Source organism: Phascolarctos cinereus, unplaced genomic scaffold (genome assembly GCF_003287225.1).
Source record: "Phascolarctos cinereus isolate Bilbo 61053 unplaced genomic scaffold, phaCin_HiC Scaffold_4;HRSCAF=312, whole genome shotgun sequence".
In the NCBI taxonomy this organism is placed as follows: domain Eukaryota; kingdom Metazoa; phylum Chordata; class Mammalia; order Diprotodontia; family Phascolarctidae; genus Phascolarctos; species Phascolarctos cinereus.
In genome coordinates this window covers 272768515-272840603 of record NW_027555847.1, presented here as the reverse complement: position 1 = coordinate 272840603, position 72089 = coordinate 272768515, and the positions used below count along the sequence as shown (strand labels likewise).

Here is a 72089-nt window from a genome sequence, read left to right as displayed (position 1 = left end):
TGTCCTCTCTTTGAGCCAATCCTATGACTCTCTATCCTCCATACAAAGTGACCTTTATATAGTTATGAGTATATTATCATTTTAAGTTATAAAGCATTTCATAAATATGAAAATATATTAAAATAAAATATAATTTCTATCACAAGATTAAATGAGAATGCAGCATTAATATTTGTGGAGTCCTTTGGAAAAGGTGCTATCTTTGATGGAAGACTTATCTTTATGAATAATACTACAAATCTGATATCTTGCATTAGAGGATAGAATGACTAAGATATGAGTTTCAGGGCTAAAACAGGAAGATTTCGCTACTTGGTTTTATCTAATAAAAAACACAGAACTTGTGAGTGTTCAGAAAATAGTATCATGAAGGTATCCAGAATATCAACTCGTTTAACTACAAAAAAAACTTACCATGTAGTCCTTGGGTCCATATTATAATTGAGCTAAAAATATAATAAGGTTCTTCCAATACAATTATACTTCCTTAAATGGGGTCCAAAATTCCATGCATATCAAATTCTCTGCTAAAGCAACTTATATTATAGTGAGGCCCTGCTGTCGGTTTCAGACACCTAAAATCTGTGAACTGAATAATGCCTATCAGTGATAAGCAAACTCATAAAAAAGTACCAATATTGAAAATTCATTTTTCAACCTATTGGTTTCTTCATTTAACTCTAGTTGCATGTCCTTATTAGGGGTTATTAGCATATCTACATAGTTGGATAAACCTGCTAAAGTTATTTTTTTCTTATTTAAATATTTTATGCATTTTAAAAATACATAAAAGCCATTGAAAAGAGATAGGCCCAATCACCAGGGGCCCAGGGTGGGAAACAGAATGGGGATGAAGAATGTCTATTTTCCAGATGATGACATACTCTTAGATGTGGTCAGTCAGGGCATTTATCTTGGACATGAACGTGGATAATTATTGGATTCAGGGAAACTGTACCGCACTTTCAATGATCCCAAACTTCTGCCTAACAAAAACAAAGCATCTTTTTAACACTAAAGTGATTTAATTCTGAACATTAAAGATCATTCCCAGGAATAATATCATATAAATTGTGTAATACCATGCTTGGAAAAATCAAATTTTCAGATGAATCAGAGGGCAATGGAGAGATATATAACGTATATAAGTAGACTACAATATAGTACATTGCTAATGTTAAAGTGGCGAAAAAAAAAAGCCGAATAAAATGTATCCTCCAGTATACATGTATCATGATCATAAATGTATGATCACAAAAAAAGTCTGGCTAGTCATGTAGTAAAGAAATAAAGGAATAGCCCAATTGCTAAACTGTTCTTCAGTCATGTCTGACTCTTTGTGACCCATTTTTTTGGGGGGGAGGGTTTCAAAGATACTAGAATGGTTTGTCATTTCCTTCTCCAGCTCATTTTACAGATGAGGACCTTAGGCAAATGGAGCTAAGTTTGACCAGGGTTACACAGCTATTAAGTGTCTGAGGCTAGATTTAAACTCATAATTCCAAGCCCAGCGCTCCATCTACTGCACTACCTAGCTGTTCCAGTTGCTACATTGCTGCCCATGAAATGGTAAAAGATTTAGAAGAGTTCTAGCAAACCTCTACAGAGACTTTATGGAAGGGCTTGTATAGGATACACTTAAGAAGTGAAGGCATACATTGTTTGTAATCTGCACCACTGGAAGGAGTAACCACATCAATCATATGTGGCTTTCATTGTATTATTGAAATAGAAATTATTGATGACTTAAGAGCCCTTTGAGAGAACCCATTAGCTAAATAATTAGGTTGATCAAAGAAGTGTCATCATGGACACATTCCACCACTTTGGTAATCATTGATAGAAATTAGTGAATATCATCAAACCTCTTTTTCTTATGTGTGGATATACCATAAAGTTCTCTTTTAACATCTTTCCTTGTCTTTCTTAGCATCCTCACTCCTGGTGACATCATCAGCTCCTAATGAATTCAACTATCATCTCTATGCAAATGCCTCCCAAATCTATATATCTAGCCCTTTTCTCTTTTTTGAGCTCCAGTCCTACATCATCAAGCTATCTTCTGGTCATCTCCATCTGGATGTTTTCTAGGAACTGCCAACACAAGATGTCCAAAATAAAACTCATTTTCTTTCCACTGAACCCACCTCTTCTCCTGACTTCCCTACTTTTGTCAAGGGCACCACCTTTACTCCAGTTACCCAGATCCACAATCATGGTGTCATTCTCAACTTTACACTTTCACTCATCTTTCCCCTACTCTCACCAAGTCTTGTTGGCTCTACCTCCCCTCCATGTCTCTTACATTTTTATACTCATATCTCAACTCACACAGCCAGCACCCTAATTCAGATTTTTATCACCTCTTGCCCCTAAATGGTCTCTATTTCTCCAAACCTCTCCTCCCTCTTCAAACCTACCACATGTTGCCTCACTTAAATCCAATTCATGTACAAGTCAGGACATCACCCTGATGTCATTGGTCCTTTTCAAAATGAAGAATGAACAACAATCTTCCTCAATCCTGCTAAACTGATATTCATAAAGTACAGGTGGAGAGCCAGGTTTGTTCACTTTATGAATCCTTAGAGGGTCTCTCTTGGCTTTATCTTCTTATCTTATAATCTTACTTATTTTATTTTAAAGGTCTTCTGGGAGCATTTATAATGATCTAACCCAGGTGTGGGGAACCTGCAGCCTCGAAACCACATGTGGCCCTCTAGGTCCTCAAGTGTGGCCCCTTGACTGAATCCAAACTTTACAGAACAAATCCCCTTAATAAAAGGAGTTGTTCTGTAAAACTTGGACTCAGTCAAAAGGCTGTACCCACGGCCACCACATGTGGCCTCACCCCTGATCTAACCTATCATCCCATGCTGATTACATATTAATTTCCTCATAAATTCTACATTTTGACTAAACTGGCTTACTTGTTTCTTGTACACAACGTTTTATCTCTCCCCTCTACACCTTTGCAGAGTTTATACCCGGAATGCTTTCTCCCCTCCCTTCTGTTCCTTAGAACTCCCAACTCCATTCATGTCTCATCTCAAGTGTTACCTCCTATGGGATATCTTTCTTAATTCCCCAAGTTAATGTTCCCCTCAAAACACGAATCTGTATCATTTCCTATTTTATATGCATACAAATGTTGTTTTCCCACAGGTGAGGACTGCTTGTATCACTAGCATCTAGCACAATGGCGTACAGGGAAACATACTGTTACCATGGATTTTTTTCTTTAAAATGGAGGAAAGAAATGTAACAAGCTTATGACTTATGAGCAAAATGACATTGAAACAGATTTTTTTCCAAAATTTTCCATAAAACATCAAGAGTATTTTAAGCTTCTTAAAGAGCATTACCATGGCAACCTGATTTCTAGGAATTTTCTTTAGATTTGCCATGAAATTTCAAAGTAACTATATTTTTAATAATGGAATCATGTGTGTTTGATATTACTATTCACTGTATTTTCTTGCAAACATTTACAGAGAAAGTGTGGATCACGATTCCATAGTTCTAGTCTTTCTCATTGTATTATCAGAATCCAATTTTTTTAAATGCCTTTAAGGAGCAAGTACAGCATGAACACAATTTTCTAAACTCTAATGCTTATAAACAATCAAATGTAAATGGCTGGAAGGAAAGGATTGTTTTGTTTCTGTCTTTGTATCCCTGACACCCAATACATGCTCTGCAATTAATTAATTCTTATTGAAAGAAAGAGGATTTTTAAAATGTACTTATTGAGGAGTCACAGTTGATCTTACATCTTATAAACTAAAATTTTCAACTGGATCCTTTCGTGGCTCTTAGAATATAATGAAATATTCAATCAAATTCATTTAATAATAACCCCTGATGGTTTCATTTTTATCACATCGGCTCTTTAGGCTGGAGAGATTTTGCTTTTCCTGCTTCAAGATGATTACACACTTAGAGTCACAAAGTTTGCTAGCACTGCCACCTACTGTAATTTCTATTTCTAGTGGATTACTTTTGACAAAATCCCTAAAGATTATGTAATTAGGTCTGGAAAATGAGCATCCAAACTGATTTTAAGAACCATTTACATACGAACCATTGCTACCAGGGGTATCCAAGATTACGATAAAGGCAAAAAAAAAATAAAGCCTATATTTATCATACTATCAAAGTGGTATGTCATATTAGATAGACAAAGCCCATGGCTTTCTATTCTCTTTACTGTTTGTATAGGATTCCTTCCCCACCTCCAACCTAATGCTTTTTTTTTAAATAAAAAAAAACCTATATGGAAAGAAAATAAAGATACAGTAAAAAAAAATTATTTCAAAGAGTCAAATGAGAAAGTTCTTTACCTGGAAGAGGGAGGTTAAGGAGAGAGGAGAGAAACTCATCAAATTTAATGAAATAAAACATTATAACAAAATATTAATAAAAGAAAATATAATATTTTCATATTTTTAACTTTAACAACATTGCTAAATTTCTGTGAAATGTTAATGACCCACTGTTGCTACATCACTTAATTTAAGTCCAACACTAGTGGACTGTTCTGAACAAAATAATAGTTTCTACCATTTCTTCCCTTTTGGAAGAGATGGAGCTGAGTCTTACCTAGGCCTTGCCTATTAAATCTAAATTTCACTTGTTTCTATTTCCCCCCTTTTCCTTTCTCACACCAGAAGCTAAAGGTTTAATTAGTCACACTGTTAAAATAATTTGCTTATGTTTAACCTAGGGGCAGTACAGTGACCTTCATGTCCTCATGACCCCTTTCTCTGCTTTTTTATGGAGTTTATATCAAATGAAAAATTATTAGTACCGACTCAATAGCTCAGAGCCCCCAATCAGAAAAATTTCTTTTTTTTCTTTTTTTAAATATAAATTTATTTATTTTTAGTTTTCAACATTCACTTCCACAAGTTTTTGAGTTCCAAATTTTCACCCCATCTCCCCCTCCCCTCACCCCAAGATGTCATGCATTCTGAATATCCCTTCCCCTAGTCTGCCTTCTCTTCTATCTCTCTCCCCTTCTCTTATCCCCTTCTCCTATCTTCCTGTAGGGCAGGATAGACTTCTGTACCCCATTTCCTATATTTCTTATTTCCCAGTAGCATGTGAAAACATTTTTTTTTTTGGCTAGGCAGTGGGGTTAAGTAACTTGCCCAAGGTCACACAGCTAGTAAGTGTTATGTGGCCGAGACTGGATTTAAACTCAGGTCTCCCTGACTCCAAGGCTGGTGCTCTATCCACTACGCCACCTAGCTGCCTCGTAAAAACATTTTTTTTAAACATATGTTTTTAAAACGTTAGGTTTCAAATTTTCTCTCTTCCTCCCTCCCCACCCACCCTCATTGAAAAGGCAAGCAACTCAATATAGGTTGTACATGTGCAGTTATGCAAAACACATCCATAGTAGACATGTTGTGAAAAACTAACTCTATTTCCCTTACTCCTATCCTTCCCTCCCATTTATTCTATTCTTTCTTTTGACCCCATTCCTCCTCAGAAGTATTTACTTCTGATTACCCCCTTTCCCAGTCTGCCCTCCTCTCTATCATCCCTCTACTCTCTTGTCCCCTTCTTCCCCTATTTTCCTGTAGGGTAAGACAGATTTCCATACCCAACTGAATGTGTATGTTATTCCCTCTTAAGCCAAATCCTATGAGAATAAGATTCACTCATTCCCTCTCACCTTCCCCCGTTTCCCCTCCACTGTAAGAGACTTTTCTTTTCTGTTTTTTTTGTGAGATAATTTACCCCATTCTACCTCTCCCTTTCTTCTTCTCCGAGTATAATCCTCTCTCATCCCTTAATTTTATTCTCCAGATATGACCCCTTAATCTTCAACTCACCCTGTGCCCTCTATCTATCTACATATACATACATATAATTTTTTTCCTCCAACTACCCTAATACTGACAAAGGTCTCATGAGTTATAAATATCATCTTTCCATGCAGGAATGTAAACAGTTCAATCTTAATAAGTCTCTTATGGTTTCTCTTTCCTGTTTACCTCTTCATGTTCCACTGAGTCCTGTATTTGAAAGTCAAATTTTCTATTCAGCTCTGGTCTTTTCATCAAGAATGCTTGAAAGTCCTCTATTTCACTGGATGACCATTTTTTCCCCTGAAGGATTATACTCAGTTTTGCTGGGTAGGTGATTCTTGGTTGTAATCCTATCTCCTTTGCCCTCCGGAATATTATATTCCATGCCCTGCAGTCCTTTAATGTAGAAGCTGCTAAATCTTGTGTTATCCTGATTGTGTTTCCACAGTACTTGAATTGTTTCCTTCTGGCAGCTTGTAATATTTTCTCCTTGACCTGGGAACTCTGGAATTTGGCTACAATATTCCTAGGAGTTTTCCTTTGGGGATCTCTTTCAGGAGGAGATCTGTGGATTCTTTCAATTTCTATTTTGCCCTCTGGTTCTATATATCAGGGCAGTTTTCCTTGATAATTTCTTGAAAGATGATGTCTAGGCTCTTTTTTTGATCATGGCTTTCAGATAGTCCAATAATTTTTAAATTCTCTCTCCTGGATCTATTTTCCAGGTCAGTTGTTTTTCCAATGAGATATTTCACATTGTTTTCTAATTTTTCATTCTTTTGGATTTGTTCTACTGTGTCTTGATTTCTCATAAAGTCACTATCTTCCAATTGCTCTATTCTAATTTTTAAGGAAGTATTTTCTTCAGTAATCTTTTGGACTTCCTTTTCCATTTGGCCAATTTTCTTTTTAGGGCATTTTCTCCTCATTGGCTTTTTGGACCTCTTTTGCCATTTGGGTTAGGCTATTTTTTAAGGTGTTATTTTCTTCAGTATTTTTTTGGGTCTCCTTTAGCAAGCTGTTGACTTGTTTTTCATGATTTTCTTGCATCACTCTCAGTTTTTCCTCTACTTCCCTTACTTGCTTCTCAAATCCCTTTTGAGCTCTTCCAAGGCCTGGGACTGATTCATATTTTTCTTGGAGGCTTTGGAGGTAGGAGCTTTGACTTTGTTGTCTTCTTCTGATTGTATATTTTGATCTTCTTTTTCACCAAAGTAAGATAATATAGTCTGACTCTTTTTGCACTGCTTGCTCATGATCCTGGCCAATTATTTGAGTTTTAAACTCTTTGTTAAGGTATGAATCTGCTTCCCATGTAGAGAATGTACTGTCCCAAGCTTGCGCGGGGGCGGGGGGGTGTACAGCTGTTTTCAGAGATACTAGTAGGGACCGGTAAATTTTCAGTTCTTCCAAGGTGGTATGATAAGGGGCGAGGTGTTTACTCTTTCCTGTCCTGAGACTAAAGTACTGTCCTGTAACTGAAGGGGTTCCTCTCCACAGTCACTACAAGCTCCACCACACCAGCGCTCCTCCTCACCCCAGCACTGCAGCCCAGAACTGTGGCCCAGATCCAAACACGGGCAAAGCACTGGCAAAGAGATCCCTGCAATCCCTCTCTGATCAGCCAGTGGATTCCCCCTCAGTCTGTGGGCTGGAAGCTTGGGAAGCAGCTGCACCCCCAGGGCCACACTCTTGGGGAATGGAGCTGAGACCCTGCCTTCTTTTCTCAGCACCAACAGAAACAGACTTTTCCCACTGACCTTCTAAATTGTCTTTGCCATTGGTGGATTGAGGAGTCTGGAAACCTCCACAGCTGCCCGAGATTCAGTCCCCTGAGGCCTGCTCCAGGTTCACAGCGGCCTGTGCTCCCAGCCCAGCACAATACACCTTTCTGATCAATCACCCAGGTTGTCTTGGGCTGGAAATTTGTTTCATTCTGTCTTTTTGTGGGTTCTGCTGCTTCAGAATTTGTTTAGAGCCATTTTTTATGAGTATTTGCAGGGGTTTGGAGGAGAGCTCAAACAAGTCACTGCTTTCACTCTGCCATCTTGGCTCCGCCCCCCAGAAAAATTTCTAATATTCACACAGAAGCTGGTCTCTGTGTCCTAATGTAAAATGTATATCTAGCTGTCTCCTACCCTCTTCATGCTTGAGGCATAATCAGAATACTGGAAATATTCAAGGAAAAAGAAATGAACAGAATATATTACAATGCTATGGGATTCACAGGGAGGGAAAGCTGTCCTGAGCTGCTGTAGGGCCTGACAGTCCACCTTGATCTATCCCTTCTTTGCTGATGCTTAGCTGGGGGCAGATAGGTGACACAGTAGGCAAAGTGCTGGGCCTGGAGTCAGGAAGACTCATCTTTCTGAGTTCAAATCTGGCCTCACATACTTACTAGCTGTGTGACCCTGGGCAAGTCACTTAACCCTGGTTGCCTCCGTTTCCTCATCTGCAAAATGAGCTGGAAATGGAAAACCATTCCAGAATCTTTTGCCAAGAAAACCCCAAATGGGGTCGTGAAGAGTTGGACATGACTGAGCATGAACACAGTTTCTCTTTTTGGTTTCTCATTTTTAGTTTTGCCCATTGGTTATTGCTCCTGTGCCAAAGATTCTTTCACACTTGTGCTAGGGATGGTCCCACGTTGGGCTGAGGATGTGTTCTCCCCACTGCTACTGCTGTTACTGAGCTCTTACAGTCCCTACTCCTTCCTCTCAGTCTATATAGACTATGTCTGTCCCTTTAAGAACTCCTTTGCTATCTAGGTCAAAGAATCAAATAGTCCCAAATAACTTCCAGGACTGAGAGGGACTGTTTATTCTTCTGAACTAAAAATCCAAGGATGAACTACAAATCTCAGTACCCAGAGCCCTGTTAAATATGCTGATTCAAAAGTCTTTCAATAGACTCAGTCTGTCTATATTTGTAAACTATTTTGCTTTAAAAAAAAAAGTGTAAGATTTTTCTTCAGAGAAAAACTCACCCCGTCCACCACTATCACATCTATCTCTCCACCCAAACTACCATGATTTATAAAAGATGTGGATCTTTTGGAATACATTTCATTAATGTGGTTAGAAAATTGACATAACCCTGCAAATAAGAGAAGTCAAGAACAAAGAATAAGTTAATATTAACTTAACACAAGTTAATATTTCCAAGACTGACTTATTATATGCTGTTTTCAGTTTCCCTGTTGGCCACAAAAGAATAAAAAGATTAATTCAATCTTCTTCCAGAGATATTAGTAATGATTTATATTTATTATTTTCTTGATTAGAAATATAGAACATTTTGTTATAAAGATTTTAATAATGAAAATAATAATGAAACTAAGATAACAGTAAATGCTAAAGTTGGATTTCATAAAGAAATGAGTCATATTTCTTAAAATAATTATTTTAAATAGCATTTTATATTCCTGAGGATTACCAATTTAGTGCGGGGAGGTACAGTGAATGAATGAAACAATCAATCAATCAGTGAAAAGGCATTTATTAAGCTCTTACTACGTGCCAGACACTATCTAAAAACTGGACATAAAACTACAAGCAAGCATGATGGTACTTGCCCTAAAAAAGCTTTATAATAGGGAAGATAATGCATATAAGGAAGCAATGGACAAGGAGGCATAATTATTCACAAGGGAGTTAGGAGAATGGTGATTAGAGTAATAGGGAAATTGAATGCCATGTCCTTACCAGTCAGTCAACAAGGATTTATAAAGCGTTTGCTGTGGAGCAGACACTAAGCTTAATACTGGAGATACAAAGAAAGCAAAAAATAATTCCTGCCTTAAAAATAGGCACATTCTAATGGAGGAGACAACCTGAAAATAACAAGGTATATGTATGATACATACAAAATAGATGAAGGTAAGGGGCAGCTAGGTTGCTCAGTGGATAAAGCACCAGCCCTGGAGTAAAGAAGACCTGAGTTCAAATGTGACCTCAGACACTTACTAGCTGTGTGACCCTGGACAAATCACTTAACTGCAATTGCCTTAAAAAAGAGAGAGAAAGAGAAAGAGAGAGAAATAAAGGCAAACCAAAATAATTGGGGTAGCTGGGTGGCGAAAATAGATAGAGCACTGGCCCTGAAGTCAGGAGGATCTGAGTTCAAATGTGGCCTCAGACACATCAAAGTTACTAGATGTGTAACTGTGGGCAAGTCACTTAACTCCAATTGCCACACACATACACACACCACACACACACACACACACACACACACACACACACACACAAAAGATGAAGGTAGCCTGAAAGGGCAAGAATTTAGCAGCGAGGGCACCCAGGAAAGACCGCTAGCATAAGATGGGATTTGAACAGAGTCTTGAAGGAAGCCAGGGAAACTAAGGGGCAGAGGCTAAGGAGCAAAGAATTTCAGCCTGGAAACTATAGAAGAAGTGTCATGTCAGAGGAAATGCAAGTAGGCCAAGGTAGCTGGATAGTGGGGAGAGAGGAGCAAAGTGTAAGAAGGCTAAAAGGTAGGAAGCAGCCAGGTTTAAAAGCTTTATATGACTAACAGAAAAGGTTATATTTAATTCTGGAGGTAATAATGAACCATTAGAGCTTAATGAGCAGATGGGTGATATGGTCAGATCTACAATTTAGAAAAATCACCTTGGTAGTAAAGTAGAGGATGGATTGCAATAGGGAAAAACGAGGCAGGGAAAACAGTTAGAAGGCTATCGCAGTAGTCAAGGCAAGAGGTGAAGTGGACCTGAACTAGGGTTATGACTATGTTAGTGGCAGGAAGGAGACATATATGAAAGAATGTAAAGGATATAAGGAAGAGATAGAATAATATTTGGAAATAGACTGGACATATTGGGTGAATTCAGTGAGGAGTTGAGAATAACACCATGTTTATAGACCTGGGTGACTGGGAGAATAGTGGTGTCTCAGAGAGTAATAGAAGAGTTCAGAAGGGGGAAGGTTTGGGAACATGCTGAGTTTGAAATGACTATAGCCAGACTGTTCAAGAGACCATCAGAGATATGTGATTGTAGCTCAGCAGAGAGACTAGGGTTAGGAGGAATGGCAGTGTTGTTTTTATTGTTCTCAGCTAGGGTTAAGGAAAGCTGGTGCGGGGTGGACAGTGAGGGGAGCAGTGCCATGCCATGGAGATAGCTGGCATGGCGTCCCTGCGACCAGGAAAAATAAAGTGAAATTCCTAGTAAAAGAGCCCAGGGTGACAGGGGTAACACCTTGAATTTGAGACTAAAATGGTTATCATCTAGTCTAAATAGTTATTACATTTGAGAAAACAGACTCAGTTGACCCCCACCATCAGCTGTCTTTCCTCTTATTCACCTGCTACTGTAGGAAGCTGGTGAAAATTAGGAAACTGTGCTGACTGGATCAACTACAGATTTGTGTTATACAAACTAAATTGGGTCCTCACTGTGGCAAGGCAATCCTTTTATACCTCCTTAACTGATTCACTATCTCAATCACCATAACAGCTTTTCCAGACCTTTTCATCCATCTTCAAACCTCCTACCGCTTTTTATTTCCCTACCCTGTCAGTTAAGAGCCTTATTTTATATTTCTCTGAAAAAAAACTGAGACCACTTGATGAGATCTCTCTCTTCACCTCTCCTTCTGTCACATCATTCAAATGTCTTCCCCCACTATCTCCTCCTTCACTTCTGTTTCTCATGGAAAGATGGCCCTTCTACTTATTAAAGCAAACTCCTCCATGCACAAGTGATCCAATTCTATCCCATCTTCTCTAGTAGATTTCCCCTTCTACCATCCCCACCCTCTCACTCATTTTTAATCTCTCCTCATCAACTGGCTACTTCTCTACTGACTACAAATATGCCCATGTCTTCCCCTCATACTCAAAAAACCAAAACAAACCAAAACCAAGACAAACCCTCACTTGTTTGATCCATCTCTACCTATCCTCACTTGTTCTATCCATCTCTAGCTCTTGTCCTATCTCTCTTCTCCCTTCCATAGATAAATGCCTCAAGAAGGCTATCTATAACCATTTCCTCTACTTCTTTTTCTCTCACTCTCTTTTAAACTCTCTTGTGGCTTACTTCTGATCTCATCATTCAACTGAAACCACTCTCTCCAAAGCTCTCAATGATCTCTTAATTGTCAAACCTAATGATCATTTTTCAAACCTCTTCCTTAACCTCTCTGTAGAGAAGATTGACAAGTCAATCACCCTCTTCCCTTTGATATTATCTTCTCTATAGGTTTTCATGACACTATTCTCCTGGTTCTTGTCCTATCTATCTGACTGCTCCTCCTCAATCTCTTTCACTGGATCTTCATCCAAGTCAAGCCTACTAACTAACCACAGGTAACCCACAACTTTCTGTCCTAGACCTTTTTCTCCTCTTCTATGTGATTTCATTTGGAAATCTCATAAGTTTTCATGGATTCAATCATCATCTCTGTGCAGGTGATTTTAAAATCTATTTATCCAGCCCTACTCTCTTTCTTAGACTCTAGTCTCTCATCTTGAATTGCCTATCAAACATCTCAAACTTGATGTCCCATAGATATCTTAAGCTCAACATGTCCAAAACTGAGCTTCTTACTTTTCTCCAGAAACTCTCTCCTCTTCTTAATTTCCTTACCACTGTCAAGGTCACCCCCATCCTTCCATTCACCCAAGCTTTTGAAATAGGTGGCTTCTGAACTCCAATTTTTTGCCAAATTCTGTTGATTCTTCTCTATATCCTCTTAAAAAAAAAAACAACCTTTTCTCTTCTGACACTGCTGTCTTCCTAGTGCAAATCCATATCATTTCAGTCGTAGAAAACTGCCTTCTGGTTTGTCTCCCTACCTCTAGTTTCTCCCCACTCCAGTTAATCCTCCATTCAGCTGTCAAGATAATTTTCCTAAAATGCAAGTCTGACCATGTTACCTCCCAATTCAACAAAATTCATTGGTTACTTATTACTTACTATAGGATCAAATATAAAATTTACTATTTGGCATTTAAAGACTATCCATACCTGATCCCCTCCTACCTTTACAGTATTCTTACACTTTGCTCCTCTCCATGTACTCAATGAACCAGTCACACTCCTTGTTACTCCATATACAGGAGCATTTTCACTGCCTGTCAACTTGTTTGTACATAGTTATCAGCATATTGTCTCCCCCCTTATACTGGAAGGTCCTTTAGGTCAGAGAATGTTTTTGCCTTTCCTTGTATCCCCAGCACTTAGGTGCTTAATACTTTTTGACTTGACTTGACTCTTCAGCCCTTTAATTAAACATCAAGACTCTCACAGTAGCAGGTTCCCCAGCCTCTTCTATGGAAGGAATTGAGTCAGTGGCACTCTGTGTATGATCACAAGAACAGGACTTATTAGCCAAAATCTTGTCATACAAATATATGCATACACACACACACACACACACACACACATGCATACATATACATATATACATATACATGCATACATATGCATATATATTCATATATACATATACATGTACATTCTGGTCTGCTTATGTAGAGTTTAATGAGAATAATATAGTGTTTCAAAGGGAGTTTAATTTTTTTTGTTGTTAACTTAACCAATATCCACAAACATGAACATTTCAGTGTACAACAAAAAGAAAAAAAGAAGGTAGTATATGAAACAATGAACTTCTACCATGTACAGTATTTTAGTGTATATTAAATTGAACATAATAGCAACTAACATACCCTGTCTGTCATATCCTTTTTTTAAAATTTCCTCCTCCCTTCTGTGTATTTTTAGTGTTTCATTGACACTTTTTTATTATTATTGTTACCCAATAATGTCCCCACAAATTCTCCCATCCTAACCTAGAAAATATTCAATCCCTCCTTTGTAATAAGCATAGAAAAGGAAAAGAAATTCATGCATTAGCCATGTTCTAAAATATTCTGTACTTTCTAGTCTCTCTGCCAAGAGATGAGACTCATACTTCTTTAATAAGGCATCAATTTATACAAGTTTTTCCAAGTTTCTCTTAATCTGTCCCTCCTTATTTCAGATAGAACAATATTACTCCATTATACTAGAAAAACTATAACCTGTCTAGCTATTCCCAAATTAGTGGGCACACATTTTTTCATTTTTTTACAACAACAAAAAGTACTGCTACAAATATTTTTGTACGTATGAGGATTTTATATTTGTCTTTGATCTCTTTAGGCTATATGCCTATTAGTGGCATGGCTTTTTGGTCTCAGTCCAAATTGTTTTCCAAAATGGTTGGACCAATTCACAACTTCATCAACAGTGTGCTCCCAAAGTACTTCCAACAACTGTTGTTTTCCTTTTATTGTCATATTTGATAATAGTTGAGAGTTGGAAATTCCATATTTTAATTTGCATTTCTCTTATTATTAGCCATTTAGAACGTTATTTCATATGGTTGTTAATAGTTTGATATTATCCTTTGAAAACTAACTATTCATATGTTTTGATAATTTTATCTATTGGGAAATGAAATTTGTTTATAATTCACATCAATTTTTTTATTTTGTTTCATTTTTTCAATGAATACAAATTCATTTCCTCTTCTCTTGGACCCTGTACTAGAGGGGGAAAAAAGAAAAAACCCTTTTCACATATTTATCTTGGAAATCAGAAAAAAAAATTTGCAAAGATGCTTTTTTCCCAATAAACTGTTTCCCTTCCAATTTTAACTACATTCTCATAAACCTTGTCTTTGGCTGAAAGAAGGCTTGGGTCAAATTCTTTCTAGCAGGACCTGTGTTTTGTGATTTTGGGGTCCCAGCACCCCTAAGGCCCTAAACCTCAACATTTTCCCATACAGGGAAACTGCCTAACCCCAAGTTCTTCCCCAGCCAAGACTGGAAGGTATGTAAGTCTCCCTCCCTCACCGCCTTTCTTGCTCTGCAGTTGGAGTCACTCTCCAAGCACCAAGACTTGGAGGTGCTTTTCTTTTATCTTGCACGCGGCCTGACGCTCTCAGGCTCTTTGTCCACTGGGTTGGTTTGAGGCCATGGACCTGGGTACACTTTCCACAACACAGACAAGGACAGACATCCTATCAAGAAGTATATGCCCAATTCCGTCAATTCTCTCAGTGCTAGGGAATGGGGGAAACTACAGTTGCTTTTGGGTTCCCTGAGACTTACTTACTCCCTTCCCTCTACAACCTTGAATCCTCCTTCATGGAGATTATAGGGAAAAGTTAGAACAGCTAAAAATATCTTGGCAGATTCTGGAGGTTTTGTGATTGACCATTAAGGAGCTTTGAAACACCTCTTTACAACCCTGGTCACTCCCTTCCCTTGAGTCAAGAGGGTATCTGCTAACCCCTCATAGGTGAAGAAAGCTTCACCCTTTACCCCTCACTTTGATTTTGCCCTCCCCCATCCAAAAGGAAGGAGGAGGGAGGGGCAGCAGCTACAGCATGGGTCCCACCAGCAATGGCCTTGGGCTGTAGGGCAACCTTTGCCTGGAACCATCACCCAGGTTCAGCACATCCTGCTCAAGGTAAAGAAGCTATCCTCTGAACTTAGGTAAGCATGCTCTTTTAAATTTGTAGTTTTAACTGTTAATGATGAGATGCTGATTCTCTGTGTAAAGTAATCTAGAAATGCATTTAACAAAACTGAAATGATGTAATTGGTAATGGTTTTGTTTCAAGTTTCAAATTGGTGAACTTTTTGTATCAGTTATGTCAAGCAACTTTTCATAATTTGGTTACCACTAAAATGATTTGGCTATTGCTGCTTATTGTTTTAATATGTAAACTAGCCAAAAAGCTTGTTTGGGTTATGGCTTGCTGAGAATTTGAAGGTGTATAGAAATCTCTAATGATTGGCTTTTTATACCAGGACAATTTTAAATTTGAGATGTAAATCCTGGAAAAGTTTTTCCTAAGCTGTGATTAGTGAAACTTGCTGTTTGAGGTAAAAGCTCATGTGATTTTATTTGAGCTGTCTGATGGATCATAATAATCCATTGATAATCAATAATCCACTATCTGAGAGAAATGCCACAAGCTACTCAGAGAATGTGACACTGGTGGGAAGTCAGCATCAGGAAAAGTAAGAGGACAATTTTAGCCTCAGTTTAAGATGGGATCCTCCTGGCTCAGTTTCCCCATTATGTTCCTTTGAAAAGGAATGTTACCCACCTGGCTATTCCTGAGTCTGGCTATGAGGTGGATTTGATACTGCATGGTTGGAAAACTGAATTATCTGAATCCAAAGAGAGCTAAGCATATTTTATCCTGTCATATCTGGGCCCTGCAGTCTTTTCTGTCAGATTTGTGTCTTCCAGACTACAGGCCATTCACCTACAGCTGGTAGCAAACATCGTTTACCAGCCAGTGTCTCCCCCATCATTTTCTGGATGCAGCTTGGGCTTGGTTCCAGTCAACCTCCTCCTTGGGACCCCCTCGAGGCAGAGACAGTTCTATGCTCCTTGCTAGCAGGAAGCAGTTTCAGAAGCCAAGACCTCTGTCCCTTACCCCAAAAGAATGTGGATCCCATTTGCTTGAGGGGGGAATGATGAGGATGGGATCTAGACCCCAAAAAGGAAAAACTCTGGACTTTCCCACATGGCCAAATCTCTGGCATTCACCTGAAGCTATAATCCCATCAACTGGCCTTTCATTGTGGCTATACCCAATCTCCCAATTCTCTGTTACCCTTAACCTAGCCCAGCCCTCCATTGTTTTACCTCCCTATGGCCCCCAGCCAATTCCCACCCTTAATCCTAGCTAGGCTCCATTCTCCTTTGGCCATCTGGTCCAGGTTCCAGGAGTTCTATTACCTCACAGACTACTTGGCCACTCCTAGATCTCTCTCAGTCTTTCTGTATATAAGGTCCATCTTTTCTCTATTAAGATGCTTAGATTATTAAAATCTAGCCACTGCTCAGATTTTTATAATCTAGCCTATAGTTTACTAATGTTCAGACTCATTAAGAGTCTGCCCAATATGATGGATGTTCTAATAAACCTTGTCTTTGGCTGGGAAAAAAAAAAGGAAAAGAAAAGAAAACCATGGTATCACCTGGAAAAAAAAAAACCTAATTTTTTGTTTCTTCTTTACCACTGCTTTTTTTTGGGGGGGTGCTTTTTATTGTCAACGTTTCTAGAATTACATCAAATAATAGTGGTGACTATGAACACCCTTTCTTTTTTCTTCATCTGTTTGGAAACACTTTTAGGATTTTTCCATTACAGATAATGCAAGCTCTTAGTTTTAGTTATTGTTTGTTACAGCAAACCATTTATTACTATGATTCTTAATTTTTAAACATAACTTAGTATTATATTTTTTCCATTTTTTGGTGTCAATTGGTACAGCCATGTGATTTTGTTTGTAATTAGTGTGGTCTATTCTATTTATGTAGTTTTCTTAATACCTAACCTCCTTTATCTACCCTACCTGGCCAAGTATATTCTTTTAAATATGTTGCTCTACTCTGTTAACATTCTGTTCAACATTTTTGCATCAATATTCAACTAGAAACACTGGTCTTTAGATTCCTTTTCCTGTTTTTTTTCCTCCCTGGTTTACATATCAGGACCATATTTGACTTGTAGAAAGGAGTTGGTAGGATAACTTCTTATTTTTGCAAACAATTTATGTAACACTGGAATTAACCCTTCTTTGAATGTTTGAGAGAATTCACTTGTAAATACAAGTGGAACCAAGATTTTTTCTTTGAGAGTTTTTTGTTTTGGTTTGGTTTTTGTAGCTTGTTCCATTTCTTTTTCTGAGATTGGGTTATCTAAATTCTTTATTTCTTGTCCTATTAAATCTCTGTATTTTTAATTCATATGAATATTGCATCAGTTACATTTTAAAATCAGTTGTGATGGTACATAGGCAAAATAATTTCTAATTTCTTTTATTCTATTTTATCTGCTGTGAATTTTCCTTTGTAATTTTTGAATGTAGTCATTTGGTTTTCCTCTTTTTAAAATCCAAATAGCTAATACTGTGCTTATTTTATCATCTGTTTTTATAAAGTTTCTAGTTATATTATTTTTATCTTTCAATCTTATTTCTTATATTTTCAAATTTTCTTTTTTATTTAGTTGGGTTTTTTTGATTTGTTGTTTTTCTAGTTTGCTTACTTTATTGTTATTGTTATTGTTTTTAGTTGTGTGCTCAATTCACAAATCTATTTTCTCTCTTTTGGTGATGTAAATATTTAAAAATACAAAATTTTCCTATGGCCATTTTTACTACATCCCAACTTGGTACATATTTGGTATGTTGTCTCACTGTTGTCATGTTCTTTGATGAAATTATCCATAGTTTATTTGACATTCTTTGACCTACATATTCTTTAGAATAGGAGTGGGGAACCTGCAGCCTCAAGGCCACATGTGGCCCTCCTTGTCCTCAAATACAGACCTCTGACTGAATCCAAATTCCACAGAACAAAGTCCCTTAATAAAAGGATTTGTTCTGTAAAACGTAGACTCAGTCAAAAGGCTACATCCAAGAACCCAGAAGGCCATGTGTGGCTTCAATGTCGCAGGTTCCCCACCTCTGCTTTAGAATTGTATAATTTAGTTTTTACTTGTTTGAATATTTTCTTCAAATGTCTTTTACTAATTATAATTTTATTACTTTGTAGTCAGCACCTGGTGTGGGTTTTTTTTAATATATATTTCTGCTTTCTACAATTATTTATGTCTTAATTTTCTAGCCCACAATCAAATTTTGTAAAGGTGCTGTTCACAGCTGAGATGTAGGTATGTTCCTTTCAATTTCCATTTAGTAACATCCAAAATCTAGTCTTTTCTTGACTCATAATTATTATGAATACCAATTACTATATTATTGCTCCAATCCTATCACTCCAAGTGTTTCACGCTGATAATCCATATAATAAATGGCCCCAGACTGCTACATTATTTGATATGTGTTGTATGTTTAAACTTATATTCTCATTTCTGGCTTTTACAGTTTTTTCTCACTACTGTCAATATGTTTTAGTAGTCTTGATGGGGTGTGGCCCAAGCTGAGGTCTTCACCCCTTGCCCCAAAGGGAATCTGGCTCCTGTTTGTCTACAGGCCCCAGAAAACCCTTAAACTTTCAGGTTTTATAGACTCCCCTTATCTCCCTTTGAAAGACCTAGCCCCACCTTTTGATTTTGTGCAGATGCCTTTCAAACTTCTGCCTTCCAGTTCCCTTCATTATCTATTCCCATTGTCTATTCAATCTCTCAGACCTTCCAATCAGAATTCTCACCTAGACCCTTTTCCCAGCCCCCTCCTCTGGCCACCCCAAGTTACATTATTGTATATAAGATCCACCCTGGCCCCCATTCAGATGCTGAGAATCTCATGCCCAAAAGGGTGAGACTTTCTCATGCCCGCTTGTCCTTACAGGCCTCATCTGGCCTATATGTTTTATCCCTAATAAACTTTTTCTCTGGCTGGAAGAAGATTTGAATTGAATTCATTCAGGCTGGGCCCAGCGTCGCAATCTCGGGGGTTCCTAGCAGCACCCTAAACCTCTAGACCTCTTCAATCTCACTTCTAATTTGCGGTTTTATATTAGCCATCAAGTTGAAAATTTAACCAATCATATTAGAATTATGTGTAATCTCAAAGTAGGATCTTTATAAGTGCCTAAAAGGCTCCCCAGTGGATAAATTATGTGTTTTTGTTAGATGAACTTTTAAATACCAATTTTAGCTACTTGTAAGGCTTTTTTCACTCACTTCTGTTTTTTGACTGTGTTTTCCAGTGAGGTTGCTTGATAAATGGATTCTAGATTGGCATGGGGGTAATATATTATACGACTTTGTAGTTTCTTTGTTTTGTCTTTTTTTTTTTTGACCTGTGATTTCATTAATGTAGGGAACTCCCAGTGTGTAAACTGTCTCTATCAAGCAAATAAGCAACTCCTCAGTAATTTACAGGCATCCCTTCCACATTGTGACTTTCCCCATCGCAGTTTTGATATTACAAGGGTCAGCATAAGAAATTAAATAGGAATTTCAGGGGAATTTTGCAGAAGCCACAGACAACACACAAAGGCTAGCAGACAATATGTGACTGCCCAAAGACAATGCAGAAAAACTTTAGAAACTCTGAAATGAAGAAAATATATGTATAGATTTTTACTTAACATTGACCTACATATAGCCTATGGCCAAATACTTAACCCAAATTTTACAATAAGGTACTATAAACACCCCAGAAAAGAAAAAGAAAATATTCTCTGGTACAAAGGGAGAGCCAAAAAATTTTATACATATTTAAGATAACTGAATGATGCACTGAGAGCTTAAATGATTTTCCCATGGTCACATAACTTCCTAGGGTGTCAGTAGCAGAGTCAAACCCAGGTCTTCCTCATCCCAAGGCCAGCTCTCTATGCACAATTACATTCTGCTTGTCATTATAAATCAGTTCTGGAGTCGTATGGAAGGACAGTTGATTTAGTAGAATTCAGAACCCCATGCTTTCACAATGCTTATATTTGGTTAACTCTTAGATTATTTTGGGCATACCATACATTAAAACTTTCCTGACATAGTACAGAAAAAGTTATACTACATTAAAAGAAATGGAACCAAATCCTTTCACAAGATGCAAACTTTAATCAAAAGACTAGGTTTCGCAGAGTAAACAATATTTTTACCACCATAGTACATAGTTTAACTAACAAATTTCCACTCACTATGAGTGCTGTGATGATCACAGTCCTTATCAAGACAAGAAGCATACTCTTTTTTTTTTTTTTTGGCCATAATGGGCCTCAGCCAAGAGACTACTAAAGGGCACATCATTGCAGAGGTTTGGATATTTTTGGTAGAGGGATGCTGTTCTTGAGCGGCATGGAACTTCTATTCCTGGGATAGTCATCCAGTGTTTTACAGAAGGAAAAAAAAACACTAAAATTCACTTGACTTATGAGAGCTGATGTAACCATATTAGTGAGATATACCATATGGGTGAACTGATTGATTTGCACACATTTCATTCGAACCCATTGCTCGACTTTATTACTTTACCTTTTTATTCATGAACCAACTTTGAAACGTCAATTTTTATCCATCAAGTGTGGCTGAGTGGCTCCATTAATGGCTAAATTATATTCTGTGAGCCAAATTGTGCCCCCAGCCATTCACGTATGCAACTAGAACAGCTTTAGGAACACTTTGCATTTATATAGCACCTTTCAATAAATTTCACAGTAAGCAACACCACTATAGAGTTATACAATAAAAGGAATAAAAGAACTTTGCTCACATAAGTAAGTTTTTGTGAATTCTTTGAACATTGATTTGCTGTCATTTTATTTGTGCTGTTTATTTACTGGTGTTTAGTTCCAAAATAGAACAACCATGGAGTAGAGTGCTATATCAGAATTAAATATAAAAACAAAAATTTTTAAATTGTACCTATCTAATGTTTTTAAAAATCTTTATCCTATTTATTAAATTATAGAAGTAAGTTTGGTTAACAATCAAGACATTTTCCCATGTCAGTGAAGGATGCAGCATTTTATGGATATACAAAAATGAAAGAAATATATTTAAGACCAAGTGTTGGAAACTCTTAATAATTTCTTTCAATCTATTAGTTTTAGAGAAGAGACATGTCATCTCAACAGGGGAAATTCCAATTGGTGGTTTGAGAAAGATTCCACTAACTGGCAGATAACATTTTACCTAATTTATATTTTTCTGAAACCATCAAGAAGTTCAGTTTAATTTTAATAATTCAAATTTGACATATTTAAAGTATTTTATACTTTTAAGTTGAGAGAAATAGGTAAGGAAAAATATGAGCCCAGATTGCAGAGAAAGCTGACTAAAATGTATTACTTTCAGGAGAAAATGGCCAACCATTTCCAGGTAGACTATTTGACTTCTTGGAAGAAGTAATTTAACTAAAACGAATGAGCATTTTGTTCCAAGAGAGAGCTTATTTTATTCAACTTATTCTACTATATGATTGGCTCATTGTGAATAAGCAGAACTGGAATCAAGCTTGTGCTATCATTTTCCTCAATGATTTAATAATACCTTGTACCTAATTCTTCTAAGAGGCTGAAAGCTCTTTAAAGACATTTGGCTATTCTTCACAGTTTCTCTTTAAGGTAGAAAGTGGTTGGACATTATCTCAGTTTTAAAAGTACAGAAACTGAGATATTTTAATAGAAAACACTAGATATTAATCATAAATTAGGCTCAAACCCAAAGTTAAAGACCACTTTATGTTACCATGAGAATTTAGTTACATCACATATACAGTGTTCCCAAAGTCTTAGTTTTAAGTTATTAAAACCTAAAAAGCATAAAACTGCTCTGAGTCTTTGGGTACTGATCTGTATACTACTGTTTCTAAAAGGTAATTCCAATTACTATCGGATTATCATCTTGATGAAAACGTATCCTTACACATACAAAATGGTTTTCCTTAGCATTATAATTTGCAATAAGTTAAGGTGAAGAATTGGGCACTTGATATTAGGATTTGGGCAGAGTTTTGAGTAAGTTACAGAATCATTCAAGATGTAGCTATTGTGTTTCAGTAACATCAAACCAAACAAGATAAAGTGTGTAAAGCATATTGTTACCTGAGGTCCTATATTAATGTAAGATAATATTGTTAAATAAAACTTCACCAGACAGGTAGTATGGGTAGTGGATAAAGAGTGATTATTGTAGTAAGGAAAACCTGGATTCAATTCCTGATTCTTGCACATATTAGCTTTGTGATCACAGACAAGTTATTTGGCAAGAGCCCCATAGACTATGACTAGGAATTAGAAATGTGCTGCTTATGTGCTTTGAGAGAGGAAGTTTCCACAGTAGTAGTTTTCCACACGGATAAAATCACAGGTCCAAGCCAAAAAAAAAAATTGGCCATCTCAATAGATGACTTATCTCCTTGAGGAAATTCCATACATAATACCTGTTTAAGTTGATTTCCCCTTAGAAGAGGAGTTATACTGTTGTTACTCTAACTTCAAGAGCCAACTGGAATGTTGCAGAAAAATCAGTTTGGCTGGCAGTTAAAAATCAGTTGAGAATGTCTTACAATAAAGAGCTTCTCCCTATGGGGTCAAGGAGAGTGTATGTATTTCATTTTTGATCTAAAGGAATTCTTTGAAGAGTTTGTGAGAGTATTCTGGAAAGACCATTTCTTGTGATGACTGAGGATAACACAAAGTAAAAGAAAGACTAACAACTTATTTCCTGAACGACTGAACTTTAACCCTTCTCTTGAAGAGAAATGTGAAGAAAGTTCTTTAGACACTTTAATCAGTGAACTGAATGGGGAAATTGTTTTTCTGAAAGTAGTCATGTATTTTTATATTGAGGGCCTGAGGTGACTCTGTTGTGTTAAGTGATGGGGATACAAATAAAAGGTAAAAGAAAGACAGCCCCTTTCCTCAAGGAGCTTCAGTTCTTACAGGGGAAGACAATTTATAATAAAGAGAGCTAAAAAGTGGGAATAAGTTATTAGGGGAGATGGGGGACAGAGAGGGGAGCTGAAGAGAATGTACAGATCACGGATTTCAAGCCAATCCATTATAATGCGCTATACCAAAATAAAAAGTATTTGTCAATATGCTCCTTCAGAACATCATAATTATTTCACTTTCAATGAATGTGCTATAACTAAAGTAACTTTCTAACCTTGCCTAGTTTAGGGAACCTGGGTGGGAGGGGGGATATTATGTCTCTGAAATGTTACAATTAGTGTTATAAAGATGACCCCAAACTCAGTTCCGAAGACTGGTGTCTCAAAGACTTTTTATTGAAGAGGTTGAAATGAGTCCTTTCAATTCTCTGGAGAAACTGGCACACCTCCTTGGAAGGGGGGAAATGGGCGGTAAAAGAAGCCAGAGCAAGCTTTATAGTTAGTAATTGCCTAATTCCTTCCTTCTGGATCAGGACTGGTCCTAATCTTTCTTGGGTTACAATCTTCCCCACCCTTAACATACATTATGTGCCTAGAAATTGTGTTATCACCACCCCAACCCCCAACCCCACCCCCAAGAAGTTAGCCTGTCTGTGCTGATTTCTTATCTACTTATGTGGAAACTTAACTCTTTTATTTCTCACATTAGCTAACCAAAATTCAGAAGAAGATGAAAAAGCAAACCTGCCCTGACTTGGTCACTCCTGGTGAATGCATCTGAATATTATCAAATATATTATCCTTGGCTGTAATCTAGCTCCTCTAATTCTCTGCCCATACTCAATCCAAAACAATCTTTGAACACTTAAAATATTTTAGAGATTTAAAGTGGACCTAAGCCTTTACATAGCACCGCTTTCCTGCATGGATCCCCAAGAGAGTTACTGTGGGTTCAAGATACTCCATAGATCTATGTCTTCCCAAAACCATAGCTCCTGACTCCCAACCCTATATTGTATTTATTTACATTAACTGTATTTATTTTTCTCTAACCAGTCAGAGGACATAATTAGCTTAAAGCAAAAGCATTTAATGAAAAGACTTAGTGATACAAGGGTGGGGTGGAAATCACTTTTTGGCCATTTATCCCTGATACATTTATTAGGTGAATGAGAACAGGACCTGGGCACCTCCCCAAACGTTAAAGGAATTCTATTTGAGTGGCCTGAGGAAAACTAGCCACACTCTGTGAGTCTTCTACATAACCAGGTCAGAACCACACAAGATCTGAACAAGCAGAGAAGAAAACTAATGTTAGCTAAACCTCTAAAATGAAACTGACTGAGAGGCAAGGAACATAGCCTCAGGCCTTAGCCTCCTATCCACCCCCTTCCCAGACTAGAGGAAGCCATCTATTAATCCTCAAAGATCTAAAGGATTACTCATCTTCCCACTGTCATCCTAGAAGCATTCCCAGACTGGCAGAGGGCAATGTCTGCATAAAAACCCAAGGACAATGTGGAAACATATTCAAGGCTTTACAAAAAGCCTAGGAATGAAGTCATACCATATATAAGAGGAACATCTCGAGGACTCTAGCAAAAGGACTTCCAGCAATTGTGTTACCCTTTTTCTATATGTGATCTCTAAGTTTGAACTCCTGAACTCTAAATATACTTGTGGAAGAGTGTTTCATAGACTTTGGGGAGGGGGGGTGCAGCATTTTGTACTAACTTCATATTATACTACCTTAGTAAATATGCTTTTCTTTAAAAAAAAAAAAGTGGGCTAATTGATAATCAATTCCTAATCATAGTGGAAAGCATACCAGGGGGCTTAGTAACCAAAACACTAGAAAAATCTCTCCCCAGTCTCTTACCTCAACCCCTCAGGGCCATTCATAAAGCTCTTGGAAGATGTAATGACCAAGTTCTACAGATTCAGTTCATCAGGCAAGTGATATATATGCATGTCAGAGTCACAGTAGGGTTTACATATTGCAGCCTGCTTATACCTACCATGTTCTTCTCTGTTGCTCTCTGAGTGATATTCATTTTTAATTCTTTCAAGACTACAATGTTCCATGGCTCACTGCCATACCACAAGAAGTAGAAAATTGGTATTATAAAAAGATGGGCCTTTGTTTCAGGAAGAAGTTTGAGGTCGATCAACTGTGCTTTGATTTTCCTAAATCTTGCTTCTTACCAGGTGTCTCTCCTATATACAACAAAATTGTGCAAGATCCTTAAAAACTATTATGACAGAGGTAACCTTGTTTGATGACTGATCACTAATATCAGGTAAAGTATAAAACATCAAAGGTGTTCAACACTACTGTAGAGGAGATACAATGTAAAGTCCATGTCAAGAAGGGATTCCCTATATGGTCATATGTTCCAGATGCTCTTGATTGTGAGTGTTATTGTGATGGTTCCATCTCACATCATACCCTGGAACACTGAAGAGCAACCTGGACAAAATCTAGAACCACTAAAGAAGTTTAGACTAGCCACCAACGTAGGGAAAAAACAAATGGACAAAGAATGCCTATTGTCTAGATTGGGGCTGGTAGATGGTACAGTGGATAGAGAACTTCCTGGAATCAGGAAGACTACCTTCATGAGTTCAAATCCAGTCTCAGATACTTACTATCAGTGAGATCCTAGACAAGTCCCTTAACCCTGTTTGCCTCAGTTCCTTGTCTGTAAATTAGCTGGAGAAGGAAAGGGTAAACCATTCTAGAATCTTTGCCAAGAAAATCCCCAAGTGGGGTCAATAAAGAGTTGGACATGATTGAAATGACTAAACAATAATAGTCTAGATTATGACATGGAGGTAGATGAAAAATCTACTCTGTGTGTGTGTGTGTAGGTGTGTCTTTTGACAGACACCATAAAGTGACAGCAAGTATGGCTAAGAATCAAACAATAGAATGAATATAAATTGATTATGTTTCTGGAAAACCTGTTAGGCTGAGTGTGGGAACAGGTAATTCTAGTATTAGCATTATCCCACAACATCAATGTGATGATGTCAACACATACACAACCCCATTCTTTTTCTCCTATTTGTTTCCAGGAGTACAGGACAAAGGCTTCTATCTAGCTTCAAGCTTCAGGTTAAAGTATATCACAGGGTAAAAATCTGTAGGTAAGAATAGAATATAAGCATAAGCACCTAATGAAACATTTGCTCATCCAAGTTTAAACTAGCTATGTCCTACTTAGTTAAGGATTAATTTTCATTACTTAAAAAAAAAAACAATTTGGCAAAGCAAAGAACTTTGAACTACATATAGTAATTATGATTAAAGAAACATATACTTATAAGAACTGTTCACACAGTAGGTGCTCAATAATAATTTGCTGACTGAACATTGAAATTTCACTTCAATTTTTGCTTTAGCACTGATGATTCTGGTACCAGAAAAGTTTAACGTGACATTTCATTTGAAGTTTTCTTACCTAGAGCAGATAACTCTTTAACTAGAACAAAATGGAATCTATATGTGATATCCCTAGTGGCATTTTATAATGTTCCTTACCCTGGCTTTTTAAGTACTTCATACAGGTTTCAGTGTTACAGCTCTTCTCTTAAATTACTACAGCAGTCTTACAATTCTGTCTGCAAGATTTATATTATATCTGGTTAAAAAGCTAAGAATATTCTATGTTTCCAATGATTTTCTTTCTTTTCTTTTTTTTTTTTCATTTTTTTTTACTCTGTTTCTTTGATGTGGGAAGCTTTAAAAGTACATCAATGGAGACATTTCTAAAATCAAAATGATGTTTTGTAACCAATATGTTAAATTGTTTTAAGCAAATACATGCAAAACAGAAACAACTTTTTTTGATATTTTAAAAAATATTAAAATTCACTAGGTCCTATCACTTGTCTTTGAAATTGATAGATTGGTTTATGGAATAAAAGCCAAAAGCTAACCTACAAATTCAAGGATGTTTATTAATCAATCTAAATTTAATTCGATTTTTTAATGCATTCTCTGAATATCACGGCAATCAGCATTACATTATTTTTGTAATGAGAGCTTGGGAAGCAATAGAAATTCTCTCTGGGATACTTAAATACGCCAAGTCAGAGAATGCTGACAGACAGCACTGTCGGTGGCACTTTGGAAATAACAGGGAAGGTGCCCTCTCATCACCATAAAGCCCCCCCCCAATATTCTCATTCCAAAATTTCAAATTTACTTCTGTATTAACACTATCTAGGGGCCAAAAACAGAATGCATTCACCTCTGACAGTAAATTAAACCATGTGGGCGTAGAACACATGGCTTTAAGTACAGCACTAAATTATCTGTCCTCTACACAGAAGTCATGGACTCTGATTCATACAGTAGGTAGCAAAGCTGAGGCTTTCAATCACTGGTTTGAAGGAATTTATGTGCAGTGCAGACATTCGTTCTTTGTTGAAGGTCACGGGCCTAGGAAATAACCCCTGCCAGCCAGCTTGCAAAGTACTAGAGGCATTGCCCCTGAGAGTTGCTGTAAGTCTTTCAAGGGTAGAGGTCAGTGCTGTGATCACAGATCAGTCAAATCTAAAGGAAAAATTACCTGAGGTTTAAAAATGTAGTAAGGGGGAAAACAGGAGGGGAGGTGATGAAAGTGAGTAAAGAAAGAGTGAGAGACACAGAGAAAGAAACTAAATAAATATATTGTGTTACTCCATATTTTTGTGTGGAAAAAAAAGAAAAGCATGTAACTTAGTATTAAATCTAGAATTTTTTTTCCTTAGGAAAGCTTCAAAATAAATTGACTAAATCTGAATACAAAATCTGATGGATGTCATGATGCAATCAATTTTGTGGGTATTTTTTAAATGGTGCAAACAAACCCATTTAAATGCTCATCAGCCTGGATATTCTAAGGAAGAAAAAAAATCAAGCTAAGTGACTTAAACATGAAATGTGAACAGCAGTTCAATGATTAAATTACTGTATCAATTAACTTGAGTACACAAAAAGAATGCTGTTCTTTCAAGCAAAGCTAATTTTGTTTCAGATTAGAAAGATTCTTCTTCATGTCATGGTTGCTGCTTTTTAAAACACAGATCATACAGCAAAAGGGAAAAGATTGTAAATAAGAATAAACTGCTCTCTGGTAATTCTTCATAAAACAAAATAAGCAAAATAAATTGATGCTTTGGAGGAAAAATCAATAGTAACTTTCAAGTAATTCCTAGAGTAAAAAACCCTGAGAAGTATCTTTAAAAAGTACAAAACTGATCAAAAGAAATTATCTGTAAATTAAATATAAAATGGCTTTTCTACTTATAGGAAACATAAGTTTAAAAGACTAAATGCTTTTGGACATGTATTACCAAAAAATAGCAAGAGTTTATCACTGACGATTACTATTACACACAATGGTCACAAATGTTTATATTTACACATTATCATATCAGGCAGTGGTGTTATAGTGTGAATATTCTAAAAAGATTTGTCCTTTTGGCCTCTGGTAGTCAGACCTTATTTGCAACATCTCCACCCCACCCCGACTCAAAACACACACTCCCTCCCAAAACTACAATTCAGTGAAGACTCAGACCTATTCAGAGGCAGAGACCAATTCTCAGAGGAGGACTACATGATCTAAGGCCCTAGTAGCTCTAAATTCTGTGTGTTATATATTGAGGGGAAGGAGAGGTAATTCCGGGAAGGCTAGAAAGGCTTTATGGATGTATTTGAGCCAGACTTTGAAGGATGTTTAGAAGGACTTATGTGGTTCCAGGTGAGAGGAATCATATGACCAAAGAACAGCTGCAAGAGAGGAGAGGTAGGAGATAAGATAGAAAAGGGAAGTTGCAGTCCCAAGCCATTGAAGGGTTCTGAGCAGGAAAATGACCAACTAAAAGTAGCTTTATAGATCCTTAATTTATCCATGCCTGCATCATTATCACAATCAAATAAGTTTTTGTTAAGTATCTATGATTGAGCACCAGGCTAGACAACGAGAATAAAAGTACAAAGAATGAAAGAATCCCTAGTTATGATAAGCTTGTATTAATAACAGGAGTGATAAAGACATAGAGAAACACATACAGCATAAATATAAAGTTAAAAAACACCCACATACAACAGTTCAAATGAAATACAACTATGGGAAGGAAGGGACTAGAAGTTAGGGGCAATCAGAAAAGGCAAGCTCCACAGGATCTGTGTATATAGTACTTAACTTGCTTTGTTCATGTTACCCTAGGTCATTTCCCCTGTCACATGTTAAAGATAAAACTAGAAATATGTACATATTATATAAATATGTGTGTGTATATATTTTATATGTATAGAAATATGTACATATTTTATATATATAGAAATATGTACATATACACATACACACACGTTACTGTGGGTGATACCTAAAATGATGAAGCAGCCTATAACTCAGTATCATATACTTGTAGTCCAGTGGTTTCTACAGGCTGCCAAATAATGGGACAGGTTATTCACTGGCAGTAACTGGAGTAGGTCATAAGAACCACCAAAGTACAGTCTGCAAGGGAGGTTAAAATCCAGGGGAGTAGGATCAGTCTTTGGTAGTACTTAATAATAAAGTAAACCTCCCAAAAATGAACTGTTGTTTTCTGACAAGGAAATAATAAATTCCTTAGTTATCCTGGGGTGGGGAACCTGTGGGCTTTGAGGCCCCATGTGGCCCTCTAAGTCCTCAAGTTCCACCCTTTGACTGAATCTAAACTTCACAGAATAAATCCCCTTAATAAAAGGATTTGTTCTGTAAAATTTGAACTTAGTCAAAAGGTTGCACACAAGGACCTTGAACGCCAGGAGTGGCCTTGAGCCCACACGGTCCCCATTCCTTAGTCGATTTTCACATTTTAAAGATAAACTTCAGACCGGGGGAGTGATGAAATAGCCTGCCCCAGCAAATCATTAAGAGAACTCTAGTCCCCTCTGCCTCAGTACCTGTTTACCTAAGACTCAATAATAGTTACTGTAAGATTCTCTCTTGTCTATCATTGCATTCCACCTTGAAATTTTATTTGTCCTATAATTATATAGGTAAGAGGGAACTAGAATGAATATCATTACAAGAAAGCTAGGGGGCAGCTAAACAGTATAATGGATAGAATGTTGTACTTGAAGTCACCAAGAGCCGAGTTCAAATCTTGCGTCAGACATTTACTAGCTAACCTGTCTCAGTTTCATTACCTGCAGAACTGGGGATAATAACAGTATCTATTTCATGTGATTGTTAAGGGGATCGAATGAGATAAAAGGTGTAAAGAACTTTGCAAACTCTAAAGAATCATAAATGCTAGTTATTAAGAAAGCCACTTGCATAATAAAGCTATTTCAAATTCAGTTATAGCTGGGTTTGGTTCTTTTTTTTTTAATCCTTTCTTCCTTAGTGGAGGCAGAAAAGGCATTTTTGGAATGCGCTTAAAGCGTGAAATTACTTAATAGCTAGCATTTATTAAGTGCTTTAAGGTTTTCCAAAGCACTTTCACATATACTATTTCATTTGCTCCTCATGTCAACCATGACAGGAAAGAAAAGTATATAGAATACACTTTCAAGTTAAATCTGCATCAACATTTTCTACATCACCTTCTCAAGTCTAGACAATCAACAAAACAATAAATCACACCCTGCTTTGTAGAGTTTGCCAGTTTCCCCACGTGTAAATTTAAGTATTAACACTGAAATATTAGAAGACCTGGTTTTGAGGTGCACTGGGGCGAACTCCGCACTTCTCTCAGAGAGGTTAAGTGACTTGCCCTCGGCACACAGCCAGTCAATGCCTGAGGTTGGAGTCTTCCTGACTCCAAGTGCAGGACTCTGTCCTTTGGGCCACCAAGCTACCGAAGAAACACTTCCTCCAAAGTACCTAGTTAATGCTGGTGACGAGTCCTGCCCAGGTGAGCCAGGCGAGAACTCTCTGCCCTCGGCGCGACCTATCGCCTTACCAACTACAAGTCCCATAAGGCTGTGCACAGACGGCCCCCGCTGAGATCGGAAGTAGCCTGGGGCTTCCTCCGAGACCAGGAAAAGTGGAAGAGGGACTCTTCCCTGCCCTCGGGCCACGTTTTGGCCGCAGCCGTTCTCGTCGCCTCTGGGTGGGGTAGGCTTCCCCTCGTTGCTGCCGGTCGTGCCCCTTCTGTAGCGAGCTCTGCGGCCGGCTCGGCTCCACGCTGAGTCACGGTGGGTGGCCCGGCGGGCGGGTGCGCATGCGTGGGGCCGGAGGCCTGAGGCGCCCCCCGAAGCCGGAGGGAGGGCTCGTCCTGGGGCGGTCACGGCCGACCTGTGCGGTGTGGGGAAAACGGCCGCCTCCAAAGACCCTGCCGCAGCCCAGGTGTTCAAAGATAAGCACTCGTGGGCAGGAGAAGCACCCTAAACCCCGAGGGACTGAGGGGGCCCCTGGGTCCTTGTGAGGGCCCAAGTAGAGGAGGGAGTTCTGAGGCCTGGGGTGAATTAGACCCCAGCCGATGCCCGCCCCCGAGGGAAGGGGCTACCTGGCCCGCGGGGGGCGGGGGTCCCACGTCCAAGGCTCTCCTCAAGTCCTTTAAATCCCCTTCTTGATTTCAGACGACACCGAGAAAAAAAAAAGTAAATCATGCAAGGAAACGACCCCTCCGGATAAAGTGGCGCCGTCCAGTTAACAAGCCTTTGCAGTAAGCGCCTACTGTGTGCCAGGCGCAGTGCTGAGGGCTGGGAATGCAAAGAAAGTCGGAGGACCGCCCTGTGCCTCCCAGGACACAAAGTGAAAGGCTTGGGTTGTTAATGGCCCCCTGCAGTCCCCCGACCTTGTTGTTCAGCCTAAGGCAGCTGATTTAGGGACGGGAGCTGTATTCGGTGTGGGGGTGGGGTGTGGTTAGGGTCAGCCTGTCCTAAGGAAGAACCAGGCTGGGGTTTTACTGGGCAGGTAGAAATTGTAGGGAAGAAGGTGCGCCAGGAACCACACGTTATCCTCTAGCCTTGTCGTAGATACCTTCCTTTTCAAAAGTTTTAATCTGATTGAGGGGGGAGGGGGCACAACTTTTAAAGCATCAGGGGAAAAAGCCTTTGCCAGTTAATGTTATGATAAGACAACGTATCACTTCATAATGTAGAAACTATCCCTTAATTTACTTTTTTTGGGTCAGATTTTCTTTACACCTGGTAGGAAGCCAGAAGTGAACAGAAAAGATGTATAGTTAGATTAAAACTAGCATTTTCCTTTCATTCTCTCCCAAATTCTCATTTTTCTTTTCCAAAACCTAAAAAACTTGGAAAGCCAGGTTTTGGATTTCAAATCCTAAAGAATCTCAATTATTACCCAGAAGAATAGTATTTCGCCAGAGCTGCTTAATATGTAACCAGTTGGAGGTAGTTTCTTAGCCAACCTTTATTGATTGCCTATGGTGTGAGGCATGTACTTTATCCCATAGGGAATAAGTGAGAAATAAAAGCTATGATCCGGTGTCTTCAAAAGAGTTTAACATCTGTTTGAGAAATCCACATATACCTTACAAGCATAAAAATGAGAGGACATTTACAAAATGATGTATCAGAAATATAAGCGGATACATAAATGTTGAAGTGGAAAACTGTGGTAGGTAGTACAAGACCGTATAACATTGAGTCAGGAGAGGAGACCAGTTTTGAATCCTACTTCAAATACTGACTACTGTTGAATGATAGCCAGATAATATTTAACTTCTCTGAGCCTCAGTTTCTTAATCTGTAAATAGATAGACAGTTTCTGTGGAACTTAATTAACAAGATTGTTGAAGATTATGAAGTTCAAGTGAGATAACATATACAATGGATAAACCTTAAAAGTATAATGTATTTTTATTATTATTTCTGGAGAGGCAGTTTGGTATTGTCAAAAGGATTCAGGACTTTGAGTCATGAGATAATCAAGTTCAAATTAACTGCTTTGATGGTTACTAGCTGGACAACCACAGGAAGCCACTTGACCTATCCAAGCTAGTTTCCTCATTTGTACAACAGTAATAATGGTACTTTCAGTGTCTCTCCAAATTGTTGTGAGGAGTGCACTTTATAAAGCATAAAGTGTCATTTAGATATTAAATGTTATTGATATAAAGGAGTGAACAAGGTTGAGATTGGGTATTTCTTGGACAAAATGAATTCTGACCTTCAAGAGTTATAAAACCAGAATCACATACTTAATAGAATTTCAGAATTAAAGGGACCTTCAGTGGCCATCTATCTTGTACATTCCATGCCTGAAAAAGAATCCCTTTGACAACATTCCTGTAAAGTGATCGCCAGCCTTTCTTTGGACACCTTCAATTAGGAGAAATATATTATGTTCCAAGCTGGTTCCACTTTTAGACAGCTTAATTCTAATTTGCCTGGAGAGAATATTGGGATAATAACTTGTGCAAAGACAGACATTAAAACATTTTGTGCAAACTATAGTAAGAACATTGGCTTGCTTGGCAGAAATAAAAAGATGAAATTGGAGAGGTAAGATAATATGATTCAATGGATACTCTTCAATCAAAAAAGATAGAGGTTATATTTTATATTAAAGACAATGGGGAGCCACAGTAGATTTTCAAGATATTATAAAAACAGCACATTGCTTTGCACATGGTAAGCTCTTAAATACTTCATTCATTAGTTTTCTTGAAAATTATTCAGGCAGTTATTCCCATGAGAGCATGGGTATAAATTTGAGAGAAAAAGATGGCCAAAACTGAGGAATCAGTAGTGAGAGAATCAATTAGGGTAACAGCTATGAAAGTAGGTAAAAAAAAGTTTTACAGAAGCAGAAATACTGAGTGTAATTTTGCAGGAGTAAGCTCCATAATTTTGCTGCCTTTTTTTTCAGTGTTATTTTATATATTATAGCCAAAGGCCTCTAATAGCACAAAATTGCAGCCTGACAAACTTTAGGTAGTTATTTGAGACACAAAGCATTCTTGATCTCTAGCGACATCAAGTTTTCTGATTATCTGTTCATATGTAATAATTATCCACCTATGGCATTGTTTTATTACCTGTAGTGTAAGACCAGTTAAAAGTAACTGCCTAAAAACAGACAGTCCCTGTTATAAATGTTGTTACTCCAAATGTTTATCAATTTAGAAGTAGGAACATATTTCCACATAGAAATACTGATACAAAAATAATACTGCTGATAGTAATAATAACTCACATTTATATAGTTTTTTAGGTTTATAAATGGTTCCTTTAAAAAAAAAGGCCCTGAAATTGATCTGAAATTGAGACAGTATGAAATAGTGAATGGAGTGTTGGGTTCAGATCTTCTCTGATAATAGGTGTGTGACTCTGGAAGACTCTGTGTCTTAGGTAGCTACCAAGGCTCATCTTCGAAGTTATAAATAGTTGGCTTTGCTTTGGTGGAGGGAGTTTCCATAGGGGAGTAACATATGCTGACAAAATCAGAGATTCTTCCATAGTCATGTTTTCCCCCAAAACCTTCATTTGATCCCCATACCTTTGAGCTATGCTTTCACTGCTGAACATAGAGGAAAAAAGCCTACTGCACTAGCTGTCTTCTCACTTCCCACTCCTCAACTACTCTGCAGGGTGACCATTGAGTCATTTGCTGCATCTGTTAGCCTTGTTTTCATTATTCTCTTTGATTTCTCTGCAGCCTTTGTCATTGTTGACCATCACTTCCTCCTATATAATCTCCTCCCTGAGTTTTTATGCCCAACCTGTCTCTCTTCTTGCTTGTCTGGCCGCTCCTCAGGATCATCATTCCCTACATTCCCTAGCCATGGATGTCCCCCTGGCCTCTACTCTGGGTCCTTTTCTCTTTACTTTCTTGGTGATCTTATCAGTTCCCATGGGTATAGATATATCAGGGTCCAAGTCCTACTGCTTGACATACAATGTTGGTCACTTAATCTGTGTATGCACTTAATGTGTGTATACACAGACACACACACACACAGAGTATATTTTCCAGAATAATCAATATGGATTCATTTACATATCTCAAAGTGAAGAAGGATAGAACTCATAGTTACAAAATTATATAAAGCAAAATAATAACTTTATAGACATAATAAAGAGAGAGACTGTAACTCAAACACTAAGTCACATTATATTTAACCAGCCCTACAATATCATGGACAAATCACTGAACCTCTTTGGGTCTCAGTTACTCATCTGAAAAATTAAGAAGTTGGACTAGATTAACCATAAGGTCCCTTTCAGTTCTAAAGCTGTGATCCTCTTAAACATTCTATCCAGCCACTGACATTATATATTTTGCATTATTAAGTACCTTATGTTCATATGTACATGAAGGTACATGCACATACTCTCATTCATGCATTTATTCATTTTAGTTTGAACTTGTGATTTCATTGATGTGAGAGAGCTCTCAGTGAGGATGTTTCTTCAACCAATGCACATGAGTAATTTCCACAATTTAGAGCCAAAGTGTTAACCTGGGAATACTGTATGTACTAGGGTCACAGCCTGGATAGATTAGAGATGGAACTTGAATCCAGTTTTTCCAAACTCCAAGGCTTGTTCTCAATCTACTATACTGTACTGCCTCTCTGAATTTCTATAGTGCTTTATAGTCAGTGTTATATGTTATTATATGCCTTAGAACAACCAGTTGCTGTTATTATCCTGTATTTGCAAATGAGGAAAGAGAGGTTCAAAGAACAATTTAAAACTTCATTAAGAAGCCATGAAGGCTATACAAAGAAAGACCACTACCAACAACTCAGTACCGAGTACTGTGTTATTATAATTACAAAGAAGAGAAGTGACGCTACATCTTCCTCTCTGGTCAGGGATTATGCATGTGGAACAGTTCATGTCTTGTCAGAAATTAATGGTGATGATTGATTTTGCTGAGTTTTTATCCACCTCTATTTTAATTTTTTGTTATAAGAGTCTTATGGGGGGAGGAAGTGAGAAATATATTGGGAAATGAAAAAGGTGTAAGAACAAAATATCAATAAATTAATTTTAAAATATCCAAAGGATAAAAAATCAAATCCTTTTTTACATAAATTAGAGATTGGAAGCAGTTTTATTTTTGGTTAAAAAGGAAACTTTGTATTTTAAAAATGTAATGGTTTACAAGCACCAGAATTTGGAATCTTTCTACTTTGAAGTGTTTACAAAACTGTAAAGCATGGTGTAACAGAGAATTTCTCATTAGCAAAAGAGTGAACCTTTAGAAGTTTTTTTTTTCCCCTCAAACCTATAGTCTATCCCAGTAGAACACTTTAGACAGTAGCTGCCCCACATTTCTTTTTTGTTTTGTTTCTTTTTAAATAGATTTTTATTGATATATTTTTACATTGCTTAGATTTCCCCCATGTCCTTTCTTCTTTTCCCAGAGAACCATCCCTTATAAGAATTGAAGAAGAAAGATGGAAAGGAAATAGCAAAACACTGGGGAAAAAATGCATTATATGCAGTGTACTATCCAAGTCCCTCAATATATCTCTAAATAGTCCAGCAAGTTTCAAAAGTTTCAAAGTTACTTTTCTCTATAATGTTGTTATCACTATATCAATTGTCTCTTGTACCCCACCACAACCTCTGTAAAGGAGTTGGAGAAGTGTCTTCTCACAATTTGTATTTGTGGTCTAGTTTATTCTTTATAATTTTGTCACACTTGTTTTCAGTTGTTTTGTGATTGTTTCTGTTTTGTGTTGTATATATTGTTTTTCTGGCTCTGTCTATATCATTTTGCATCACTTGAATTAATCTATGTTTCTCTGAATGCATCATATCAATTGTTCTTTATAGCACAAATTCCCTTACATTCATGTGCTGCAGTTTATTTATTCATTCCACAATCAATGGAGGAGCTACTTTTTTTTTTGTACTTTGCTATCCCCGAAAGTGTATGTGGAACCTTGCTTTTTGTCAATGGAGAATATGCTTAGCAGTGAAATTTTAGAATCAATAAATGGGGACATTTTATCCACTTCATTTGCATGATTCCAAATTCCTTTCCAGAATGGTTGTACTAATTTTATCTCTTTACTAACAATGCATTAGGCTACCTATCTTTCCATACCCACTTCAACATTGACTACTCCCGTCTCTGCCAATTTTCTAGTTGTGTGATGAAACCTCAAAGTTATTTTGATTTGCATTTTTGTTCTTATTAGTGATTCAGAACATTCTTTCATTTGGTTGTTAATACCTTTGCAGTTCTTTTTGAGAATAATTTATTGATACCTTTTGATCACTTGTCTGTTGAGGAATGACTTTTGGTCTTATATATTACTGGTAATTGAATACCAAACCCTTATAAGAGATATTTAACAGGGGTTTTTTGTTGTTTTTTCCCCCTACTCAACTGCTTCCCTTCTTATTCTATAAGCATTCCTTTTGTGTGTACTAAAGCTTTTTGATTTCATGTCATCAAAATTATTCATTTTATCTCTTGTAATTGCCTCTATCTCTTGTTTGCTTAAGAATTTACCCCTATTCATAGCTGTAAAAGGTATATGATTTGCTTCTCTTCTGATTTTTTTATAGTATGATTGTTAATATTCAGGCCACACATCCATCTTGAATTTATTGTGGAATAGAATGTGATGTTGGTCTAAGCCTAATTTTTGTCAGACTGCTTTTCAGTTTTCAGCGATTAAGTAATTCTGTCTTAAATAATTTATGTTTTTGTATTTATTGAACACTGAGTTATTGAGTTCCATTATTTCTGATTTTCTTTTGTCCAGTCGATTCCATTGATCCACTTTTCTGTTTTTAAACAGTACTAAATGATTTTGATGATTTCTGCTTTATAATATAGTTTGAGGTGTGGAAATGCTATTTGCCATGTAGAACTACCTTTTTAAAAAATTATTTCCCTTGATACCCTAGCCCTTCCCCTCCATAAAAAAATCTTTTTCCCTAAAAAGATATTTAGACTTTCCTCTTGCTTGGCTCAGAGAACTAAAGGCTTAGATTGTTGATATCACTTTATCATGGCCTGAATACAAAGCAACCAGGAGGATCTTTTAGGGCACTCTGACTGGACTTGTGGGAAATGGTGAACAGCTTGGGCAAAGGAACTTCACTCAGCTGAATCAACTTGAGATGTCTTCAGTATCTGTTCTTGTTGCTATCGTTCTCCAGCTATGGCTAAGTAAATCTCTTTTTGTTAACTGTTGAAGGACCTAAAAGTCTCATTTTGTTCAAGTTTCAAACTTAAAGCTATCTAGGGACTAGCCTGAGTTCAGGACTAACCCAGAACATCATGTTTATTCACAAATATTTCTTAACCCTGGTCTGAATATACTTAAGAAGTGCTGGGAAGGACCTTAATAATCATTTGGGCCAACTTTCCTGTTTTATAGTTGAAGAAACTGAGGCCTAGAGAGGCTAAGTAGAGTTTCCTCAAACCAAATATAACAGCAGACTTGAAAATAGAACCCAGGTTCTCTGACTTCATATTCTTCCCACACAGCTGTAAAGTTAACAATAACTACTTCTGTCTCAAATATTGTCAATTATAACTCTTCTACAACTTACTTGATCTTAAGAAAACTGAGGTGGCAAAAAAATTACTCACCCTGTAGCCAGCTGACCCTCTCTGAACTGAGCTAGATTAGTCCTCAGAGAACAGAAAGTCTGTCATCAGACCCATAACTCAAAATCTTTCTACCTTGGTAGGCCCTACCTAATAGCCTGAATTCCATGCCAAAACCTTTGAGAACACAGGGTTAATAACATGCCACAAGGAGGTGTCAGATTAAGACTTTTATTTTAACAACTTGCATATATAGTGTCCTTTTTAAGGTTTACAAGACACTTTCCTTCAAAACAGTTTTTGAGGTAGATAATACAAGTATTTATTTTCAATCTACAAATGAAGAAACTGAGGATCAATGAGTCTAGGTTCCAGTACAATTCATACAGTTCGTGTGAAAGTCAGGATTCAAGCCCAGGTCTCTTCTAACTTCATAGGTTGTCCTCTTTCTTTGATATGTACATTTTAAAAAAGGGTCTTAATTAGATGAGTTGTGAATTGTTTTCCTATGAGGTAGCTTCCGTGTTAGATCTGAAAAGGAACTTAGAGATCTTCTAGTCTAACAACCCAAGGTCGCATGACTAGTAAGAAGCAAAACTGGGACTTACTATGCCTTGATGTCACTTTACAGGGATTCATTTGTGATTGGAGCTAGGCTTCTGCTCACAAGGGAATAAAATATTTAGACTGAAAAGGAAGGGGAAAAGCAGAAGGAATAAGCCATTTTTGTGCCAGATAACTGTGCTAGCTGCTTTTTATTTTTAAACAAATATTATCACATTTGATCCTCACAACAATCCTGCAAGGTAGATGCTATTATTCTCTTCATTTTAAAGTTGTGGAAACTGAGGCAAACAGAAATTAAGGGACTTGCCCAGGGTCACACAGCTAGTAAAAGTATCTGAACCTGGATTTGAATTCAAGTCTTCCTGACTAGTGCTAAGGGCTGTTAACACCTGAACTTGTGTTTTTGAGTTGCCATGTTTTCTGGAAACACTGGACCTAAGGCATGCTAGAGGCCCTGAATGTGTCAAGGACGAAGTCACTCCCCTCTCCTGTTGTTTGCACCCCAAGCTGAATTCCCTATGTGTCCTTGGGAGGCAAGACTGACACCAGCCAGTCTATGCCAGGCTGGAAAAATGCTTGTGCAGCTGGGGTTCTTTGCAAAAAAGAGGACCCTCCTATCTTCATAGTCTCACAGTTCCCAAAGGAGAAGAATGCCATCACCTTGCTCTTCCTACCTCATAGGAGGGGTTACTGCACCTTTCCCCTTTTGTGCCATGCCCTTTTCTGTTTTCTCCTCCTCCTTTTGTTGTACTGTCATAAATATGCAAACTTCTGTAAGAACTGTGAACTCTTTGGGTTCGCATGCATGTTCATTTCTCTTGTAATAAACCTGGTTTTCACATAAGTCTCTTGACATTGTGATTGCCTGTTGACACTAGGCCCAACACTCTATCTACTTACTGTGTGCCACCAGCTGCCTCTAAGAAGAAGGAAAAGAAATATTCTTATGACTCATAATCATGTGAACAATTTAAATGCAAAAAATGTAGGATTGTAAATGTTAGACTGCCAAATTTCAGTCTTATTAATTATAAGAACCATATATCTAACATAATTCTATATACTAGTAAGTACTAAATGAATACTTCAGTGATTAAACTGAATTCCCTCTCTTAAAACATTTGAATGTTAATTATTTTTTATATTACTAAGTGATGCATAGGGAACAATAATCAGTTCATGATTTAATGTGTTTGTTTTGTTCATTTTAAAGGAGAGAATGGCTACTTTTAAAAGAAATCTCAGACAAGAATTGGTTTCCCAGTTTCACTCTTTAGCTGCTGAAGGAAACATCAGCAAGTTACCAGTATTGCTCAGTCAATATCCATTTCTTATAAATGAAACTTCTGAAAATGGTTGGACTGCCCTAATGTATGCTGCAAGAAACGGGCATCCACATATTGTTCAGTTTCTCCTGGAGAAGGGGTAAGCATAGTAGCAAATAGTTTTGCATTAAAATAGATTGCAGCCATATTTTTTTCTTGTTAGAAATTGTTTAAAATATCCTATCAATACATTCATATAAAAACATAGTTTTCCCATAATACTTTTAACATTTGCTGCTGTATTACTGAAAAATAAAGCCAAGAAATGTTTTAGTATAATCGTTCAGAGAGAGAAAGGTATTCAGAACAAAGTGATAAGAATAATAACAGCTTACATTTATGTGGTACCTACAATGTATAAAGTGTCTTAGCATTTTACAATTATTTTCTCATTCGAATCTCACAACAACCCTGGGAGGGAGTTACTATTATTATCCCAATTTTACAGATGAGGAAACTGAGGCAGACAGGTTAAGTGACTTTCCCAGAATCACACAGCTAGCAAATGTCTGAGGCCAGATTGGATCACAGCGTGTTATGCGCTGTGCCTAGCTGCATTCCAATATAATAGAGGAATACTTTTGACATCCTCTTAGTTTTTAATATATAATATCTAAGGTAGAACAAAACATAAGAAAATGTTCTGGAACATATGCCAAGATTTTCCAGATTTTCTGAGTTGCTTTCTTTGGAATAATCTTCAATCATTCAGTCAACAGACTTATTAAGTGCCTGATATATGTCAGATATTTTACTGGTGACTGGAGACAGAAAGATAAAAATCAAAGTCCATGCCCTCAAGAAGCTTTTGTCTTAGGAGATAACATGTATACAGTTAAGTATAATAAATACAAATACAAGGTCATTTCAAGAATAGAAAAACTAACAACCAGCAGGATCAGGGAATTCCTCATGTAGGCCATGATATTGGAACTTCGCTTTGAAGGGAAGTGCAGATTCTAAGAAGCACAGAAAAGGAAGGAATGCATTCCACACATGCAGGATAGCTTTTCAAAGGTGCAGAAGTTGGAACCAGGATGTAGAGTTTATATAGGACCTAGAGGTAATGGAGCACAAACACAAATTAAACATGCTCACATAAATCTTTGTGGAATTCTGGAGCAAAATATAAAAGAATAATTATGTTTAATGTACTTAGTACTTAAGCAGTTCTCTGGAAAATTATACATGTATGATATTTTAAAATTTTATTCCTATGTTAATACTTTTTTAAAATTTCCCTAGTATAGCAACTAGTCTGTAATTATTAAATAAATACAGAAGGATGATAAGATGGATGCTGAAAACATTGTTATGTGAGTAGATAAAAATATTATACTTACTATTTTCCCTCCCAATTCTTTTTTCCTTTCTATAGCTGTGACAGGTCCGTTGTCAATAGATCAAACCAGACTGCACTGGATATTGCTAAGTTCTGGGGCTATAAGCATGTAGCTACCTTACTCTCTAATGCCACGGGTGTACAGAAACCATTTTTCCCACTCGATAAGATGGAGATATATGAAAATTATTTTAGCAAGACTCTCCTAGACAGGAAGAGCGAGAAACGAACAAATTTGACATGGCTATCAATTAAACAAAAGCATCCAGACACAGTCTATATCCTTTTCTCAGATTTAAGTCCATTGGTTACATTGACTGGCCAACAGCCAGAAGTGAAGCTTTGTCGCTTGAACTACATAGATGTACAAGATTATTTAACCAATCTTGATAATGTTAACTTAGTTTTTCTTGGGGTAGAACTTGGAATTAAAGAAGAATTAATTAACAAGATGGTTGGGGAAGACCCAAACAAGGAGGAGGAGGATGGGTTGGTTGCTTGGTTTGCCCTTGCTATAGATACCATCACTGCTAAAGAGTTTAAACAAAGATATGAAGACTGTTACTTCCTTCATCCTCCAATGCCTGCTCTCCTACAGTTGAAAGAGAAAGAAGCTGGTAAGATACAAATTTTACCTCATCATTTGGGGTAATTGGTCTGGTTATTAGAAGAAAACAGGTTAGGTTACTCTGTAGCTCCTAGAAGAGGATTTCATGTAAGCACTTTGCACCATTTGTGCTTGATAGTGAAATAAGAGAACCTTTATTGAAGGTTTCTTAGATATATGAACTAACTGAAAACATCTTTAGTTATTCCTGTCTTGAAGAGCCCTAAAGAAGGTTTATGTGGTTAACTTCGGGTAGCTTCTGTGTCTATGTTGCTCACCAGGATCATTTGTTTACAAAGGTTATACAAAAGTTGATTATTTGTAATTTGGAAAATGCTTGTATAGTAGAACCTATCTCAAATTCAGCTCATTACTGTACAGATAAAGGTGTTTTGGTCAAAACTGTTTCCTGAAATGTAAAAATTATACAAAGTAACAACCTTGTGTAATATGGTTAGCCTGTGAAACTATGAGTACCATTTGCTTAACACTAGGGCTGTAAGAAGATTCAGTATGTTAGGTCAAAATGAAGATAAGGTCTAATTTTCTTTCATTATCTATGTTTGAGAAAGAAGTTAACTTATATTACACAAGAAAATGCAGACTCAAAAAGACATATTGTCTTTTTTGGGGGAAGGTGAGGCAGTTGGGGTTAAGTGACTTGCCCAGGGTCACACAGCGCCACCTAGCTGCTCCTATATATCATCTTTATATTAGCCACAGGTATATTTTTGTCCTTTAGAAATGCTTTATAATTTCTCTATGAGTACTTATATTATGTCTTTAAGGGGTCGTAGCTCAAGCCAGATCTGTTCTTGCCTGGCATAGCCGATATAAGTTTTGTCCAACATGTGGAAGTGCAACTAAAATTGAAGAATGTGGTTATAAAAGGGTATGTTTAAAAGAAGATTGTCCCAGCCTTCAAGGAGTTCACAATACATGCTACCCAAGAGTTGGTAAGCCTTTCTTCTTACATTAAAATTTTGAATACTTCCTTTGCAGAAGTATGGGGGATTATGTATGTGGAATATTGCATATGCTGTTAGACATAATTGATGTATTGATTGGTGTTGCTATAATGCTTCTTTTTCCCTTTTTAATTTTTGTTACAAAGCTTGAATGGGGTAGGGGGAGAGATATGTTGGAAAATATAGATGATGTAAAACAGAATTTATCATTAGAAATAAGATTAAAAAACATTTTGGCTAACTAGTATCATTATAAGAATATATCATCCAGTTAGGCAAGTTTATTGTATCATAGAATGTTAGAACAGGAACAAACCTCAGAGACCATCTCCTTATCTCCCCGTTTTATAGATTGAAAGCAATTGAAGGACCTTGAAAGCACAGAAATAAATGTTTAAGTGACTTGATTAAGGTCGTACTGGCTAGTTAGTGGCAAAAAGCCAAGACCAGCATACTTCAGACTCCCACTACTTTATCTTTACGTGGTATCTTTTACCACATACATAGGATGTAAGAAGTTTTACCTGTAGTATGTAGTATCTTTTATTGAGCTAGGTAATTTCTGATGTACCCTTTGTTAAGAAGGGAAAGATGGGAAATTTAAGTGCCAAATCTTTATTTTAACCATGAATTGAAGACCCTTCTAAAAAGTTATGTACTTCTCTGCCAAATCAAACAGAGGATCCTGAACATAGTTTAACTTTTTCTTATTGACTCAAAATGATCATTCTGGATCGCCAGTTATTGTGCCAAAACAGGATGATGTTATCTGAGTCCAACAAGTATGTGTTGCTTGTACACCAAATGACCCCAGACTGCTATACTTTTTGAATTCTCATACGTGAAGCAGTATAGTATAGTAGATAGAAAGCTGTAGCCTTGGAATCAGGAAGACCTGGTTTCAAATACTCTTTCAGACATATGTTATCTTAGTGACCCTAGGCAAGTCACTTAACTTGTTAGTATTCTAGACAACTCTTTAAGACTATAGGTTTTGTATAAGTACCAACCTGCAACAGTAGTACCTCTTCATATGGTAGTACTTGGGAAATCACAAGTCTAGTGTCTATCTCTATCCATCACCTATAATATTTCTGCTTCTTTTATTGTCTAACTGCCAGTTACTTCCAGCTGCCAGCAGTGTACCTCTTGCTAACAATTCATTTTCCACTTCCTAATATGCTATGTCAAATCTGCTTTTGATTTAGAAAGCAGCCCAAAGTTTGTTAGGATTATAAATAAGGTGGAAAAAAAGAAATATAAATATTTTAAAAACAACTATTCTGCGTGAAAACTTGAGTAAATGTGCATGAGTACATGAACAAGCTTTAGGTATTTCTTTAAAATTATTTGTTTTGACTCCTAAAAAACCTTTTATTTCCTTACTTGCTAGTTGTTAGCTGTGGAGTTTGCTGAAGTTGAGTCCTAGGATAGATGAGGTGTTTTTTTGTTTGTTTTAATACTTGAGAAATTTATGTCATGTTAGATTTTAAAGAATATTTTTACTTTACTAAGTCTTAGAGAGCTCTCTGCCAAACTCTTACATCATATATGCTAGAAACATTTTGTTTCTGGTAACTTCTAGTTTCTAGTGACTATCGAGGTAACTTGAAATAGTGGGTAGAATGATGGACTTGGAGTCTTGAAGACTTGGGTTCAAATCCCACCTCTGATACTTACCAATTGAGTAACCATGGACAAGTCTCTTAAACTCAGAGCTTCAATTTCCTCATCTATAAAATAGGGATTATAATACCTCAATAATGTGGTAAGACTCCAATGAGATAATATGTGCGAAACTTTTTACAGGCTTTAAAGCACTACATAAATGTCAGTTACTGTTCTTGTAATTATCCTACTATGCAGAGGCATTTTTTAAATTGTTGTGAAAACATTTTCCTAAGCCCTCTTTTATTTATTCTAGATCCAGTAGTAATCATGCAAGTTCTTCATCCTGATGGGAACAAGTGCCTTTTAGGCAGGCAGAAAAGATTCCCTCCTGGAATGTTTACATGCCTTGCTGGATTCATTGAACCTGGTAAGACTTCTAGAAAAAAGGATTTTTTTAACAAGTTATTTAAACTGTTAAATGAGTTTTGTAAGCTCTAGTTGTCACAAGCTAGGATACTTGAAATATTTTTATGTTAATATATTTTAAAACTCATACCTTCTGTATTTTGGTAAAATCTTTTCATTTATCTTCTTAGTAATTCCTATTTGTAAATTCATGTCTATATGTATATGTATATGTATATGTATATGTATATGTATATGTATATGTATATGTATGTATATGTATATGTATAGATATGTATTGAAAGAAAATGCTAGGTTTCAAAAATACTTTCATAATCATAATCATCTTCTTCAAGCATTAATTTAGTTATATTTAGAGGTACTCAGATATACTCCAGCCTAGTAGAAAGGGTTTTGATCTGAAGAGAATAAATTTGGTTACCTAGAAGCACATGCAGTTAAGGGATTTAGGTAATTTCTGAATTCATTCCTAATATCATTGTTTTGTAAGATTGAAATTATTTATGTCAATTGTTACAATATGCCAGAGAACTCTTAAGGTTTTCTTAAAGGGTCTCTCTTCCCCATAGTACTCTTGGTTCTATATATAGAATTTTCTGTTACAGCTTACTCTGATGAAATGCATGCATTTAGAACAGGTAACACTTGTACTGGTGTACCCTGTTATACGTAGTAGATATATTCCTAAATAGTTTGGGTAAAATTGAATTATTTTTATAGGAGACCATGGTACTTTAAAAAGTCTTATTATTTTTTTTTTGGTCAAAACAAAATATTATTTCCTGATTTATCTTTTCTATAAACATTTTTTCATGTTGGATTAACCTAAAATGAATTGCTTTATATTCTGTAATGTACCTTCTAGCAAGTATGACGGGAAGTTCAAACCCTAAAAATCTTATCTCAGTATTTTATAATCTCATTCATTTGGGTACTCTGTCCTATAGTGTAGATCACAACCAGAGCTGTCCTTGAGTAGGTATTCTTCCTCTCCACCAAGGTCTACCAATCTATGATCTATACTGCAAAACTCTATGACTACCCTAACGAGTAAATCTGACCACAGACCACTTCTGATGTGCAGTTCATTCCTTTTCTGGGACCCGCTTTTCCCCACTGACATACTCTCCTGTCTGCTGTCTCCCTATTCTTTTCCTTTTCCCAAAGTCAGAGGAGAAATGTCAAGGATCAGGAGTCATTAGCTTTGCCGTGTAATCATGGGCCAAACTGTCTGGCATACAAGATACCCCTTGTCCTAGTATCTAACCATGGGCACATTACTCTTTAGTAATGAACACCTGGGATAAACAGCGTGCACTAGGCAAGGTGGGATATTAGGCTTCCGCACACTTAGGTAAGCCCTCTTCTTTCCCTGTCTAAATTCTCCCAAAATTCTAGAATTTTTCGTTAACACTCTCATTACAACCCATCCATTCCTTCTCATCCTATGCAACTCTTATCCATTCCTTCCCATACATCTTCCACTGGAGGTCTGCTCAACTGCTTGAAGGCCTTCTAGATCTTTTGACATTGATTACATATTATTGGAGTATATAGGCTGTCCATTGGTTACTTTTACTCTGAACATGATGGGCTTACCTCTATCTAGCTATTCATCCATCTGCTGGTAATACTTTATGCTACTTCTCCTGTGTAATTCTTCATTAGTAATATATTACAGCCTATTCATGCCCACCATGTACTTTTTCAGTTACCTTCTAGGTGATGCAAAATTTAATTCTTAAGAGACTAGGAATATTTATGCTGCACTAATTGGTTGCTGTCTTGTAAACCTATTTAGTTTGAATTCCTACTCACTACATTTTGCTTTCATCCTTAAAAACTACCTGAGGTCTCCCTTTCTTTCCCCAATTATAACTTGTTCCTGGGTCCAAAAGATCCCATATACCCCAAGATCACAGATAAGATCTTTCACTTCCTCCTCGTTAGCAAAGCTTAAGTAGGTAGGCATTCAAATCCTATATACTTCCTTCCCCTCAAATTGTGTAGTATTCAAAAATCCCAAAACCTAAATCTAGAAGTAGATATATAAAGTAAAATCTCAGTTTCCCACCTGTAACTACCCTGGAAATCCCCCTCATCCTTCCCTGACCCCCAGCAAAAGAAAGGGAGCATCCCTAGTACATTTCAGAGATGGGTCTTTTTCCTGTACAAAGTGGGAAAGCCATCTTAGGAACTGCCCGATATCCATGCAGACTTGGAAAAGATAGCAATACCCCTCCTGTCTCTAGCTTTCCTGAGGTACCTTTGTACCTTTGTAAACATCCTTTAATAACACTCACTGACACCTATATTTTTAATAGGAGGAGGGGGAAGATCTTGTTTTCTCTTCCCTGTCATGATAGCTAAATGATGTAAAAATAATGATTTTCACTAGCAAAAAAAATTACAATGAAATTAAAAAGAATATGTCATTTTCAGTCATCGAGATAACACACACACACATACATTCACATATATATGTAGATAGGTAAGTATATGTATATACACATACGTACATAGATACGCACACATGCATTCCCACAAACATATATAATGATTGTCTATGAGAGACTACTATCTTTATCATTGGGAAAAGAATTTTCCATGTTACCATTTTAATGCCTTGTGGATGGGTTGACAATTGTTCTTTTCTTGAATGCCAATCTAGTTTTAGACTTCTTTTTTCTGACTTTATTGTAGATAACATTCAAAGTGATTTCCTGTCTTCTGAGTAATTCAGAAGACAAAATACAATTCTTGCTTACGGCATTTTCCTCAATTACTTGTTCTTTGCACCATTTGATTAGGGGAGACAATAGAAGATGCTGTTCGAAGAGAAGTAGAAGAGGAAAGTGGAATCAAAGTTGGCAGTGTTCAGTACATCTCTTGTCAGCCTTGGCCAATGCCCTCTTCCTTAATGATTGGTTGCTTGGCTGTTGCTGTGTCTACAGAAATTAAAGTTGACAAGAATGAAATAGATGATGCCCGCTGGTTCACTAAAGAACAGGTAAAGTTCAATTTAATTTCCCTCTCCTTTTGATTGTTCTCTGATTGTATCAGTTTTGGAATGAAGTAGGTAGGCTTTTTTTTTTCCCAGCAAGTTGATTCAGTGTTTGTGTTAATTCACATGGTTCACTGATTACATTGTAATTGTAAATTACACGTGGTAGTAGAAATATGTCCACTACCAACTCATTGTTTGAAGTTTTCAGTAAGCAGCATCTTTTTGATGACAGTGATTGTCTTATTTTATAAATAAGTGCCATTTCCCTGGTCCTTCCTCAAATGTATATTTAATGGACTTGAAAATGCAGGAGAAATATTTTTCAAATGAGAATTAAAGGAGAAATGCCATTTTCCTACATAGACTTTGTGTTTGTTTCATGTCTTAGCAGTTCAAGTTGCCTGTAGAACAATTTAAGTTGCCTTTGCCTATTAAAAACAGGCATTTCAGAATTTCTGATATATTTAAACCTAGTTTAAAAAAGGGAACGACATTATGAAGGAACACTCAAGAAAACTTTTGAAAGTTCTGTTCCTAATAGTTAAAATAACAGGAAATGAATTACTCTGTTTACCTTTGTACTATAAGCATTTATGCAAAAACTTTATTAAAAAAAACAAAACTAATCTATTAAACACTGAATCATTTTCTCTGACTGTCTGAAACTCATTTTAGATTTGCCTAAATAAATTAATGTGGAAACAGCTTTTGTGATTTAAAATATCTCACCCTACAAAGAAATGAGTTATAATTTCCCAAAAGTTGATAAGAAGGGGTTCTGCTTCATTAATTTCTGGTCAGGTTTGAAATAAAATTTAGAATCACAGAACTTCATAATAGAAAGGATCCTGAGAAGTCATTTAATCTTGCCTTCTGCCCAATCATGAATCCTTTTCATGGTATCCTCAACAAGTATTTGCCCCTCAATTTGTAGAATTACAAATATCAGATACCCTTTATAAGCCACTATAAAATTCCTGTCCCTCTCCTTCATTCAGTTCATCACCTTATGCTTACTCTTGCGACTAAGTAATTACAGCGGCAGTTTTCCTGTTTTCTGAAACTGATTGTTTCTGCTTGTCAATGTACCTTCAAAATATGGCACTAAAAATTGAATACAGTATTCCAAATGTGACTTGATGATCTTCCCTTATTCTGGATCTTAGAATTCTGTTACTGAACACAACCCAAAATTGAGGAAGAATTTTGGCCAGCACACATTTTGAGTTGGCAACTCACTAAAAACCCCAGGTCTCTTTCATAGGAACTGTTATATGGCTTTAGTTTCTCAATCCTATACTTATACAGTTTATTTTTTGAACATATATGCACTTCTTTACATTTATTCTTATTAAATTTAATTTTAGCAAATTCTACCTTTTGTTCTAATTTTTATTACATCCAGCCCAGTCCTTTCATTTTATATATTATTTGGTCCTTCCCTGCTTTATTTCCTCCACAAATTTCAAAAGTTTTCCACTTTGTATTTGGAGTCAAAAGACCTGGATTCAAATTCCATTTCTGTTCTTTACCCCTTCTCCTATCTGTACTTTTAGTTTCCTCACCTGTAAAATAAAGGAATTGTACCAAATGACTTCCCAGATCCTTTCTTGTTCTAAATCTGTATATCCCATGGCCTCTAGGATTGGGTAGCTCACAACTTCATAATGTAATCCATTCCATTCTCAGAAAATCCTAAATAGCAAGTCATATAAGATAGGAGTTGAGAGGACCTCTGAAGTCATCTAATCCAATTTATACCTGACCATGAATCCCTTTGACCAAAAAAAGAAAAAGTTAGGAAGTTCTTTCTATATTGAGCCAGAATTAATACCCTCAAACTTTTGCACATTCATCCCAGTTCTTATCTCTAGAGCCACTTCAGGTAAGTGTAATCCCTCTTGCATAGAAAATCCATCAAAGTTGCTATCTATGTCCCATTCCTACAGCTGAACATCTCCAGTTCTTTTTTTTCCAACTGACCTTAAAATGACATGGTTTTGAGTCCTCCCTTAGTAAATATTGTCCAGATATCTTTCTTAGTATATTTGCTTTTTCCAGGGATTCATTTTATAATGGATACCTTCTTCTAGGCTTGGGAAAAACTGAGTCACTAGCCTCGTGGAACAATTAAATATTGCTTTTACTACTTACTATAATATAGTCATCATATTTCATCCAAAGTTGCTGAAATTACTTAATTATTTAAAGCTCTTTGTGATAATAGTAAAAAGTGAGAGGTATTATTTAAGTCTAATCTTGTTGAAATTCAAACACTATGTATTTTGTGTATTTGTTTTAGGTTATGGATGTTCTCACAAAAGGAAACCAACAGTTGTTCTTTGTGCCACCAAGCAGAGCTATTGCACACCAGCTAATCAAACACTGGATCGGAATGAATTCTAACCTTTAAATTCAGGAACCTGGCTTTGCAGCACATTATTTTGCTTCTGATTGCTGATTAATCTTAAGTCAATTAGAAAGATTTGGTGATCTTCTAAAGCATCAAAACACATGATTCATTGTGGCTTTTGGGAATTTTATCTGAGTGTTATCCATCTTAGGAGCAGAAAACAGAATTAATTTCTATGTAAGTCATACATTGCCTCTCTCTAGTGAAAGATGTTTTCCTTGTAGTAAAGAAGCATGACTTTTAGGTCATGAGAATAAAGATTAAGGATTCAAAAACCAAATTCTAATCTTGGCTATTCTAGTCTTAAACATTAAAAATGCATTTCATTTCTTCATCTCAGAAATGAGAATATACTGGAGATGATTTTCAGTGGGAAATAGTTTATTTTACATTTTCATCTTTTTTTTTTACTATAAAATGCCTTGCAGTGTCATCAGATTTTCACCTAATTATTCATCAGATTGTCCCCCACACATACACACACACGCACACACATGAAAATTCATTTTAATAGCAAAAGTTGTTGTTAATATTCTAGTAGTTTGGTCTAGTCTAACAATTTTTATAGACTAAGAATAACCAGTGTTGCTAATGATCCCAGAGTATCATGTTATCTTTCAAGAAGAGTTATTCAGAAGCATAACTCTGTAGAACATAATTCAAATCTTGAAGTGAACTGAGGGACATAGGTGTCCCTAGGGGAGAAATACTTTATATAAAATTTGAAATGAAAACAATTTCAAAAAGGCTATAAAATAAGTTCTTGATAAATTTGTCTATATAATGAAAAGGTACATAGGTATTCGGGTGTATATTATAAGATGTTGCCATTAGTTGGAAAAAATCATAAAAATGTTTATTAAAATACACATTTCAACTATTTAAAAGCATTCTAAAGATGTATTTATACACAAATGTATTTTAGTATCTATTTGGGAGACTTCATAGAATTTAGAGTTGGAAGAGACATAGTAATCTAATCAAACCTCTTCATTTTACAAATGTAGAAACTAAGATATAAAGAAGGAAAGTGACATGCTGAATGTCACATAGATAGCTAGTGGCTATCTAGGATTTGAACCCAAGTTCTTATACTGATTCACTGTTCTTTCTAAAATACTGTGTTGACTTCTGATGCTGCAATATTGTAATAGTGTACATTTTGACACTTTTAAATTTAGATGTTATGCGTCATCTTAAAGTACAGCACTAAATACATTTTGAAATTGTTTTATAAATCAATTTAGAAAAATGCAAAATTTAAATCACAGGATGTGACTTCCCTTTCAAGATCTAGAAAACAGACTTTAGAAAATGACTAATCCCAAATCAAGAGAGATTAAGTGACTTAACTAGATGATGAAGCTGAGACTAAATCCAGGACTGTTGAAATTTCTAGAATACCTTGATGATATTTTATACTTGGTGCCTATTATAGAGAAGATATACAGACTAAATTAACACCCAAAGAACAGATGTCCAGAAATTAAAATGGAATTCCCTTCTCTCCAAAATCAAAATACAATTTTCTAAATTTTAGTTATTTATAGCGTACACAATCTAAATAAGAGTTTTTTTAGAAAAAAAATAATTATTAGCATTGTTTGTCTTAGTAATTGATATAAAATTTTAACAACATAAGTTTAAATCTAAATTAAAACTTACACAGTACATTCCAATGCCTATTAAAGATAGGCTATAGGAAATGATTTGTCTTTACTATAAATTGTAGTGAATAGAAATAAATTTTCCTTCCAAATAGTAAGTTCTGAAAATAAACTGATATTTTGACTGATACTTTTAATACGTGCAGATTCTAAAGGTATTTGCTGCAAATTATGATTTCCATAAAGTTTACTTAAGAATGTTAGACAGCATAAGTTAATTATTTTAAAGATGCAATTATAAGATTACAAATTTGGGGATATTTTCTCAGGGAAAATAAATATCTGAGTAACTTTTATAATTATTCTTCAGTTGTCCACCTCTGAGAGGTGAAAATCCAAATGTAAAAAGCAATGTAGCCAATTTAAAAAGGAGTAGGCTGTGTAAGTAGCATATATGTGTTGTTTTAAATGTATGTATTAATATATTAAAATATTTACTCATACATTTCCCTTTTGTGTAGTTTTTTTTTCAAATCTGCTGATAGATTGAAAAACTGAAAATAAATTTTAAAATGAAATTTTATCCATTCATTCAACACATTTATTGAGTACTTGCTATGTAGTAGGTATTTGTACTTTGGAAAATACAGTTTATTATTCTTCATACGCTTTGGGAGTTTGTGTTAAAAAATGGTAGCCTTAAAAATAATTTTCCTTGGTAGAATGAACTTCAGGATATTCATTTTTTTCTAAATCTTGTATATTACAATATCAGCTCAGTTGTTTCTGAACCTTATGGAGAATATTACACATTCATCATAATATGTATTTTTTATCTTGTCCAATTTTTGCATTTTGACAGGTGCATTTTATTGTTATATCTGGCAAAATGGGAAAAGTAGGTAGGGGTGGTGAATGCATGACTGTGTCTAAATCTAACTCTTTTTTATTATTTTAAAATAGTAAAAAAAAAATGCACCAAATAGGGTTAAACTAAATTAGTGGAAGGAAAGAGGTCCTCATATGAGAAAGAAACCTTTCAGAAAATCTATTAGAGATAATGTAAAAATGAATAAACAAAAGAGAAGCCCTAATATAATGGTTAACTATTCTGGGGCATAAATAAGGGAGAACTCTTGAGAAGAAAGGAGTATTACCAGAATCCCAGAAATGATAAATGGAATGACCCTAAGGGTCACCAAAATATTATAAAGAGAAATTCATTGAGAGGAAAATAAAAGATTATAAAAAAATTTTGATAGTTTAGAACAATGATTGTCAAAGTGTGACCTAGGGGTCCCTAAGACTTTTTCAGGGAGTTCATGAGGTAAAACCTTTTCATACTATTACTAAGATATTTTAATTTCCAGCATGGTAAATATCAATAGATATAAGCAAAAGCTCTTCAGAGAGTGAAGTTGTCAATTTTTAAGAGTATAAAGGGATCCAGAGACCAAAATGTTTCAGAACCACTGATTTAAAACAGTGGGATATTGTAGTAAAACATGGACACTGAAAAAGTTGCAACATAACACCAAAATATTGAACAACAAATATAACAAAATCTAAAGGCAGCAAAATTGGAAGAATACTCAAGAGCTCTGCAAACCAAAATAACTCGCCTTGAAAACAAAACAGTCTGAGAACAATTGCATAAAAATGTAATAGTCTGAATATCAGGAATTCACAAGACAATTTCCTGGAAATGTTGGAAACTGTTCAGTAGACAGTAGTGGAAATAGTATCCAATAGAATACACAGGACATATCAGATAGGAACCTAAATTTAACTCAGAAATGTAGTCACCAACTTCTAGAGCTTCATTGTCATAGAGAATCTTGCTAGCAGCCAAGAAGAGGCAATTCATATACATATAAATGAAAGAAAATACTGAAATAGAAAGAAATTTGTAGCTTGAAATAATATATCTTACAAAGGAGAGAATAGTTGAAAAGTGATGAGTCTTTTATGGGATCACAATTTCAATCATTAATGAAAACAGACACGAGTAAGAACTTTTAAATGAAAATTCAGCAAACATCCAGATAACATGAAAAGGCTTAAATGATGAATCAGTGTTTACAACAGAAGAGGAAAAAAAGACAGACAAAAGTCTTACTTTGATTGGGAGCTGAGAGAACAAAGAATGGAGTAATGGGGTCATAATAATGGGGTAATAATAATCCCTTAGAAGGCGACTTGGACAAGTTCACTACCTAGGTATTTTTGATTCCTCATGAGGTTCTCCTTCCACGTGTTGGTTGCCAAATCTTATTTCTATGTCTACATCTTTCACATCTCTCCACCGCCTTGCCACCGCCTTAAACAAGTCCAAGTAGACTTCCAGTTTTCAGTCTGTCCCCTCTCCAGCCTCTGTCTTCCACATAGCTGCCAAACCAGTATTCCTGATATATAAAGCTGACCATTTCACTCAATAAACTCAAGTGCCTGTCATTGCCTCCAGGATCAAATATAAGCCCAGAGCTCTGTTTAGCACTTAAAGCTTTTCATAAACTTCCAAACTATTTTTCCATCCTCATTGTATAGTACTGAACTTCATGCACACTGTCATCTAGCCAGATCAGCCTTCTTAACATTCATCACACACGGCATTCTGTGCCATGTGGAAATAAACCGCCTTAGAGTCTCTCAGAATCTTTTTGTTGTTGTTGGGTCATTTCAGTTGTATCCCGCTCTCTGTGACCATATTTGAGGTTTTCTTGGCAGAAATACTGGAGTGGTTTGCCATTTCCTTTCTAGGTCATTTTACAGATGAGGAACTGATGCAAACAGGGCTAACTGACTTGCCGAGGGGCCAGTGCCCTATCCACTGCACCACCTACCTGCCTCTTAGTTTTCCTCAAGGCTCAGCTCAAATATTACCTGCCACATTAGGCCCTTCCTGCTCAATACCTTATGTATTTTTAATATACTAAATAAGTATGAGCTACCTCCTTTGTCTAGATTATAAGCTCCTTGAAGGTAGGGAGTTTTTGCTTTTGTCTTTGTATCCCCAGCACTTAATACAGTGTCTGGGACATAGTAAATACTTAATAAAAGCTTATTAATTAAATGAAATACATTAGAGAAAGGAGGAAGGATAAGATATACCACAGTAAATTCCAAGTAGATAAATTATCTTAACATTAAAACTCCTACCATTTAAAAAAAAAAAAGAGGAGCAAGTAAGTTTGTTTTCTCAGCTGTGAACAAGGAAGACATTATTACTAGACATGGTTACAAAAGACATGAAATTTAATTGTGGTGGTATAAAATTTTAAGTTTTACCAAAAAAAAAAAATCAGTGAAACAACAAATAAAAGGAAGGATGCGGGGGAAGAGGAATCTGCATTGAATATCTCAGATAAAAATATAAAGGGAAATGACACAAATCAGTAAGATTAAGATCCAGTCTCCAGTAGGCAAATGAACAAAGGGATATGAACAAAAGTTTTTAAAAATCCAAATATCAACAGCTATCTGAAAAAAGGTCCAAAAAAAACCTAATGAGTTTAAAAAAAAAAGATACCACTTCACATACACCAAATTGGCTATGATAATAGAAAACCTGTAAAATGCAGTATTGGAGAAGTTGTCAGAAGATCAAGAAATTCATTGATTGGTGGAAGATCTACAAATTGATCCAACTGTTCTAGAAAACAATTTGAAATTATGCAAGAAAAATATGAAACTATGTATACCTTTTAACCCAGATATCCTATTATAAGACATATAGAAAAGACTCCAATGCTCAGAAGTATTCATAGAAGCACTATTTTTAATAGGAAAATTTAGAGAAAGAATATGTGCCTACAATTGAGGAATGACTATTAAATTGCGGTATATGAACATAATGAAACGTTATGAAAAATTGAGAGAAACCGAGAAAGACTTCTATCCATCTAAAATGAAGATAGCACTAAATTGCAACACAGTTCAGGTCACATACAATGGACAGTTGGGTACACTAAATCTCAAAACCTTGCTATGTAGTGACACCTGCGGGTTACATATAAATATCCCCATTTTACAGATCAGGAATCAAAGCTCAGAAAAGTTAAATGACTTGCTCAGTCATGCAACAAATATCTGAATTAAGAATCAAAGTTCCTCTTACTCCAGATTCAGCACTTTGTTCATTTCCGTGAAAGACTTCACAAGATGGAAAGACTGGAATGACAGGAGAAAGAACTGTCAAATGGAAAATAACAATGTGGAACAGGGTTTACCAATCCCACACTGGGGCATGAGCATGGCATGAGATTATGCAAAAAATAGGAGGATGACTGGATTTCACACGCAGGCATATAGGATTTGGTCCTGTTCCTTGATTGCATGACCATCAAACTCCATTTTGGATTTTCCTTTTGAACTGTTAGAAGGGGAAAGGAGCTCTGCATTATTCCCTGGGCAACCAAGTGGGGTAAAGCAGTAAAAATTGAGATGCTTCTGGAGTTCTGTGACCACCCCCACAAAGACCTGTGAAGTTGTAAATCTAGAACTGACAGGAAAAAGCAGAGAATAACAAAGTAAGATTTGGAAATTTGGAGTCGGGAAAGACAAGAGCGCCATATTAGGAGCATACAGAGCCACAGAAGGACTAAGTGGAATTGACCCCAGTGCCTCCTCTTCACCAGGTTACCTTAGAACACTTAATTAGAAAAGGCTTAACTTCCCAAAACAGGTAAAGTCCTTTCCTTTTTACCCCACTCCTCCCCCACTTCATTTAAAAGTTTGAGTTTGTTTAGGGTTTTTTAAAATTGTTATTGTTATTCCAGTAGATCCCTGTCCATTGAAAGTGAATTGTGAAATTGTGTGAGGATGGAAGAGTACAAGTATAGGATTGGAGTTTGGAAATCAGAAATAAGAAGGCTTTCCTAATTTTGGTAAATAGGGGTATTGTCCAGAAGAACGAACACTGGAATTTGAAATTTATTAGGTCATTTAGTAGAGAGAGTGGAAAAGAAAGATGTGCTCCTTCTCCCTAGATTCTGGTAGGTTTACGTTATACAGTATTTTGACAAAGGTTTCTGCACATCAGTCACACATGGTATCACATGTGAGTCACCTGAAGGAAACACGAAACACAAACTTGGGTAGACCCAAAACAAGACCTGGGTGTGTGGACCTAAACCTGAGGGAACCCCAAATTCCCTGTAACCATTTCCAGCATTCTTGGAGAGTTACTGAGGTCAAGATGATATTTTGGGTACAAGCAGTATCTCATTAGCTTTGAATAGTATAATAATAAGTTTTCCAAACAGGAGGAAGGGTAAAATTATTTCTGTAGAACTCTATTGATTAAAGCCCCTTGGAGTGTTTAGGAGAGAGGGAGAGAGAGAGATAGAGAGAGAGAGAGAGAGAGAGAGAGAGAGAGAGAGAGAGAGAGAGAGAGAGAGAGAGAGAGAGAGAGAGCACATTGATTTAGAACAATCCACCTCCAGACTAAAAAGAGGGAGCCAGCTTTGCAGCCCATTGGATAGAATGGTGAACTTAGAGGACAAAAATCTGAGCCAAAATCCTACCGCAGACACTTAGTAGTTGTGAGACTCTAGACAAGCCTCAGTTTCCCCATGTGTAGAAAGGGGATAATAATAGCAACTCCTTTACAAGGCTGTGAAGATTAAAGGAAGCTTTGCATACCTCAAAGCACTATATAAAAATTAGGTGTTATTATTGTAGAGCCAGGATGCTGCAGGCAAATAAATCTCAAACTACCAAATCATACAAGAGGCTTTTGGGAGAAAGGAGTGAAAAAAGATGTAATTCTCAACTTAATCTTGTTCCACAGCAACACCTGCTAGTTACACTATTGTGGGACTAGTAATGAAGGTAAAGAGGTATGTTGATGAGGGGAAAGGGAGGGAAGGAGAGAGAGAGAGAGAAGGAAGGTGGAATTAGTAGGTACCAGAAACATAACATTGTTAGATCCATTTAAGAGATGAGGAAATGGGGTTCAGAGAGGTGAAAGTTATCCAAGCATCAGAAGTGGGGACTGAACTGAGAATCTTCTGACTCCAATCTAGTGTTCATTCTACAGTACATTGCAAAAATGTTTTCCCATGAGGGTATTATAGTCATCGTAACTGAAAACAGAATGGGCTAATCGGGGTAGGGTTTGTCCCCAATTTAATAATTTATTGGGTATCATCTATTGGTAGAATAACTGTCATCCATGCTAGGAATGTTCACTTGGAAGGGGGAAGATGGCCCACACTCCAGGTTATATATCCCTTCACCAAAGTCAGAGCCAAGTTAACTCTTCTTCCTTCTGGCAGCCTTAGCTACAACGCTCTGAGTGCTTCCCACTCAAGCCAATTAGAGCCTAAGGTCCCTTAATCTTTAAATTTTTTGCCTAGGGATGAGCTGGGGTTGTGGTGGTGAGAAAGCATGGAGTCACTGGACATTCTGGGCAAGTTACAACTTCTGTTAATCTCAGTTTCCTCAACTGCAAAATGGGATAATAAAAAAAATCTACCATGCAGGGCTGTTGTGAAGATCAAATGAGATTATGTTTGTAAAGTGCTAAACACAGTGCCTAGCAAAAAGAAGGGGATTACTAAATGCTAACTGCTGCTACTGCTACTACTACTGCTGCTGCTGCTGTTGCTGTTACTACTGCTACTATTACTACTATTATTATCCCTCTCCCTCTCATCCCCACACACAAATACAAAGTGGGAAATAAGACTAGAGTTCACATATCTGATTGCTTGGGTCACCTCTGTCAGGTAATCTTCTTCCAAAGCTCCAAGACCATCTCACCTAGGTACAGGATCTTGACCCTATGCTAAATCAACTTGGGGCTGGCCTCACCCACCCTTAGCACCAAGGTCTCACCTGCATGTAGTCTTCATGATGGTGGTAGAGGGGGACAGATGGATGAGTAGGTAAAAATGTCATACCTCCCCCTGCCTCCCACTACAGCCATCCACAACATGCCATGCATAACCTAACTAATACCTAGTTAGCAAGAATTATTACCATCTCCTTATGTTACCTTCTTCCCTCTCCTTTCATGACACTGCTTATTCCTGGTTCTTCTCCTACCTGTATACTCCTCAGTCTCTTTGTTGAATCATCATCCATGTCCTAGCCCAGGGGTGGGGAACCTGAGGCCTCAAAGGCCACATGTGGCCCTCTAGGTCCTCAGGTGTAGCCCTTTGACTGAATCCAAACTTCACAGAACAAATCCCCTTGATAAAAGGATTTGTTTGTAAAACTTGGACTTAGTCAAAAGGCAGTGCCCAAGGACTTAGAAGTCCAGCCCCTTATCATAGGAGTTTCTAAAGATTCTGTCCCAAGGCCTCTTCTCTCTATTGACCCTTTCTCTTTATGATCTCATCAGCACCCATGGGTTCAATCATCATCTATATGCAGATAATTCCCACATCTGTATATTCAGTCCTAAACTCTCTCTTGACTTCCAGTCCTGCATCACCACTATGTGTTAGATATCTCTTAGGAGCAAAAAACAGAATTAATTTCTATAAAGAATTAATTTCTGTGTAAGGATGCAATTGTCTCTCTCTAATGAAAGATGTTGTCCTTGTAGTAAAGAAGCATGACTTTTAGGTCATGAGAATAAAGATAAAGGATTCACCCAAGTTCACAACCTCAACATCTTCAAACCTTCCCTTTCAAATGAGACAATATCTGTAAAGTACTTAGCATAGTGTCTGCCACAAACTAAGCATTTGATAAATGCTTATTCCATCCATCCTTTCCCTTACCTGCTATAATCCAATTAGAATCTTGTCAGTTATCCTTCCACATCTCCAATGTCACCATCTCTCCATTCTCATGGCCTTGGCCCTCATTCAGGCCTTCATCACTTCTCATATGGATTTAACTAAATAACCTAAGGGGATTCCTGGTTTCCAGTCTTTCCCTTTTCCATTGCATTCTCCACACAGATCACAAAATAATTTTTTCTTTCTTTTTCTTTTCTTTTTTTTTTTTTGGTGAGGCAAAATCACATAGCTAGTAAGTGTTATGTGTCTGAGGTCAGATTTGAACGGAGGTCCTCTTGACTCCAAGGCAGGTGCTCTATCCAGTGTGCCACCTAGCTGCCCCCACATACTAGTGATTAATAAATGCTTTTTGGATTGGGTTAGAAACTAACCACATGACGTGGAGAGGTGATTTCTTCTTATTCTGACCTCCCTAAAGCTGGTGTTTCAGGATCTCTGTCTACCTTCAACCCTTTTTCTGCCTTTTCATCCAAGATTCAAAAAATCCTAGCTCAGTTCTAGTTACTACAGTCCCAAGGATCCCAAAAACATGTTAACAAAACAAATGGACTGCTCTGTGAGGTCCTATTACCTTGAAAGCTGCCCACTAATGGGGTTTTTTCCCATATCCAAAGTCTCTTTCTGTACCCCCATCTATCTCTGATGCCACTGAAAGAATAATCTTTCTTACATGTAGATCTGTTTCTCATATTTCTGTTTAAAAAATCTCCCATAGCTTCCTGTTGTCTACTGACTAGAATTCAAAAATTATCTGGCATTTGAGAACCTCCCCAATTTGGCATCACCCCACCTTCCCTGTCATATCTTATACATTGCTCTCTTCCATTTACTATATGATCTGACCTAAGATTCTCCAGCACCTGTAAACACTCTGGGGGTAGCTACGTCTATGACCTTACCCTTGAAAGTACCCTGTACCTTCCTTCCTCCCAGCTTTCTGCTGCCTGATGAATATCTACATACACATCCTTTAAACCTCTATTCAAATGAGCTTTCCCTGAATACCTTGTTGGTTATGAACTCCAACCCCCAAGATATTACTTAGCACTTTTGTGAAAAATGATTTTTTCTATCTTGGACATTCAGAGCTCCCCACCCCACCCCGCCCCTCACCCTTAATGTCCTGCTCTAAAGTTCTTTACAAGGACATTACTGATAATGAGATTGCAATGAATCTTATCCTGGTCAAACCCAACCCACGCCTGAATTGATTTTATTCTGCTCAAGCTTGGGTGGAGACAGATTCTTTTGCCTACATTGCCCAAGGCTGAGAGTGATCTGGTTGGAAGGTGGTCTGATAGAACAGGTATTTCCTCTATTCCGAGGTAGAATGATGGGGTGACAGCCCCTGCTTAAAAGGTATTGTACCAGGCTTATGTGACCTAAATCACATACTCAAGACCCTCATTTTAATATAGCCCACCTCCCAGGGTGTTGACCAATCAGAGTTGATTTGCATCCTTTGGGAACACCTACTCTTTGAAGGGCATGTAACTCTGTATCCCTAACCCCCTAAACTGAGCCAGTTCTGTACTCTAACTCCTATGCAATGCGTGTGAAACCAGCTTGAGAGAAGTTAAAGCATGGATACCCAACCTATATCATTTGTCTTTCTTAGAATGAACTCTGGGTTTCTTTTGAGGGGTTGACACCTTACGTCCCGATCATTCTTAGCATGTAATATAGTATGTTATGATTATCGTATTTGTGTGATCCTTCTGTTAGACTATAAAGTCTATGAGAGCAAAATATTATCTAAACTTGGTATTACCACTCCACCAGTGCTTAGCACAGTGCTCACCACATAGCAGATGCACAAAATGTTGATGATTTGTAGGAACTAAACATTTGTCTCATCTATGGGTTTTTTGTTGTTTGTTTAGTTTTTTTCTTTCATTCTTTCCTTTTTTTTTTTTATAAGCCCAACAAAGTACTTTACTTGGTCTTTGATTCTGATTTTAACACTGTAGAATTTCTACCCTGAAGCAAAAATAGAATTCAGTAAGGGCTGTTCCAGGCCAGTGTTTTGAGTACTTTCTAGAAGGAGTATTTGATCTCCCCCATAACTTATTTTAGTTTACTTTTTAAACTGCTTATTTTATGTTAGTCTGTAATTGCAGTCTATTGGAAATGTGCAATGTTCTGAACACTTCAGTGAAGTTGAGCACCTTATAAATATTTATCTCCTCTCTTTTCAGATGGCTGAATGCATCAGAAGTCATCTCTGTATCAATGGAAGTAAAATGACTTTTTAAAAAACTATTTATCAGGGAAGTTCTGTGATGAGAATGATTTTCCTTTCCAACTCAGGTTCTTACATCTGCGAAAACACTTGGTCAGCCTGAGGCCACTTTAAATCTTACAGGGCTAAGAAAAATAGACCTCATGGTGAGAAAAAATAAAGAATCCCAAAATTCACAGTTAACTGCTATCAGTGGCCATCACCTCAAGAGTTATATGAGAGAAAAGAGGTAGGGAACTAATTTTTATGGAAAGCTTTTGTATGTGTGCTGAGTGTGTAGGCCATTATGTACATTTTGTAGGCTGACAAAAGTTTAGATGAATCTTGCATTTTCACAAATTGTTCTCAAGGATATCAATACATCATAATAACAAAATCAGTTAGGTTTCACTAAAACCATCAGTAGCATATTGCTTTTGTCGTATACTATATGGTTTATATTTCCAGTATAAATGTTTTATTCTGAGTTTTGATTCTTCCTTAAAAAAAAAAAAAGAAAAATATTTTTGCAAGAAGAAAAATCCCACCTTGTTTTGTATTGTCTGGAAGTAGTTCCTTTTAGTTATGCATTGCTTCATTTATTTGTCATCAAAAGAGCACTTTGCTGAAAAGAAAGGATAGATAAATGTGCCAAATGTTTACAATTTGTAAATTCCACGAGGAGTAAAAGTACTTTTGTACTATGGCAGAATATCAAGTAATCCTTATCTCTCACTTGCTGCTCTCTTGCTGAAGCCCTGTCAAGATATTCTGTCATAATAAAAAGGTGCTTTTATTCCTCATTGAAGAGCATGCTTTTTTTTTTTTGGTCTGGACCTATATTTCATTGGTATGAGAAGCTCCCAATTTGGAAACCACCTCATCTTTATAAACTTCCTCTCTGTGATTTGTAGCCTTTAAAAGTTGCCTGGGGGCAGCTAGATGGCTCAGTGGCTAGAGCTCTGGCCTTGTAGTCAAGAGGACCTGAGTTCAAATGTGACCTCAGACACTTCACACTTACTAGCTGTGTGACCCTGGGCAAGTCACTTAACCCCAATTGCCTCACCAAAAAACAATAAATAAATAAATAAATAAAAAGTTGCCTGGAACACTGAAAAGTTAAAAGCTCTACTCATGGTTGCATAGCTAGTAGGTGGGAGAAGTAGGATTTGAAACAAGGTCTTTCTAATATAAAGTTGGACTTCTATCCACTATATTGCTTTTCAGAGAGCATTACATAGCCAGCATAAGTAATTTTTATTGGGCCCTTCATGGTCAGTGGAAACTTGCCTCTTTCAAGGAAAGCTACTCCAGAGAGATCACTTGGAACACTCTGGGTGCAAATGATGATGCTCTATTTCTCCCTTTCACTTCAGGGTGGGAGGAGGCAACAGGCAATAATAATTTATTAAATGTTTACCACAGGCTAGGCACTGTGCTAAGGGCTTAGGAATACAAATACAAAGAAAAAGAAAAACCCTCAAAGAGCTTAAATTCTAATAGGGGAAGACAACATAAAAATGTTGGCAAAGTCCAGAGAGTCAGGAGCATATCTAGGAAAGGAATGAAACCTAACCTGAAGAAATCTGTCAACTAGGAAAAGCCAAAATGATAGAGGAAAGTTCCAGCATAAGAAGGCTCCAGGCACTGCAGGAAATTCTAGGGTGAGAAGGAACATTTCCAGAGTGAGTTCTACTCCAACCTCCAATCTGCTCTAATGCTAAAATCACATCCCTTAAAGCAACGTATATTCTGATTGGAGTCAAACATGCTAAGTCATCAGACCTAATCTTCAAGTTTATTATTGGATAAAATGCAGTGATTGAAGGTTATTCCCACTGTAACATCCCACCTTTGATGCTTGCTGTGTGACAATCTACAGCTACTTTAATGAGCCTCAGGAAATTCTCTGTCCCCCATGCCTGGAGTGCACTGGAATGTTTTAGACAAGTTGTGCCCTGCATTGGTGGAGTTGTTTCCATTTGCTAGTCTTCATACAAATTAAATCACCAGTTTTATTTCATTGATAAGTATTTACAGATATTCCACTGGATAAGTATTTACAATCACTTTCTCTTTTTGTTACTGTGTTATTTTAACACTACTACTTTCTGTAATATATTGCATGTCTTAGTCCAATTTCTATTTTCCAAAAGGATCCAAAATACACATTGAGGCTTCTTATGTGTCGTCTTATGCTTTCTATTTTCCATCCACATATTTTAACACTCATCAAGTGTTTCTCATGTATCGGACAACCCTTCATACCAGGTATAGTTTTATGTTCTCTTGTTTTACTCAATTAAAAAAAAATTGACACAATGTAAATTGGCCTTATTTCATAAGTCTAAAACCTGTGGCTGTACTTTGTAAGTTACTTTTCCTCCTTAAATTTGAGTTTGTGATTATTTTTCAAGCAAAAAAAGTGACATTCAGAAAAGCACACCATAGTGGATAGAGTGCAGACCTGGGAATTGGGAAGAAGGAAGGAAGGAAGGAAGGAAGGAAGGAAGGAAGGAAGGAAGGAAGGAAGGAAGGAAGGAAGGAAGGAAGGAAGGAAGGAAGGAAGGAAGGAAGGAAGGAAGGAAGGAAGGAAGGAAGGAAGGAACTTAGTATATGGTAAGTACTACTATGTACCAGGCAATATGCTAAGTGCTTTACAAGTACTATCTTATCTGATCCTCATAATAGCCCTGCAGGGTAGTTGCTATTATTATCCTCAAATTATACTTGAGAAAATTCAGGCAGACAAAGGTTAAGAAATTTGTCCAGAATGACTACTACCAAATGTCTGTGGTTAAATTTGTGCTCAAGTCTTCCTGACTGCAGGCTCAGTGCTCTATTCATTGGGCCATATACATAATTGTTTGCATGTTGCTGTCCCCATTAAACTGTGAGCTCCTTGACAATTTTTAAAAAAAATTTTCTTTGTAACCTCAGTGCCTAGCATAGTGTTTGGCAAAAGTAGATGCTTAAAAAATATCTTTTTGAATGTAAAATTGTCTGTCTCTTTGAACCTAAGTGGGATGTTTGTGATTAAATTATATCTGAGAACTTTCAGAAGAGAAGTAATAGATAGGTACCCAAGGTATAGATGTTTCATGTATAGATATATTACTGCTTTGAAAAGAATCTTTATGGATCTGTTTCTCTTCCCTTAAAGAAACAACTTCTCTTGCTTCTTTAAAACAAATGAATACAAAGCCGCAGGCCTTTCCAGAACAGAAGTAAGTGACAAATATCTGGCCACACTAAGAAGAGAAGTAGAAATCTGTCAGTTATTGAGCTAACTTTATCAATATAAATAGAATAAATGAATAGCTCAGACCCAATAGTGAGTCTCTATGTTTACCTGAATGATTTCTGGTTCATGTTTTTTAGATGCAGCCTGTTCATTTTTTCCTTCATCACAATCTAGCTAGAGGATCCTTTTCAGACTTTCCATCACACATCTGCTGCACAGGAAGCACAGGAACACAAATAGTTACAGAAACACATAAATAATGATTTATTATCCTATATAAGTTCATTGCAAAAACACCTGATCACCATCATTTGCATCAAGGTAAGCTATTAGTATTTATATGTGATAATGATTATTCACTAAATGTTTAAATCATTGAACTATATTTTTTAAAGCATGCCAATTTAAGAAAGGTAAACTAATCTTGACACTGCATAGGATTAAACATGCCAATCAGATTTGGGATTTACAGGACCAAAATAGAAAACAAAGAAGTGGCATAAGCCAAGGTAAAGAATAGTCTATACTCCTTTGATCTTCCTTTCAAGATAAATATTGTGTTTTCTCCATGTCTCTTAAAAAGTGGAGCAGTTTATGAAGGCTTTGTCTAGGTGAGTTGATTATTTTTTCTCTTTATGTTTTTAAAATTTAATGCATATAATAATTTTAGTGTATCCCTTTCCTGTAGTTTCTAGTACAAGTCTGAATGAATTTCATGAATGAAGTAGGACAATAATAAAAGGAAACATTTCTTTGGGCAAAATGGAAAGCCTGGACTTGGAGCTCCAAGTCCTGCCCTAAAGTCCTGCCTCTGATATCTATTAACTGGCTGTGTGATCTTGGGCAAGTCTCTTGACTTTTCTGAACCTCAGTTTCCTCATCTATAAAATGGAATCAAAAATACTTGTGCAACATATCTCCTGGGTTTCTTTGTGAGAAACAAATTATAAATCATAAAGTACTATATGATAATAGCTCCACATTTACATAATGATTTAAAATTTACAAGGAACTTTCCTTACCACAACCCTGTGAAGTAGGTAGCACATTATTAACTCAATTTCACAGGTGAAAAAAGTGGGACTTAAATAAGTTAAAAGACTTGACCAAGGTCACATAACTAATAAGTTTCAGAACTGGGATAAATGTGAGTTATTATAATTACTTGATGTTTAATATATCAAGCCAATTTCATCATACATTGCATCTAACATTTTATCTAAATTCTGTTTATATATGCCTCAAGGGATGATTCTAAATTCTGAGTGAGTTAATATGTATCAGCATCTTTTATTTTAACTGAGATCTCAGGTGCCTTAGGATACCAGTAATCCATATCCGAACTTTGATACTTTGAATAAATGGTACATTATGAAACCAAGAAGATAAGTTTCAATGTGTGATTTAAAGTCATTCTGAATTCAGTGTGATTTCAAAGTACATGTCACTCTTGCTTTAGGTCACAGTGCTTATGTATTTTGCAGCATAGACTCACCCACATTCACTTATAAGTTACTCCCCACCTGACTCATACCATAGTTATTCTTATCATCCCAAGGTCTAAGGTATTGGATGGGGATGTTTAGATATTTCCTCATTAATTACCAAATTGCAAAATGTCTTTTACTAATTAATCAATTGTTCAGATGCCCCAAACCAGTTTATCAATTGTTTATTTAATAAACTGAAAATTGGAGTTGCTGATTACTACATATCAAAATCCTTAATTTCCCAGAATTAAATAAAGTTACTAGCTATTGAATTTATTAACAATGTGATCACTATTAACATAAAATATAAATAATTATTTGCAATGGTTTGGCTGTGAACACATAGCCAGAGACACGTCTAACCATCATTGTAAATGTAGATAACCTCTCCTTACAACTGAGAACATAGTTCCATTATTCAATTTACTGAAAGTACCAAGAAAAATTCATCCTCAAAAATCTTTGTCATCCTTACAAGATAAAAGTAGTTTCCTTAGGAAGGTAGATCTCTCCTCAACTCTACATCTTTTTCCTGTCTTGTTCAGCTATGACAGGAAAGTAATTGCTTCAGCTTCAGTTAAGCCTGGGTATCTTACCTTTTTATGTATTGCGGACCTTTTTCACAGTCTGGTGAACCTTTTTGGTCCCTAATCAGAATAATGTCTTTAATTACATAAAATAAAATTATAGAGGATTAGAGAGGAAGCCAATTATATTGAAATATAGTTGTCAAAAAATTTTAAGTTCATGGAAGCTCTGAATTAAGCCATCACTGCTATTTCCACAACATTCCATTTGGCTTTTATAGAAAGTGCAATAGTATTTACAGTCTTTGTGGGAAAATGGAGAAAAACAGACACTATGCATTGTTTTATTCTCTATTCTCAGCATTAAGCACATTCATGAACAAGCTATGTTTGTCCTAGTCCAATATTTTAAAATTAAGTAGTAAAAACAAAAAATCTGTGTTAATTTTTACTGTACTTTTTTCTTTTCCAAGTACTTGGGTCAACTAAATTCTCACATAGAGTACAACAAACAAAAACTAGGAGTCTTGAGATCTAACATCCTCATAATCATTGAAATCCATTCACTTAATTATCTTGACTTCATATGCAAAATGGACATCAGATTTTGGTCAATTTCTTTGATATAAATAATTCTTAAATCAGATCTGGATATGTTATTCTCTTCATACATCATAATTAATGCCAGCTGCTTTAAAAAAAAGTTGTTTCCAAGTAATTCAACGAAAATGCATTTTTACAATTGCAAATACCTTTCTGAAAGTGATCCTGCTCCCACTGATGAATAAATAATCAAACATATGTTTCAAATTTTAAATTTTGGAATGTTTTGTCACTTTTCATTTACCCAAAATTTAAGCCGCAGTGCTTCCTTCCCTTTGATACTGCTATGAGAGTCCTGGAAACTTTAGACTGACTTTGATGATTAAATTAGCTTTGGTAGATTCTTTCCTTTAAAAAAAAAGGGAGTTGGGAATGCATCCATGCTATCCATTTCATTGAATGATTTCCTCTGATTCTATCAATTTAAAATTGCTTTTACTGTGAAATTCCTTACCCCCTCAAAAATGTCTGTGGCAACTACATATTTGATTGATGTAGTTAGATTTCATGTAAAATATTCTTGATGTCTTTTAACCAGGAGAAAATCTAACCTAAGGCCAAGTTTTCAAAGGATACTTATGGTACCATATAGAGAACTTATAATCAAAAATCTAAATCTTGGTTGTTTCGTAATTCATTATATCAGTTATAGAAGTAGACTTGGGAGTGTACTGGTATCCACTTAAACTTATTCACAATATCTGAGTGTTAAATTTTCAGCATGAGTCTTTACACATTGGTGCCAAATGCTATAAATCAGGGCTTGGTTCACTGTTTTGTTTTGATTGTTTAGACTTAATGAAAAAAAATGTCAATAATGCAGATGAAATTGAAAAGTATGTCATATAGGTTGTCAAACTAGCAAAGCCTTAGACATAGTTTATAAGTGTTTTTATATTGAAAAGAATGAAAGTCTTGCTGGTTGTAGCTTGATATATATGTGTTTGTAAGAACTAATCAATCCACATTTATCAAGCACCTCCTATGTGTCAGACATTGTGCTAAGTACAGATGATACAAAGACAAAAAATGCATCAATCCCTGCTTTATGAGAAGCCTACATTATGCTTCTGTTCTGAACATATTGAATTTGAGAGGCATATGGGACATCCAAATGGACAGTTCACAATAAGGGATGGAGCTTAGGAGAGAGAGAGACTAGGGTTGGATATTTATATCTAGGAGTCATCTGTAGATAGATAATAGCACACAAAAAAAGCTGTGTAGGACCTCAAGTGAGAGAGTATAGAGAGAAATGAGAGGAAGGCCCAGGACAGAGCCTTGGGGTTCACCCACAGTTAATGGATATAGCATGAATCAGAGTAGATTCATTTGGCATCATTGTATGATCTATATATAGCTTCCATTATGATTTTCTTTAGCATAGATCTGCCCATATCACTCTCCTATTTAGTAAATACCCATGTCTCCCTACTTCCTCTAAGATAAAATATAAACTTTATTTGGTTTTTTAAAAGCCCTTTAATATTTGACATTAATGCATATTTCTAGCTTCATTATACATATACTGTGTTTCACACATTCTATTGTCCAGCTCAACTCCATTTCTCATCTTCCATATCTGGCTCTTATACTGGCTATCCCCATACCTGGAATGCTGGAATATGCTCCCTACTCATTTGTACCTCATAGTATATTTAAGTTTCTTCAAGAGACAACTCAAGAACCACATTCTACATGATGCCTTTCCTCACCATCTCCCCAAACTGCTAGTGCCTTCCCTTGCTAATTATCTTATATTTAATGTCCTCATATATATATTGTTTATATAATTATGTAAGACATATAATTATATAATATATAATGATGTTAAGGGGAAAGTGTCCTTCACTTGATTACTAACTTGATGAACAGATGGATTTTTTGGTATAAACATCTGTCTATTCTGAAAAGGAGTATCAAAGAAGATGTAAATCTTTTTTTAAAATCATTTTTGGTCAACTGCATGGCTCCAGTCATAAACAGTACTTCTGGAAAAATATTGCAGTATCAGATCACTGTCTCTTCTCTGGGAATATTTGCTCCCTTATTGTCTCCTCCCAACTGCATTCCCAGTAAATACACGCTGACTAGCAAATACTGTTGGGTAACACTGTTTATAATGACTAAGGTAAACATTTGAAATAAATAGAATTAAACAAAATGTCCTTGTGCCCCGAGTAAGATAATTCAGTCCACTATGAAGGTGCTCATGGGGAGAAAGGAACATAAGAGGACCACCTAGGGGTCCATATTTGGAGGAGGGTGACTGAAGAGGTTGTTTTAGCAATCTCATACATCTGATCACACCTCCCAGATCAGCCTGATGACCCTTAGTTCCATTTTCCTGAATCTTTTCTTTGTGGTAGTTGCCTCTGTCAGTATTCCCCTAGGTCCATGTGACTTTTTATATCTTTCCTTTCTCTAGATCCATGTGTCTTCTATTCACCCAGTCCTGGACCAGAATCTAGGGAATCTGGTTCTTAGACTCAGTGATTTGACTTTTAAAGATCATCTAATGATATGGACTGTTATTCTCCATTCTATCATGGTTGCTTCCTTTTTGCCTCCCTTAAGGTACTAATTTGCACTTCATAAAAGTATATCATCCTCATCACTAATATAATGTTTTAAGGTTTGCAAAGTGTTTTTCAAACATTATCTCATTTTAATCTCACAACAACACTAGGAAGCAGGTGTTATTATTAGCTCTGCTTAATTGATTAGGGAAGTGAGGCAAACAGAGGTTAAGTGACTTATCCAAAGCCACACAGCTGGTAAGTGTTAGTGCCTGGATTTGAACTCAGGTTTTCCTGACTGCAGGTCCAGCTTTCTATCCACTGTACTACCTATTATGGCTAGCATGACTTCATTTTTACAATTTATTTAAATGGCTCATTATCTCACCCCTTCTCTGTGAAAGACAAATTCCCTCAACAGTTATAGGATAAACAGCTATATGTTTTAGACACATATGGGACTTGCCATCAAGGAGTTTATACTCAAATAGTGATGATGAAACCAATAAACATATAGGGAACAGAAACATATGATAAAATAATGAATGTGTGTTCAGGGGATAAGATGGGTGAGATATTATGCTGGTAGGCTGACAGATGAATTAAGATGGAGAGTAATTTTGGCAGTCTAGGACAGGAACTAGGAGTTTGAATGAGAAACTTTTGACTATAGACCTAACATTTTCTCATCTGGTTCTTTTAAAGGAAAGTGAAAGTTAAAGAATCCCCGATCTCTGAAATGAGGAGGAAAAGAAGAAAAACCTTTAAGAACAGAAAAATCTTGACTACAGCTGGATGTAAGTTTATTTTAGTGTTTTTTCTAAATATCTATGAAAGGAATTAACAGTTGTTTCTAGACTTTGTGCTTAATTAGAGAGATAAAGGCCTATAAATATATTTGTGATTCAGAGTTCCTGTCATTGGTATTATGATGCATTAAAAATTAACTATGATAACTATGATATATTAAAATAACTTTAATATAAATTAAGCACCTTTATAAAGAAGGGCTTGTTTATTCAATTGCAGATGATTTGGGGTTGCTATTTTCCCTATTTCTTGGTATATGTGATCAGATGTGATATTGTGTAAGTGGCTTATTATTGCCTTCCCATATGCAGAAGCAGTAGCAAAAGCTAAGAGGATAACACCTTCGTGAGAAAATGAAAAGAGGATCTAACTTATTTCTAATAAGAAGGTGGAACTTA

General features: G+C 36.4%; 1 protein-coding gene across 2 annotated transcripts; it reads left to right on the top strand.

The window, feature by feature from the left end:
* Positions 1-31148: 31148 nt before the first annotated feature.
* Positions 31149-53026, top strand: NUDT12 (nudix hydrolase 12). 2 transcript variants are annotated; one of them, XM_020973965.2, is made up of 8 exons: positions 31149-31350; positions 31735-31820; positions 40431-40642; positions 41921-42501; positions 43280-43447; positions 45384-45497; positions 48307-48506; positions 50806-53026. In XM_020973965.2, exons 3-8 carry the CDS (start codon positions 40437-40439, stop codon positions 50914-50916), a joined length of 1380 nt encoding a protein of 459 aa, XP_020829624.1. In that variant the 5' UTR covers positions 31149-31350; positions 31735-31820; positions 40431-40436; the 3' UTR covers positions 50917-53026. The 2 variants fall into 2 exon arrangements, with proteins under 2 accessions (XP_020829624.1, XP_020829623.1); XM_020973964.2 differs by lacking the exon at positions 31735-31820.
* The last annotated feature ends 19063 nt before the right edge of the window (positions 53027-72089 follow it).

Bases quoted from the DNA above. Each gene is read 5' to 3' on its own strand.
- NUDT12 (XM_020973964.2), top strand. From the start codon at position 40,437: ATGGCTACTTTTAAAAGAAATCTCAGACAAGAATTGGTTTCCCAGTTT. The intron at 42,502-43,279 runs GTAAGATACAAA...TATGTCTTTAAG, and splicing joins GTTGAAAGAGAAAGAAGCTG to GGGTCGTAGCTCAAGCCAGA. The intron at 48,507-50,805 runs GTAAAGTTCAAT...TATTTGTTTTAG, and splicing joins GCTGGTTCACTAAAGAACAG to GTTATGGATGTTCTCACAAA.